This window comes from Engystomops pustulosus, chromosome 6 (genome assembly GCF_040894005.1).
Source record: "Engystomops pustulosus chromosome 6, aEngPut4.maternal, whole genome shotgun sequence".
In the NCBI taxonomy this organism is placed as follows: domain Eukaryota; kingdom Metazoa; phylum Chordata; class Amphibia; order Anura; family Leptodactylidae; genus Engystomops; species Engystomops pustulosus.
Genome location: NC_092416.1, coordinates 63988353 through 64060441, shown reverse-complemented (window position 1 = coordinate 64060441; position 72089 = coordinate 63988353). Strand labels below are relative to the sequence as shown.

The 72089-nt window shown below is 41.6% G+C and overlaps 3 protein-coding genes and 1 long non-coding RNA gene across 5 annotated transcripts; 2 read left to right on the top strand and 2 right to left on the bottom strand.

Moving 5' to 3' along the window:
* Nucleotides 1–7165: 7165 nt before the first annotated feature.
* Nucleotides 7166–8436, top strand: LOC140065719 (heat shock protein 30C-like). Its single transcript, XM_072113292.1, has one exon. The coding sequence runs from the start codon at nucleotides 7257–7259 to the stop codon at nucleotides 7830–7832; it is 576 nt and encodes a 191-aa protein (XP_071969393.1). The 5' UTR covers nucleotides 7166–7256; the 3' UTR covers nucleotides 7833–8436.
* Nucleotides 8437–12590: 4154 nt separating this feature from the next.
* Nucleotides 12591–26476, top strand: LOC140135190 (uncharacterized). Its single transcript, XR_011856484.1, has 3 exons — nucleotides 12591–12838; nucleotides 23915–24010; nucleotides 25884–26476. It is a non-coding gene; the product is annotated as an uncharacterized lncRNA (long non-coding RNA).
* Nucleotides 26477–33276: 6800 nt separating this feature from the next.
* CHMP2A (charged multivesicular body protein 2A) lies at nucleotides 33277–37579 on the bottom strand. Of its 2 annotated transcripts, none has more exons than XM_072156340.1 (6): nucleotides 37426–37579; nucleotides 36389–36597; nucleotides 35873–36052; nucleotides 35359–35489; nucleotides 34532–34593; nucleotides 33277–33731 (listed from the first exon to the last, which is right to left on the bottom strand). In XM_072156340.1, the coding sequence occupies exons 2-6, from the start codon at nucleotides 36554–36556 to the stop codon at nucleotides 33610–33612; spliced, it is 663 nt and encodes a 220-aa protein (XP_072012441.1). In that variant the 5' UTR covers nucleotides 36557–36597; nucleotides 37426–37579; the 3' UTR covers nucleotides 33277–33609. The 2 variants fall into 2 exon arrangements, with proteins under 2 accessions (XP_072012441.1, XP_072012442.1); XM_072156341.1 differs by lacking the exon at nucleotides 37426–37579 and adding an exon at nucleotides 37321–37342.
* Nucleotides 37580–43699: 6120 nt separating this feature from the next.
* On the bottom strand, nucleotides 43700–57503 carry UBE2M (ubiquitin conjugating enzyme E2 M). Its single transcript, XM_072156339.1, has 6 exons — nucleotides 56928–57503; nucleotides 52409–52503; nucleotides 50938–50976; nucleotides 49143–49246; nucleotides 45360–45423; nucleotides 43700–44881 (listed from the first exon to the last, which is right to left on the bottom strand). The coding sequence occupies exons 1-6, from the start codon at nucleotides 57034–57036 to the stop codon at nucleotides 44741–44743; spliced, it is 552 nt and encodes a 183-aa protein (XP_072012440.1). The 5' UTR covers nucleotides 57037–57503; the 3' UTR covers nucleotides 43700–44740.
* Between the last annotated feature and the right edge of the window lie 14586 nt (nucleotides 57504–72089).

Genomic DNA, 72089 nt, shown 5'->3' with positions numbered 1-72089 from the left:
CTCTTGCACCAATTGATGAAACTTTGTGAACTAAAATCGAGATAATGGGACACATTTACTTACCCGGTCCAGTCGCGATCCTGCGGCGCGTTGTCCGATGAGGATTCGGGTCTGCCGGGATTCACTAAGGTCGTGCGTCCGATATCCAGCAGGTGTCGCTGCTGCGCCAAGGTCCGCCGGAGTGCACCTTCTTCTTCCTGGTGCATGTAAGTGCAAGATCTTGCAACACAAATCCTTTTTCAAATTCTGCGGTTTTCCCGAACCCGTCGGTTTGTCCGACGGCCACTCCCCCCAGTTTCTGCTGCATGAAAGCCAGCGCCGATGCGCCACAATCCGAACGCGTGCGACAAAATCCCGGGGCAATTAGGCGCAAAACGGGAATATTTGGGAAACCCGACAAAAGTGCGGCGTTCTGACCATTAGTAAAAGAGTCAGCTATCACATTTGATATACACGACACATATTTGGCTTTCAACCTTATATTAAACTTAAGACAACATAAAACAAGGTGCCTGAGCAGCTTAACAGTCATGTCACATTCAGAAAAGTGTTAACAGCACAAACCACACCTTAGTTATCAGAGTGTAACAATATCCTTTTGTTCTTAAAATTCCTGCCCTATATTACCATTGATACAATAACTGGAAATAATTCAAGTAGCACAATTTTCCGAACAACCTTGTTCTGAACCCATGAATTAGGCCACTTTTCTACTGACTATTGACCATCCCAAAAAGCACCATAGCCTATGCTACCTGACGCATCCGTAAACAAAGACAATGGAGAAGAATCCTCAGTTCATATTGCCAGCAGCTATGTCCATTGAATTTAGATAAATATTCAAGCCACATACTGAAATTCTCTTTCAAAGTACGAGACAATCTGATATGGGTTTATGGGAACTTTAAACACTATGTAGAAAAATAAAGTCTACTATTAAAAGCCCTGCCCATTGGAATAATTCTAGTGGCAAAATTCAATAAACCCAGCAGTGACTGCATCTCCTGCAAAGACACTTTCTTCTTTGCTAAAAACAGAATCAACATTGATTAAATTTTTTCGAATTTACAGTTTGGCAATCCAAATTCCATTTCAACCGTATCAATGACAATACCTAAGAAATCTAAAGCATGGCAAGGAAAACCAGTTTTTTCATCTGCAATAGGGACACCGAACAACTTTGTTAACTCATGAAATTTTAACAGTCACTTAGAACAAATAGAGGACTCAGGAGGCCCAAGTAGTGTAAAATACTACCCAGACCGACTTCCCATTCGACAGACCACTGAAGGAGGGAAGAAAAAGTTTCAAAATAGCTGCAGGACATGGAGAAACCCATTGGCAAACAATTATCAAAATAATATTCATCATTAAACTGAAATGCTAGAGAATTAGGATGTACTGGAAGTAACCTAAAAGCATTTTTTATATCCGCCTTGGCAAGTAATGCCATCCTACCATGCTTTCTCAGTAAGGGAACTGCATCATCAAATGAAGCGTATTCCACGGAGGCTTGTTCTTTTTCCACTTGGTCATTTAAAGATCCCTTCTCAGGGTATGTCAAATGACAACCTGAATTTACCAACTTCTTTTTTCGGTAACATCCCCAAATGAGATAATCTAAAATCAACAAAAGGAAAACAAAAAGTCCCGCCACTCTATTCAAAACTTATTCTTTCTCAATTTTACATTTCGCTACCTCAAAATTCATTTTTATAGACTTCAAATTATCCACCCAACAACAGCCATGTCCATTATATTCTGGAACAGGAAAACCATAAATTATAAAATTAGTTCTCTCCTGATGTGGATACATTTTTAACCAGGGGGGCATTTTTTCCAGTTTCAATGTTTTTTGAAATGTGTTCTTTAATGGAAGGCTGCTGTTGAGAGGACTGGTTACTCCTTATATAACACCGGGACATAGGGTGCGTGCCTCCAGAAAAAGCACACTTGTGTTTATATCTGCAATTTGTGAGCCATTTGCTGGAAGACTCGTTAAAGGCACAGCAAACCCCTTTTTTGATAGAAAACAGTTTGGAGCTTGTCAGCGGCCTGCTGCGGCAACATTATGTTTACCCAAATATCTATATCCTTTACCACCCATTGTACTGAGGGATAAACTGCTAACTTTTGTCTTAAAGATTCGTCATAATTATACCAAGCCATACCGCCAAAATTGTGATATGCATCAAATATAATATCTGCATGTTGAAAAAGAATTGCTTTACTTGGGAACTTCTCGGTGAGTATTGCCGAATTAATGGAAAAAGCTTGCATCCAATTAAAAATATTTCTAGGAAAACTGCGTCTCCTTTCATCATCATTATTGTAATTTGTTTTACATACGTTAAGGAGTGTAGTTTCTATAATGGGGTAATTTATGGGGTTTTACTTTTATTTAGGCCTCTTAAAATGACTTGAAATCTGAGCCAGGTCCCTTAATAGCAGGATTTTGTGTTCTTTTATGAAATTTTGAAAAGCCCCATAACATCTTACAAAAATGAGAGGATGCATAAAAAAACATTTGGTCAATGTTAGTTATCAAGTCTTTTTGCTGTTATTTAAAGATGTTGAAAATTTTTACCAAATATCCATTTTTTCATAAATAAATGCAAAACATACCATAAAAATTTTTCAACTGACATGAAGTACAAAATGTCACGAGAAATATGCCACTGTTTTTCTATGAGCAGCTAGATACAATAACAACGACATCTGATAAGGCGGGAGAGCCCATGGTTTTTGAGCTTCCCCAGCCCAATAACATCAGCCTGCAGTTGTCCTAGTACTTAACCATCTATATATTAAGGGGTTACTGAATTTTATCCTGCCCTTCCCAACACTCCTGGTGGTGGTCGTGGGTACCAAGGTAATCATATGGGTACCAATGTTAGCCTTTTTTTTTACCATCTAACATTTAGGGTGGCTTCATACTCACCAAGTTCAGTCCAAACCCACTCCTGCAGATGGGAAGCTGAGCATCATATTGATATTTTATGAATCCTAAATAGCAGCACGGTGTTGGCTCTGCTGTATATTGGGATTCGGGAATTCTGGAAAGTTTAAATAAAAAATAAAATAAAAACTAATTTAAAAAAATTCTGGTTATTGAGATAGTCCACCACAATCCCCCACTTACATGGATCTGAAACACAAAATAAAGTAAGACATTGGGGCTCATTTACTAAGGGTCCAAGAACCGCATTTTGGTCAGGGTTCCCGACGATTTCCGAGTTGCGCCGCATGTAACAAGTTTTTTTGCACACGCAGTCGGATTTTGGCGCAATCGCGACAACTTTCATGCAACGCAAATCAGGGGGCATGGCCGTCTGACAACCCAATGGATTTGGACTACGTGTGGGAATTAAAATTCAAATTGTGTCACAAGACACGCACTTACAAGCACCAGGAAGAAGAAGGTGAACTCTGGCAGACTTCAGCAGGGAAGCGATATATGCAGGAAATCGGGCCACGATCTACGTGAATCGCGCCAGACTTCATCTTCATTGGACCATCCGGATTGGGGATCGCGACAGGACCGGGTAAGTAAATTTGCCAAATTGTGTTCATTTAAACTAATCTCAGCCTCCTCACAGTTGCATCAATTAAGGGATTATTATTTAGTGACAAGTTTCATGTACTATTAACACAAAACTGTCAGTAAATAATTTTGTTTTGAATTAGCATCATAATTTCTTAATTGGTGGACATAACACTGCTAGCATTGTAGAATTGCTTTCATTATGCTTATAGTATAATCTTCATTATATCTGCTGTGTTATTGCTCAGTGTCAAACCAGTCTATGGGGGTTATTTATCATTAAACGGCTCCTTGGGATAGTTCTTTGTCTATTTTTGGAGCTCTGCTGCCCATCAGATTCATTAGAGTGGCTTTGGCACTTTAATAAATGATCTTATGGTCTATTTTCTGTGTGGGATATTTTTCAAAAAGCCTCAAAATACCTAAAAAGTCCCAGCACATAGACAATAGATTAATAAAGAGGTATAAATAGCCCTGTGAGACTTTTTAGCATTGAAAAGTCTTAAAAAACCTCAATGTGACTACTTTGAGACTTTTTACGCAAAAAAAAAAAAAAGACTAGAAAAACCAATGATAAATAAACCCCTATGGCGCTATCTATGTGAACTGTGTTCTTGTGGGATTCAAATTGTGCAAGAAGTAGCCTGGCACACCCATCATCCTCAGTTACATGAAAGGAAAGCAGCTGAGATTAGGTATAATTACAAGATAAGATTAGAAAGGTGATCACAGGTGGATATTAATAACCATTCGTTGCACAGGAAATATACACAGTGGATGATAATACATTTGTTATAGGTGAAAAAGCCTTTCAATCACTGCCTAAAAATAATATAGCCCTAAATTATGTATGGCTGTAGACCTCCCTACTTGCAGGGAGCCAAGAGACTGTGGCTATACACATGTTCTTATAGCTATTGTATACCTAGCTTTTATACTATGGGAAACCCAGAGATCCATGTACAGAATATTAGGTTTTCCGTTCTATTATAACATATGTATATATTATAAAGGGTCTCTGTTAATCATATATTACTAAAATGCCAATTTAATTGAAGAATTGATTTTCACAGATAACTGTCCTGGAAAGTCCATAAAAATCCTGGCAAAAGGGGAGTCAAATTGTTAAGTGTTCCCAGAAGGTAGTTCTATACAACCGGTCATCTGCTCTAGCATCAAACATGACTCTAGCATCACCAGATTGCGCCCAAAATAGAGATCTACAGCACCGGATCACAGTGTGTTACACTGGGTTGGGACCTGAGTAGGTGGCAATGCGGCAAAAAGGATGTCCTATCTTTTGCCAGATTGTGAGCATGACCACTCGGCTTTCTATGCAGGGATGAGGAACGCTCCTCTCTCCTGCACCCGTCCGTGTACCTGGGATCTGGCCTGGGTGAGCACATGGTCATGTGCATGTAGCCTTACATACACACTACCCCTAAAATTCTTATCTGAGCTGGGGACCCAGATGCCAGGGTCCCCTGACACTGCAGGCCCCATAGCAGCTGCTATGGCCGGTAACCCTGTAGTTACGCCCCTGATGGGGAGTCTCATTTATAGCCTGTATAGATGAAGTGTCTGGTCCAGGATTTGCATAGATGGGGTGCCAGGCCTGCACTCAAATATTCACCAACATGTGCATTCCAAATTACCAGGTCAATATCAGAATAATGGGGTTATGACTCTTGAGAACCCCCTAAACTGATACCATCAGCTTCTTGGTGCTGAAATTATAATAGATGGAAGTCCACCTATATTCCCTGTATAGTGCTAAGAACTGGAAATTTCTGCTTAGCTCCTACAAAAGGCCTGTGTCAGCTAATCATTGAGGGTCCCAAGTGTTGGATCCTCAGTAATCTGATATTCATGATCCAGTGGATAGATCATCTATATTATTATCACAACAACCCCTGGGTTTGCAGTGCAGAAAAACACTGGTACAGAGGCAAGGAGTATGGGATGGGGCAAATTTTGTTTGTTATCTCCCCATTGAAAAATAGCTGAAAACAGGGAACAATAAATCCCACTGTACAGACCTGATTGGGCAGTTGTTTTGGCAACAAGAGAATTTATGCAAGTGCTCAGATTAAGTTCTGATCTAAGAAAACATCTAATGCAATGAGTTCATGGATATACATATATTATCAGCTAATTATAGGCATTATATCACATGATAATTAGAATGATATCATGTATTTCCCACACTTTAGCCTCATCGATATATTTAGATCCTTGTGCATGTCAGTCCCTGGAACTAGGTAGTAACACCCAGAGAATAAATTACTGTAGCAGAAGACATCGGACAACAGTCACTGATATAGAAGTAAAATTCCCAGCATAGTCCGATCCTCGGCACTCTGTCCTACTGCCGATCCTAAGATCCTGAGATCCATGTGTAAGTTAAGCCACTGTATTCTGCACCAGAAATCACTGTGTGTGCCAAGAATGCACAAATTTCTGACCATGGTCTCCTTTTTGTGGGGAAATTGGTTACAATTGCTGCAATTATAAGCCTGCTACATTTTATTTTCTGGATTCAAGGCATCTTGCATACAAACATATAAAGGGGACATGTTGACAGGAACAGCATGAATGGGGAGGGCTAGCACATATCCCCATTTAGGTCTTCTCCTGCCGCCCCCATTTCCAGCTCAGGCAGTCTCTAGCCTGTGAGTGGCGCTCACACGGCGGACATGACAGACAGGCCACAAATAAGGAATCGTGGCCAGGAAACAGCACACATTTACGTGCTTGAGTCCGAGGCCAATGCACCAAAATTATCAATAGGTGTGTGCCAATGAGGCATCCAATTGATGTAATTACAATTTGGCTTATAGAAACTGATGGTCCCAGCTCAGTTTGTCTCATCCTCATTTTCTATGGACCTTTAAATTGTTATTAAATAAGTTGTAATGTATTTGGACTGTGTCTATTCTGAGAGTAGAGCTCCACTGGGTGAACAGTGAATGTTGTGTTTCCACATGAAATGCTATGTGCATTTGAGGTGGCCCTGTCCCTTCCCGAGTCAGTAAGAGGCTGGGAAAAGAGAAAGTGACTGCTACAAGTGAAGAAAAGAAACAGAGGGTTTTTTTTGTTTAATACCAGGGGATAGGAGTCTACAGAAAGGAGGCTGGAGGAAAGGAGGCCACAGAAGGAGGCTGAAGGACAGGAGGGCACATGAGGAGGCTGGAGAACAGGAGGCCACCGAAGGAGGCAACAGGACAGGGTGACACAGGAGGAGGCTAAAGGACATGGGTAACAGGAGGAGGCTAGAAGACGGGGGCCACAGTAGGAGGCTGGAGGACAGGAGGCCACAGGAGAAGGCTTGAAGGACAGGGTGTCACAGGAGGAGGCTTGAGGACAAGAGGCCACAGGAGGAGGCTGGAGGACAGGAGGCCATAAAGATTCAAGAAGAATAGTTGTGGCAAGTACCAGTGGAAGTTCATGTGAGTTCTCAGTGTTCTCAAGAATATAGTAAGTACTGCAATGTTCCAGAGAACACACCCTAGTCTATGTAATCTAGGCAATGACATAACCATAAGTCTTAAATTATTCATGAAGGACCTATCATTCCTTCCTCTTACACTTATTAATTAAGACACTGATGAGTGGATATATAAGACACAGAAGAAGGGACATCGTCAGTACTAACAAACTACACAATAGAAACCAGGACATCTTTCCACCAGCCAAATCCAGGGAAGACAAGATGTATCCTTACAGACAAATGAGATACTCATACAGCCCTTACAGAAATCCTACTCAGGCACCAGAACCAGACGTTGATCTCCTTGCCAGGCAGCTAGATGAAGAGATGATGAACATGAGGAGTGAGCTCGAAAGAAGGCTTCACCAGCTCCCACAGTTATCTCAGGCTTTGCCACCACTGGACGTAGATATGCGAAGGAGTCCGGCCTCGAACAGATACTCTGTATCAGCTGTGAATAACTCTCCTTCTTTAGTTCAACCAAGAAAGGAGAAGTTTGAGATGACCTTAGACGTGAGTCCTTTTTCTCCTGAAGAACTGATTGTGAAAACAGAAGGCAGGAAACTCATTGTGTCTGGAAAGCGTGACATAAAGACGGAGACTGAGAATGGCGGCTGCCACCATGAATTCCGTGACTTCAGGAGAGAAACTGAACTTCCAGATGATGTGCATCCTGAGGACGTGCTGTGTTCCTTGTCGAATGATGGGCAGCTCCACATTGAGACTCAATGCCTGGCACTGCCAGCTGCACGGGAAAGACTTGTTCCCATCCAAATGGGACGAGCCTTGGGTCGCTGACTGTTAAGTCAACCCACTGCATCTGAGGTCAACAATATATCACTCTAAAAGGTTACTTCTCCAGTGCACAGGACTTGCATAACGACTAATCTATCTGAACATTATGGAATTATAATTTGTTATATAGGTATCCATGAAGAAGGGTGGTGAAATCATTATGGTTCGTCGTACTGTTTCCATTATATCCACCATCACAGAACAGGAGAAACAGTGACACTTGCTACACTTCACCTAAGAGTTTCCCCACATTGTTCTGCTAAGACTTTTAAAAAGGTAAAAAAGTGTAAAGGTAAATCAGTGCAGGTATACGTAAGTTTTAGATACACATGCAACTACAAATAGCGCATAATGTGCCCCCTATATTTTACAGTCCAATTTTGGAAGAAATGTAACTTCCATACTGAACTGCAGTCTATTGTGTACATTAATCTGTATTATCTGTACATTTAGGGTATTGTTTTTTCTGTTGTTCATGTACTTTGTGGTGCCAGTTACAATGACATTTGACAAATATAAAGTTTTATGAATACAGTCTGTACTAAAGATATGATGTTTAAAAACTATTACTATACACAAATAAATATAAACAAATACATTAAATTTATGAAGTTTTGTGGTTTCATGTTTATTTGCTTTTGCTTTTGCTACCAAAAAGTGTCTACAAAAGCTTGGGCTGTTGTTCTGTATTAAGCCAGTAGAGGGTGATAATAACGCAAAAATCCATAACTTTTTCATTTTTACGTGTACAGAGCTGTGTGAGGGCTTATTTTGTGCGTAATGAATTTTACTTTCCCGTGATGTTATTTATTATAACATGTGGTGTACTGGGAAGCAGGAAAAAAATTCTAAATGTGGAAAAAAAAATTTAAAACCGCATGTGCGTCACGTTCTTGTGGGCTCAGTTTTTTTCACTCTGCACTCCAAATAACACCTCCACTTTATTCTTTGGTTTGGTATGATCGCGGTGATACCAAATTTATACAGGTTTTATTGCGTTTTAATACATTTTCAAAAATTAAACGAATGTGTACGAAAAAGGGAAAAACATTCTTGCCATCTTCTGACGCTAATAACTTTTTCATACTCTGGTGTACAGAGCTGTGTGATATATCATTTTTTGCGAAATGAGCCAACGTTTTCATTGCTACCATGTGGAGGTCTGTGCGACATTTTGATCACTTTTCATTACCTTTTTTATGTCATGTAAAAAGGTCTAAAAGTCGCATTTTGGACATTTGGGCGCCATTTCCCGTTTCGGAGGTCACTGTTGGTTATAACCGTTTTTATATTTTGATAGATCGGGCATTTTGGGACGCGGCGATACCTGATGTGTTTGTGATTCTTACTGTTTATTATGTTTTATATCAGTTCTAGGGAAAGAGGTGATTCGAGTATTTAATATTTTATTAATTGTTTTACATTTTTTAAACTTTTTTTTTCTTTTTTTTCACAATTTCTTAGACCCTCTAGGGTACATTAATCCTAGATCAGTGATGGCAAACCTTTTAGAGACCGGGTGCCCAAACTACAGCCAAAACACACTTATTTATTGCAAAGTGCCAGCACGGCAATTTAAGTAGTAATTTATTGCTACCTGTTCTACCACAACTTTTAATCATATCGGCCTCTAGAAGACAACAAAACTGTTAAAAGAAGAAGGGCAAATTTGGACTAATGTTGTAGCATCTCGCTATCGTCTCCCTGAACAGAAAGAAGCCTAGAGGAGCTCCTGCAGTCCCAAGCAATCAAGAATGTGTTGCTTTAAAATATCACTGAGAGCAGCATTTATTGAGTCGCCTGGGACTGCAGGATGATTCTTTGAGTTCTATGTAGAGTGCTATATTGATGGCCGCGGTGCCCAAAAAGAGGGCTCCGAGTGCCACCTCTGGCACCCGTGCCATAGGTTCACCACCACTGCCCTAGATGGTCAGATCATTCCTACCATATAATGCAATACTTCTGTATTGCAGTAAATGGAGTGTTTGCATGTAATTCGTTACAATGAGCCACTGGCTCATTGTAACTAGTCTCCTGAAACCATGCAACCTCGGGTTTGACGAAGACTCGAGGCTGTCATGGCAACCGATCACCGCCCCCTTAGGACGTTCGGGGGATCGACGATCAGAGGAAACATGGCGGTGCCCATGCGCCGCCACTTTTTAAGTGCCGCTGGCAACTTTGCCAGCTGCAAAGAAGAGGTTAGCACCTGCGATCAGTGGGAGGTGGAGAGTTTAACACTGAACACCTCCTCCCATGTGATTGACATCATGTGCCCCTGGACACAGGAACATAATTACTGTGGAGGCCGCATTTTAAGGCAGGGAAAGCTTGAATTCAGTGTTAAACTCTCTTCCCCCTTATCTATATAAATCAACTCTAAAGTCACATGCAAATGAGATGAAAAAAATGTCACAATGAAAGGCTGATGGGGGAGCATCACTTCAGATGCCTATATATTGGGCTCTTTAGAGCCTAGAACCATTGCTATGGATGAGAATCTCAGGTTTCATCAACATCAGGATTCTGTGAACTACAAAAACAAAGATAAAAGCAGTGAAAGAAAAATCCAGGAATTTGACATTAGCATCTGAAGTCACAGTTCCCCTCTCAGTGTGACTTATTTCTGGCAAAAAAACTACTCTTTTCTGCTCATTTGCATATGACTTTGGAGGTGATTTTTTTTTTTATAGGTAAATCGATGAGATTTAACATCAAAAATTGAATTGTGGAAAGGAAATTTCATATCGTACTGGGATTGCTAGTAGTTTAGGGGAGTAAAATCTGATGACAGAATCCCGTTAATATACAGCACACAAATCAGTGGGTACATGTACCGACAAAAACAGACATTACAGCTTCACTTTTTAAAGTGATCATCCACTTCAAAATCAAATCTATATTCTGAACAGCAGTGAGATCTTACAACAGGAGGAAATAGAGGCACAGGCGCCATCTTTAGTATTTGGCATGCCATATTGATACTATTTATAATGAGTCACTTATAATATACACTGATAATGTTTTGGTGGTACAGTCGAGAGAATAATAACTATACTAATAATAACTATAGCAGAGTGGTACAATGTCAGCCATATTGATTATGACTTCTTAAGGTTTACATCCTAGCCTTGCTGGGTCGTAAAACAAACGAGGGTTTAAAGTCATGGAGGCTGCTGCAATTGACGTCATTCACCAGACTTCAGGAGAGCTGATTATGATATCCCTGGATGCAGGAGCGTCAATTACAGCAAGGGGGCATTCTGAGGTAAAGAGAGCTTGTCTTCAGTGCTAAACTCTTCACCTCCATGACTTTATAATACTAATTTACATTTGATTTCAAATTACATTGAGGCATGAAATAAACATGATCTGCATGGTGTGTCTCTGCTTGAAAACATAATAGAAGTGGTTTATTAAGTCAATTTCTGCTGACAGGTTCCCTTTAACCCTTTCGCGACCCGTGATGTAATGGCACATCACAGGTCGGCTGCGGGTGCATGGGGAGGGCTCACAGGCTGAGTACTCTCCATAGCCGGCAAGTCTTTGCTGCATATCGCAGCAAAGACTTACCGGTAACACCCGCGATCGGTGCCAGCAAAGCTGCCGGCGGCTTCAAAAAGATGGCAGCGCTCCATTGCCATGACAGCCTTAGGCTTTCTCTCTTCAATCCATTGATTACAATGTGCGATTAGCACATTGTAATGAATGAAGAGGAAAATCCCCATATACTGCCATACAGTAGTATGGTAGTATATGGTAGGATCAATCGGACAACCGAGGGTTAAAGTACCCTAAGGAGTCTGAAAAATAGTAAAAGTAAAAAAAAAATTAGAATAAAAAAAACCTAAAAATTCAAATATAATACCATTTTTCACAGCATTTAACCCCATAACGAAAAATATCGCCCAGAGTCAAAAAATGGCACTTATTTGCCATTTTGAAAAATATTAAAAAATTTATAAAAAGTGATCAAAAGGTCATACAGTCCTAAAAATTGTAGCATTGAAAGCTTAATCAAAAGTTGCAAAATAAGATACCATCCACAGCTCTGGATAGTAAAGTATAAAAAGGTTATTAGCGCCAGAAGATGGCAAAAAAAAATTTTTTTAAGTTTTTAATTTTTGGAAATGTATGAAAACATTATAAAACCGATACAAATTTGGTGTCCCCATGATCACACCGACCCAAAGAATGAAGTAGACTTGTAATTTGGGGCATACAGTGAAAGCCGTAAATTCCAAGCCCAAAAGAAAACACTGCAAATGTGTTCTTTCACCAATTTTACTGCATTTTGAATTTTTTTTCCCGAAAACAAGCCCCACAGAGCTGTGTAAAAAAAAAAAAAGTTCTAGATTTTTGATTGTGGGGAGTGTAAAATAAAAATGAAAAAACCAAAAAGAGCAAGGTCCTTGAAGGGTTAATCTCATAGCGCAACATGACATACAGTTACTGCACTACATTTTGACAATTTAATAAATAATGCAAAACATATGAACCAAAATTTATGGCTAACATAAAGTACAACCTGTCATGAAAAAACAATATCAAATTCACTAACATAAAGTACAACCTGTCATGAAAAAACAATATCAAATTCACTGTGGTAAGTTTTTAAGTGCAAATTTTACTTGTTTTCAGTTTTGTAAATTAACAACACGAAAGTTAGTAGGATGCCAGCTCTTCTCCTAGACCTATGTCCTCTTATCACCCCTCCCTGCTGATGGGCTGGCCTTGCTCTACCTCCTGTCAGTGTGACAAAATTCTCTCAGTCCACTGCCTACCAGACATAGATAGGGATCGAAGGGGGGGAGTTAGCCTAGTCACGCATATACAGAGCTCCTAAAAGTACAACCGTGTTTCAAGCATTCTCACCTCTGCTCACTGAAAGATCCAGCCGCCAATATGTCCGACGCTCCAGCCGAAGAATCTGCGCCGACCGTAGGGGAGGTCAACACAACGCCTGCAGAGAACCCCTGTACTGAGCTAAAAGCTGCAATGGAAAAATGGTAAGTGACCCTAATGTGACGGAGAAATGGAAGAGTTATCGGACCCTATATTATATTCTATACCAATATATTTTATTCTGTGATATTATGTATTGTCATAACAAATTACAGCATATTGTACTATCTCATATCATACAGTAGAATATAATGTCACTGAATATTATAAAATGACCCAGCCAATTGATAGGTGGTAATAGTGCCAAGAATTTAGTCTGACATCACATACTGTAGACTCATATTGAAATAAAATTCTTACAAGGCCTAATCCACAGTCAGATACTCTAACCTGTAGACGTTGCATAATGTTGAAACAAACTGATGAGGAAAACAACATTTTGTTTAATTTGCAGATACATTATTGTGCGTTTGTCCAAATGTGCCTTGCCCTGAGTGTCCTTTACTACAAATTCCTGTTATTTCTTTATGACAATTTTGAGATTTGAGTATATAACCTTATCTGGATTTATTATTTAATGAAAGTTAAGAATATATGGATTAGTCACGTCTATATAATAGATAGATAGATAGATAGATAGATAGATAGATAGATAGATAGATAGATAGATAGATAGATAGATAGATAGATAGATAGATAGATAGATAGATAGATGTAGATGATAGATAGACAGATAGATAGTTAACATAAAATAACTGCTCCTGTAAAATGGCAGATCTATCATGTCCCAGTTCTAGATTATTCTGAATACCGGTATATAGTGATACAGCTGTAGCTTTCTAACATAATCTAGATTAATGTGTTATCAAAAATCATTTCTTATAGATATTCAAACACAACCTTGAATGTTGGTTGTATGAGATGAGGACCCCTAGAAGAGGGCATATGATTACAATTTCTATTTTATTTTATATGGAATACAGATGGAGGGATATGCCTGTATATCTGGGATTATGTAATGTATGAAGCCACATCACAAAATATGAGAAAAGTGACAGTTCATGTACAGTCTCATGGACAACTATGACAGCGTTATTGTTGATTGACATAAAACCTAATATGCCCTCTGCAAATGATCCTTACTATTAAAGATATACAGGTCCTATCCACCGTCTCCTGTTCCCTGTGCACCCAGTAATGTCTCACCAGTAGGCTGCAGTCTGAAATATTCCTAAAGGGTATTTTCCTTTATATCATATACATCAGTGATCTGTAACCTGTGACTCTTGGGCTCAAGAGAAATTACATCTCCCATTATGTCCTGCCCGAGACATAACTTGTAATTACTAGGACCCAATATAAAATGGCTACCAACCTCCCACCCACAGTCTATGTGGTTTATATAGTCTATAGTGCTGGTCTTTATAGGCTACTGTCTCCTGAATCAACTGACCCCTATGTCCCCCCTCAAATTATACCCCTGGGTCCTAGCAGCAAAAATGTAGAGTTACTCATTTAATATGTTCACAGTAGATGAATAGGGCATCTCTCAAAAGTGAATACACACCTCACATTTTTGGTAATATTTTATATTGTTTCATTTAACCCTAATACAATGTATAATAGTACTGCTTGAATAATGGTGTAAATTTCAGTACCCCCAAAATAAGTCAGCACACAGACATTATTGTGTAAAACGCTGAGAAAATGTCAGGGGTGCAGTAACTTTTGTTAGATACCGTACATGCTGTGTGAAGGTTCTCCTTCCTGCTGTCACACTTCCAGAGATATATATGACTGGTTCTCGCCGCTAGAGTTAAAGAAGTAATATAAGTATCATGAAATGACCCACACAGCAGTTATATTTATGGAGCCTCTAACTTCCCCCATCTGAAACTTCGCAGTGCACAGCTAGAGCGCAGCTAGAGTGATATATACAGTATACAGATAGATAGATTAGAAAGTGGTGATTTACAAAGCAAGAAAATCGAAAGTGTTGTCCTCAGAATGTTGGGGAGTAACTAGAAGAGGCAGGACCCCATAGCAGACTTCTGAATGGGGTCTTCCCTCCTCCTTTAAAAAATATACATATTACTTGTTCACAGGCAGTCCCCGGGTTACGTACAAGATAGGTTCCAGAGGTTTGTTCTTAAGTTGAATTTGTATGTAAGTCGAAACTGTATATTTTAAAATTGTAGATCAAGACAAAAAAAATTTTGGCCCCAGTGACAATTGGAGTTTAAACATTTTTTGCTGTAATGGGACCAAGGATTATCAATAAAACTTTACAGCTGATTATTGCAATCTGGGACTATAGTAAAGCATCTAGAGAGCTTCACCAGAGGTCAGTAGGGTCTGTCTGTAACTATGGGTTGTCTATAAGTCGGGAGTCCTTAAGTAGGGGACCGCCTGTACTTGCATACACTCTTACTCACATTTATACACTCATGTGCGCACATCTATCTATTATCACTTAGGTCAATGACCTCCTGTTATCATAAACTGCAGGTGCAATGGCCGCTTCAGCCACTTGCTGTCAAAGTCTAAACCAGTCATCTGACAATGTGCAGTTTTGCGACGGGTTCATCAGTCCGATGTTAATAATACCCCATTCTGCTATCATCAAATGTGCTGCAACTTTCTAATGGACTGAATGTTTCAAAGCTTCAGCGTTTCAGTTGTCCATCTCTGCCCCCACTAGAGGCTAAAAACCCATCTTGACCTGGTCCTGCTCCTAAAGTTGATGATTCCTTTCTATGTATTACTTTAGTGATTCCTGTATGAAATAAAAATAGCAGCAACACAAGCCTCTATTATCTTATACTCAAGATTCAGATTTTTACCTAACCTTAGGCTACATTGACACGAACGTATGGGGGACGTATATACGGCCAACGTATATCCAGCATATATACGTCCCCCATACACTGCAATGGCCCCACGGTGCCGTACGGGAGCGGTACGGTGCAGCACACGTGTGGCAATGTACCATACTGTTCCGTAGCCCGTAGAAAGGTAGGACATGTCCTATCTTTCAACGGAATACGCTGTAGGGCCCTATGTTATTCTATGGAGAGGGGCGGGGTGAGCGGCGCTCTCCCCGGCGCAGATGTATGCCCGCTGTACTACGGTACGTCAGGCATACATTGTGTGAATGTAGCTTTATATTTGTAACAAACTACAGCAAAGCCTTGAGAATAATCATGCCAGTTCAAAAAAAAACTAAATCTGAAGGGTTCTCAATATAGTATATGCCGTAGGCTCTCGGGTCCATTTGCCACTCTGCATGGGGAGCCACTACTTGCCTATAGCATCATCATGTATAGCAGGAGGGCCACAAACTAAATGATTTCAGTGATAAATATCAGTGACCATAAAAGTGTCAGGTTGGTCTCCTCCTGGACATCTGTTACTACAGCCTTTAATCATATTCTGCCATCCACAAGCAACCTTATTATAAACGCAATGTCAGATTCTGCCAGTGCAGAAAGCCAGATCTGCGACTGACCCACATTTCGGTTGGCCTATTGCCATGGTTACAGTGATCACGGAATTACATGGCCTTCCTACACAGCAACCGGGCACTGCTAGGCACATACCACAGAAATACTGTATGCATTGTGGTTGGCATAATATACAGAAAAAAGTTTCTCTGGCATCTGCTAACCATGATATTTCCATGCTGGTTTTGATGTGGTTTAGGCCGTGTTTGGTAATACCACTTGGTCTCTATATAGTCGTATTATGTACTTACTGCACAGGGGTAATATTTAGAGCTATGGTAGATTTTTAACCTGTCAACGAAAAACTAGAAGCAGATAGGGCAACCAATCACATTAGTTATTTTTTAAAGTTCTGTTTAGTTTCAACAAAGTTTAATCCAATGAGAAAACAAGAAAGTACCTTACAATCAAAAAGGCTGAACAGAGACCCCTCGCAGGGGGAATATTATAAGTATAAGTATACAAAGGGAATGTTCAAGAAAATAAGGGGAGGGTGGGTAATGTGTGTTAATATTAGTATTGTTCTAGTAATTATAGAGATCCGTTGTAATTAAAGATGGGGGAGGTCCCCTTCACCTTCACTCTCTTTGAGTGGGAGATCTCTGCGAGGTAATCCAAGGTGCCCATATTCCTTCGAATAGTGCATAGGTGTCTGTTCTGGTCGCCTCTATGCTCTCAAATAGCATCAATATGTTAATCCTGTTTTTGACCACTGTTAAGGACAGGTCCGGTGATTTCCATTTTGCTGCTACTGTGTTCTGTCCATGGGATCTGACTAGCATAATGGTCTGAACTCACAAATGAACCCTCCCAAAATAAGGACTGTTTAGAAAGCATTATACTTATCCCTAAATGGTTTCTTTCCATGCATATTAAAATTTACTTGCATTGCCCTGCCTCCTTGATCCTGCTTAACAGGTCTGAGTGCTATGATATTCTGCTGTGTGGCACATTGAGAGAGAGCGCTGTGGGGCACTAAAGTCATGTGACCAGAATGACATCATTCAACATGTTATATCTGCAACGTCTACCCCATGTATCTGTTCACATGAAATCACAGCAGCCTCTATGCAGGATGGGGAGGAGTAGAAGTCCATGGAGGCTACTGTGATTTCATGTGATCAGATATATCCAAGGTGTACAGTTTGATAATGTTAGGTGGCTAGAGGACCTGTGATGATGTCACCCTTGTCACATGACATTTCTGCTGCATGCTGGAAAGAGGCATAGGACATGGGGAGGAATAGATGGGAGAGGCCGTCTGAGCAGGACAAGTGTTCCCTGAGGTCAGGGAATATTAAATAAAAAAACAATTTTGAGGTAAAAAAAAGGGTGTCAGTTAGTGAAAAAGGCTCTATGGGAACCTGTCACTAACTGTATATGTGAAAAATCTTTGCAGATGTTGACCCTGGGACATGAACACATGCCCCCAGTGCTGCAAGGCTGTAATGCTAACCACTAAGCCACAGTGCTGCCCAGACAACTAGCATCAATATAAATTAAAAAATATAAATATTTGTCAGCATTGTTTAATATATGTGCTAAGCCACACTTCTGTGGTGGAATATATTACATTATATCCATGGTGAGAATAATTGACATCACTCATTGCTTTTATTATCCATTTAACTATTGAATAAACATCATTATTTGTTTTCACCTTTGGAGTAGCAGTAGAGACTGAATTTTTACTATATGATTGTAATCTTGGGGGCATTATTTATGTACAATGTGGCCCCCCTCCTGTTGACAATGCATTACAAGAGCACTGTATGATATGCTGTATGTCAGTATGTAATTTAGACTATGTATGGCACTAGTGACTCTGGGCACGTTATAGCTTTATACATTATTTAATCACTACTTTGTGGACTTTGCAAAGGTAAAACTTTTGCACCCACCATGTTAGGTCTTGCATATGTTAGTAAAATTCTTCCTCCAAGCAAAAAAATGACAAAGCAAACTTATGTGCACCGTTCATTCAGTTTAGGTAAAGTGTGGGGGATATTACTGAGCTCATGATGTAGGCAATTACTTGGCACCCAGAAGCTGTCCACATGCATGGCTGCTGATGCAGGCTGACAGGGTGCTGGCTGTTTATCTGACAGCACAACCCTGGGGTGCTGACACTCCCTACCCATAGCCAGTGTAATGCAGAGGGGATCGCTGAGTCAGCCTGGGCCTCATTAGCTACAGATAAAGAGGGCAGGATAGCCAGTGTGCAGTTATGCAGGAATAATGTGGCGCGTCAAGTTCTGTCCCCAGTACATGAAGTGCAGATTGAGGTATTTTAACCCCAGCTTCATGTTTAGTATCTGAACCATGGTTTAATCAAAATGATTTCCAACAAGGGTTTACAAGGTGTAGCTAGTGAGTGAACAGAAGAAGCAGCCAGTTTCAATTTTCTATTAATTTTGATCCCTTAGATAGAAAGCAAAATGTATCTATTCACTGCCAGCTAGCAGAGATCTTTACAATATACAGTTAAAGAATGTTTCATTACACAATTTTATTTACATACATCCCCTATGTAGCCATCTGTAGCCTACACACCACGCAGGATGGAAACACAAAGTATATTAGAAAGCAGAATATAGAAAACACACAACACCTTAGAAGACCAGCCATTTACTTCTATCACTATCCTCTGCCTACAGGCACAGTAACCTTATCTATAGTGACAAGTCTCTCCATATTTACTTATCTGTCTGACATACACATGGAGCCCCTATAACCCACAAGCGCGTCTGATGTGACTATCTCACATCCAACTTATGCTCGCCAAAATGTCCAGCCCAAATGCCCAGAGACCAGAACTGAATTCAACATGTTAGTTCAATTCTGGTTTCTGAGCATTTGGGCCGGACATTCCGACAAGCACACAATGCGAGTTTAATACAAATTAGATCTTCTCTTTCTCCAGCCAATTAAAACTTGTTAGTAGCAGAACTAGTAATGAGAGAACCCTATAACCAGGACTGTAAAGGTCCCAGAATTCATTCACTGATGTGCCATGAAATCTACAGGACAGACCCATGTGTCTTGCAGATGTAATTGCGTCTTTACGTGCTTGTGCCACTGCTCAATGACCTACTGCATGTCCTTGCTCTTTGTAAGCCGAGCAGGAAATGAAAAGCTCAGTTAGGCCTTGGGGTATGACGCCAAGAATGCTTTTAAAGACGTATCTGGATTCCGGGATGGGTCTCATGTTAGAGTCGCATAACTGAGCACCTATAAAAATGTCCATTCACAGAGTTCTGATAAATCGTAAATTTACGCTGCTTTGTATCTTGTATCTGTATTGATCTTAAGTATCAGGCATCAGGTCTTATATAGTCACATCCAAATCTGCATTCAGAATCCTATTTTCTAATGCTAGGATACATGATTATCGTAGGCATATCCAGAGCTGCATTCAAAATTCTGCAGGGTTGCTGTTATCTAATGTTTTGCTGCATTGCCTGCACAAGCATTATGGTTGCTTCCAATTACACCGCCTTACATTCTACGTGGCTATGCTTGGTATTGTCGCTTAGCCCCATCTACTTGAAGTGAATTGAGCAGCAAACAGACCTTGGCTGTCATTTATCTTAAGTCTGAAAACATGTGGCTAGTTTGGGGGATTTTTTGGACTTGAGGTTACCTTAGTAGTGATCGGAGCCGGTACCAGAAGCATCGGGTGCCAGCTGTATGTTACAGTTGGCACCCGTCCCTAGCACCCACGATCGGAGTTTCCTCCGATCGCGTTCATTAACCCCTTACACGCCAACTCGTATAAAAGAAAAACATGCCAGCAAAATTTTTCAACTAACATGAAGTACTAAGTGTCAGGACAAAACAATTTCAAAATCACTTGGATATGTATATGCATTCCGAAGTTATAACCACTTATAGTGTCACAGGACAAATTTGAAAAAATGGGCCGTGTCAGGAAGGTGAAAGATGGCTTCGGCGTAAAGGGGTTAATGTGAGGGTTTCAATAATCACTCTCGACTGCACTTTAACAGTTAATATCTCTGTTTTCCTGACACTTGGAAACATTCTCCTCTTTCATAGGAAGAAAGAAGTGAGGTTCTCTGTGTCACAGAGCCAGAGATAAAGCCCCCTGAAGTGTAGCCCCCCTCCAGATTCTTAGCCATCAGGCTGCAGGGAGAATTCTGATAATGCTGCACACAGGAGCTGTTGCACCTCACAGATAATGGAAATATTCATTTTATATGTTACTACATTTTGATAAGGAAGAAATATCAACTAATGTTCATGTTTTTAACCCTCTCAAGAACACACATGCTCTCTTATTGCCTTTTATTTGTTTTTTTTTTTTCTTTCGAAAATTGACTGATACGATGAACATTCAATTCTCTTTGCCTAATGTCACTACATATTAACACCGCAACCCAGAACTTGTCCATAAAGCTATATGTAACACCAAAAACACACACACGTTCCTGAATAAAGTTTTTATTTCCCACCATCCTCCATTATTTATGCATCCTATGTTATAACGCTCTCACTTAAATTCTTATGAAGCGCGGAGGGTTCTGTTATTTTTCGGCTAATACATTGGCGCATATCTAAACGTGACTTTTATTATCTCACTAGAGGGCTTTATGGATATATATATATTTATTTGGGTTACCATTGTGTAAGGGAGCAAACAATAATATATCTGTGTGAAGCGCAGTGCAGTCCCCTGTGGATTTAACATTCCCTCTGCTGCATATTTTGGTGAATATACACGTGTGGTATGTATGATCTCCTCACATCTTGCTGTTTTTAGTATTCTGGATTTGTACATATTTTAGAGAAAATTTTGAATTTTCATGAAATTTTTGTATTTTATTGCTGTTTGCCGCAAAGTTGCATGAAGGCGGTAGTGTGTATGAATTAAAAAGTTATTCTTGTTAACATGGTGATTTCTGGAAAAAAATTGATTTTGACAGAATAGGAGATTTTTATTTTGTGTGTAATATATTTTTAAACACATTTATGGATAGCATGTCATGGTTTTTATTTTTGAATTTTTGGGAGTGTAAATTCTTGATGTTGTGTATTGTGGTATATGTAAATCTGCTCATTTTGTGTTATTATTTTTAAATCACTATTTGTGCGTAAACCTCTGCTTTGATGTGAGTTTTATGTAAAAACCTACATTATCAAGGCATTTTCAATGCACTTTTTGTTTAATAATTTGTGTTTGTCACAAAGTTACATGAGGGTGGTCCTGGCTGTCAACTGTTAAGGCAAATGCATCGCCTGGTTGTCTACTTTCAAAAATATATAGGTTTTAGGGGTTTTTCATCTGTTTTATTGCAATATTTTGCAGGTTGTGGCTGTCTTCTAGCTGAAAATCAGATATTTAGTTATTTCGGTTTTAGTGATATTATGATGATTTATTCATGGGAACATATCAATATGAGGCATTAGTGAACACATGTCCATCTATTACATTTTGGAGATGTGAAGGTAAATATTTTCTGTATGGAGCACAGTTTTTTCCATCAAAGTCAAATTTTAAGTATTTTTTATAAAATGTTTCAGTTTGAATGAAAATTGGATGAAGGTGCCTATGTCTATAAACTCTTTAATACAATTTTGAAAATGGGGCAAGTGTCTGCATTCAGAAAATATGTGGTTTGTTGCAGTTTACTATTAGCAGTAATTTTTTGGTTTTATGGTGAATGTCAAAATTGTAAAAATTGCTCTGGCCAATAACGCAACAAAATATACAGAAATGCCGGGCGGTGAAAGGGTTAATACCCCTTGGAGGAATGCCCTGGTGAAGATGCTTATCACCTATCTCCTGTCTATAAATCTATCATCCATCTCCTGTCTATATATCTATCTGTCTAGTTATCTATCTCCTATAATCTGACCATTTATACATCTCATTTTTTCTCTATTTATTAATCAATCTTCTATTTCTCTTCTACTGTATTTATCTTTCATATCTTCTGTATATATATCATCTACTTTCTAGTTCTGCATCTAGAAATCTCTATTATCTTTCCTATTTCTCTTCTATCATAATAATTATAATGAATAATTCTTTATTTATATAGCGCACATAGACACAGCAGCGCTGCACAGAGCTTGCTAGATCAGTCCCTGTCCCCAATGGGGCTCACAATCTATTCAACCTACCAGCATGTTTTGGAGTGTGGGAGGAAACTGGATGACCTGGAGGAAACCCACACAAACACGAGGAGAACATACAAACTCTTTGCAGATTTTGACCTGCAACCTGAACCCAGGATCACAGCGCTGCAAGGCTGTAATGCTAACCACTAAGCCACCGTGATGACTATCATCTATCTATCTCCTATAAAATTTTCCCATATTACAGATTTTTTTACCATACTAAAGGGAGCCTCTTGCTGACTGTGACTGGTCATCAAATAGTTTTATTTTGGGGCCCCCACATTGTATTTGTTGCACATTTAGACCAAAAAGCATGTCTGTCAACTTCTTGAATGTTGTGTGTAATGTTTTCTTCTCACAGTATGCTAAATACATTAATACTATATGCCACAATGTAAAATTAAAGTGCAAAACCACTAAAGTCGATCAACAGATAACAGACCTAGCGTCACAAATTAATAAATTTGCCCTTTGTCTCTCTAAGCAGACTGTAGAATTCTAAGTTCAGATCTAAATGAAAAAGGAGTAAAAAAATGTCATTCTAGTTTGTACAAGTAGAGATGGATACTAGGAAATACCACAGATCCAACTAATAAAATGGAAACCAGTTTCAGGGTGATTTTGAAGCATTGTGCCACAAGATGGCGATATAACATTGAAAATCTTTCAGCCTGAAGTAAAATTCTGGATTGCTCAAAGCTTCTGTACCTTCTGGAATCCTAGTGGAGTCACACTAGGAATTTAGGGGCCCCTGACTGACAAGATATTTGCCCTTCCCTCACACTTTAGTTTCCATCTTATAAAATGAAGTCACATCACATGTACATGCTTCATAAATTCTTTCTCCTATATATAGTTCCCTGGAATAAATTATATCAAGTACAGCATCGCAAATTTATTATATATACTGCACCCCCCGAACTGACTACATACAGCACCCACTTATTCATTAATAAAGGGTGTGTTCATATAACATAAAGTGAAAAATGCATTAACAATGCATATACAGTATATACTGTATATAGCCCAGTACATGCCTTACCCCAGTAGATAGGTAGCCACAGCACATGCCTCCCCCCCCCCAGTAAAGAAGTAACCACACAGCACGTGCCCCCCACTAGATATGTAGCCACAGCACATGCCCCCCAGTAAATAGGTAGCCACAGCACATGCCTACCCCCAGTAGAGAAGTAACCACACAGCATGTAACCCCCTCCCCACTAGATAGGTAGCTAGAGCACATCTCAAAGGCATGGGGCCATCTGTTATGTAATGCCTGTGCTACAGAGTTTTATGGCTGACAACTGATGCCATTTATGGGTTGTCTCCTCTGAAGATTTATGTGGCATCTTTGGCCACTTGTTTGTTTGAAGGGATATTAGTGGATACTCTGGGCTGCTGTTACCCGTTTTTTCCTGCAATGATACCAGTGATTTACCACGTGACCTCTTTGGCCACTGAATGTGAGAATAGATAAACGTCATGTACAGAGAGAATTGTGATGTTAACTTGATGATTGTGTCCTTGTTACTGCAGTGCAGCCGAGAAAGGTGAAGAAAGCTGCCAGGATCTAATTCAAGCCTATAAAGAATGTATGAAATCTCTGGGACTGCAAATCTAATGTATGGCGAGGTAAGAGGAGGCTATGAGACCATGAGCAAAGGTGTAACTTACACATGAAGACTGTATTTTATATTCCATGCCGTGTACTGGGAAGAGGGGAAAAAATTCCAAATGCAGTGACATTGCTGAAAACCTGCATTTACGCCATACTTTTGTGGGATGGGTTTTTACGGCCTTCATTGTGCTCCCGAATGACAAGTTTCCTGTACAATCACGAGGATAGTAAATTTATGTAGGTTTTTATGTGTTTTAATACATTTAAAAAATTTCAAACCATCTATACAAAAAAAATCTTCATTTCGCCATCTTCTGGCGCTAATAACTTTTTCGTACTTCAGTGTATGGAGATGCGGGACATGCCATTTTTGCGAAATGACGTTTTCATTCCTACCATTTTGAGGACTTTACAGCCTTTTCATCACTTTTATAAAAATTATTATATGTTGCAAAATGGTTAAAAATCGTGTTTCGTACACGTATTTCTGCAGTAGATTAACTGTTATTATACTGTTATAGAACATTTGTGGACCCATCAATACCTAACACGTTTATTTATTTTTTTATCAGTTCTAGAAAAAGGGGGGTAATTAGAATTTTTAGGGGTTTTGGGGGGTTTTTTAAAAATCTTTTTTTACTATTTTCAGACTCCCTAGGGTACTTTAACCCTAGGTTGTCTGATTGATAACTACAGTATGGCAGTATATGGGCATTTTACTATTCATGAGGCCAGATAACATACAGCCTCTGGTCTTACATAGACCCAAGGCCCTCATGGAGACCAATAGTTATTCCACGATGACGGAGAACGACGATCAAAGCCAATATGGCGGCACACGTACTTTGCTGGCGGCGATGGAAGGGTGCATCAGAAAGTGACTGACTTTCCAGAACACCAAATCAAGACTATGGATAACTTACCAGACACCCCAAATTACAACATAAATGAAGCTGCTTTGAAGCAGGGTCACTATAGAGCCAACAGATAACATCTGCGAGTAAGTGGCTGGCTGCATACAAGGGCTCTGCTAAACCCAAAACTGTGCCCTGCATGCAGTCAGGTAGGTATTCCCTAGATTATATTCTATACGCTCAACCTCTTCACCTCTGCTGTCAAGAGAAGGCAGATAGAGTTTTCAGCCATTAAGGGTTCTGCTGGGCCCCTATCTGTATACCTAAACATTTTTGTAGTGCAGAAAGAGGGACTTAAGATGCAAGTGCTATGCACGCTTTAAAAAATTCCTTGCCTTTTGCCCCAACGCTTATTCCATCTCCACACAGTATTTGCTTTCCTCTTGGTAACCCTCACCCCCCCTCAGATTCTGTTCCCCCCGATATTGTCCCCCCAAAAGAGCCCAATCATGTTAACCCCCTTCCCAGCAGCTCCCCCTGTTGTGGCTTCATAAAAAAAGAAATAAATAAAAACAGAGTTACTAACCTTTCCCTTTCGCCCCACAGCAGCTATCCCCTGCTTATGCTCTGCAGCACTAAAGCTGGTAGGCAGATGACATTATCATATCATCTGTTGGTCCCCAATAGAGTTGACGTTGTGGGATATACCTCCCGCCGGCCAGGACAGAGCCGGAAATCTGGCACTGCCTGGCGGGATCCGGAATGGTTGAAAGGTACACCTCTGTGCAGGCCCCCTGCTACAGCAGTAGTGAATGACTCCGGCAGAGGTTGGTGGCCTTGCCTAATCCATGTGCTGGAACTGACTCTGATCATAAAAGAATAAAAATTGCACATAGGGAGATATATAAGACACAGACCCATGGCAGTAGAAATAATAGCTCCCAGCATTCCCTGCTTGTTCCGTGTCTTTTATCTAGAACACATTAACAAACATTTAAAAAGAAACTAATTTTATTTTTTCTTAATCCCTCAGGTTCGTTTTTTTCTGAGAGTTACTGTGTGTCCTGAGTCCTACACTTCCCCATCATTCTGTTCCCTTTAAATCCGACCATTCTCTTGGGAAGGACAGATGGGAGAGCTTTGCTCCATGTGATGCCGCACTGTGTAATTGTGCCCCAGACGGTGGTCTCCTGTGTTAATCTACCTTGTACAGCTCCTCCTGTCAATGGGCCATACGCAAACTCGGACAAAGCCGCCAAAAACCTCGGAACGCAGACCACCATGAAACTGTATATGTTTAGAATTTATCTTATTTCTTATATGTATGATTGTTTGCAGATGCAGCATTAGGAGAAAAATACAAAAAAAGTTCAACAGAAAATATTACCAACATCAGAACATGAAAGAAAATAGCCAAAAAAATTGAAAAATAACAGCCAATTTACCGGATCCTCATTGTGGTTCTGTGTTGTTCAACTATACTTGTATGTATACTTACAAGGTACTCAGGCCAAGTGGACGTTCTTTCTATCAGTATTCCTGATGGCCTGTGCACTGTTGGAACTGCACATTCTAAAGCAAAAAATTAAAATTGATCAATAAAAGAATTATATTTTGCCTGTTGAATGCAATCGTCACTTTTGATCTACATGTACTGTAAATTATTATCTTAATGTTTGGTAATGTATTTATAAAGTCCTGCTCCTTGCGATCTAGATAATCCATCTGACAGGTCACGGATCGAAATCAAAGTTCTAAAGCACTTTTTGTTCTGCTAACCAGGAGCATATGGCTATATATCTTCCCCCAACTTGTTGCCCCCCACCAATAAAGGGCCATTTCACATGAGCGTTTTTCACACACATGTCCCTCAAGAGTTTGTGATGCGTAGAATTCCCATCAGACAATGACCAATTATATTGAATGTTTATTTATGTGGCATCAACAACATAGACTACATTCATCAGCTTTTTACCCACATGCAAAATGCTGTAAAAACTGATCAAAATCGTGCATGGAAATCTGAAAGGAAACACATAGAAATCTGTAGGTATCTCCATCGCAAGTAAATTTAAAATAGATCCTTTTTGTTTCCTATTTTGATTCACATCTGTTTTTATTCATATGCGAACATCAGTTTTTTCTGTTTGTTCTTTTGACAACCCATAGACCTCTTTCATCTGTGTTCTGCAAACCTGAAAAATAGGACAGTCTAACTTTTTTTAACTGGAACACAGATATGCTGAAAAACACATAGGAAAAAAAAACATTTTGTGAATAAGCTCTACCTGATTTGGACAGGCACTGTACCAGAATAAGAACATAGCCAATAGTCCAGCTGTAACAAAAGCTTCTATTTAAGTGAATGGGAATTTCATTGTGGAAAACAGAGAAGATTGAATTCCATTTTGGTAATTTTTTTGTATCCACTCCCACTTTAAAGGGGTTGTACGAAGTTTGTATGTTATTGGCCATAAAAATAAAAAAACGGTGCTCATCCTTTTGTCCTATAGTGTTCAGCTGTGCTGGATATACGGAGCGCTTGGTCTGGGTCCAAGGTGCATTAGTTGAAAAAGCATAAGAAAATCTGCACCGTCAAAGTAAAAATATTTAATCCATTTTTTTTAAAAAGTGACATCACTGAGAGAAAGAATAGTATGTGGTAACGCGTTTCAGACAGAACCAAATTGTCGTCCTTAGTCATACCTTACATACAATACAAATTGAAACATTTAAATGGAGAGGACGCCAACGAAAACCACAATCACATTAGGGGCGTGTGTAGAAAAAGTCATGTGATGGTTTGAAATGGGCGTGTGAAGGGTGTGTACACGTAAGACATCATGTGATGGTTCAAAGTAAGTATATATGTACAGAAATCATGTGAATGGACAAGAGGGACATGTCCATAAATGTTGAATAGTTTATGCCAATGTACACTCACTGGCCACTTTATTAGGTACACCATGCTAGTAACGGGTTGGACCCCCTTTTGCCTTCAGAACTGCCTCAATTTTTCGTGGCATAGATTCAACAAGGTGCTGGAAGCATTCCTCAGAGATTTTGGTCCATATTGACATGATGGCATCACACAGTTGCCGCAGATTTGTCGGCTGCACATCCATTATGCGAATCTCCCGTTCCACCACATCCCAAAGATGCTCTATTGGAGTGAGATCTGGTGACTGTGGAGGCCATTTGAGTACAGTGAACTCATTGTCATGTTCAAGAAACCAGTCTGAGATGATTCCAGCTTTATGACATGGCGCATTATCCTGCTGAAAGTAGCCATCAGATGTTGGGTACATTGTGGTCATAAAGGGATGGACATGGTCAGCAACAATACTCAGGTAGGCTGTGGCGTTGCAACGATGCTCAATTGGTACCAAGGGGCCCAAAGAGTGCCAAGAAAATATTCCCCACACCATGACACCACCACCACCAGCCTGAACCGTTGATACAAGGCAGGATGGATCCATGCTTTCATGTTGTTGACGCCAAATTCTGACCCTACCATCCGAATGTCGCAGCAGAAATCGAGACTCATCAGACCAGGCAACGTTTTTCCAATCTTCTACTGTCCAATTTCGATGAGCTTGTGCAAATTGTAGCCTCAGTTTCCTGTTCTTAGCTGAAAGGAGTGGCACCCGGTGTGGTCTTCTGCTGCTGTAGCCCATCTGCCTCAAAGTTCGACGTACTGTGCGTTCAGAGATGCTCTTCTGCCTACCTTGGTTGTAATGGGTGGCGATTTGAGTCACTGTTGCCTTTCTATCAGCTCAAACCAGTCTGCCCATTCTCCTCTGACCTCTGGCATCAACAAGGCATTTCCGCCCACAGAACTGCCGCTCACTGGATGTTTTTTCTTTTTCGGACCATTCTCTTTAAACCCTAGAGATGGTTGTGCGTGAAAATCCCAGTAGATCAGCAGTTTCTGAAATACTTAGACCAGCCCTTCTGGCACCAACAACCATGCCACGTTCAAAGGCACTCAAATCACCTTTCTTCCGCATACTGATGCTCGGTTTGAACTGCAGGAGATTGTCTTGAGCATGTCTACATGCCTAAATGCACTGAGTTGCCGCCATGTGATTGGCTGATTAGAAATTAAGTGTTAACGAGCAGTTGGACAGGTGTACCTAATAAAGTGGCCGGTGAGTGTATATGTTTATGCAGAATGCAATGCCTATACAGCCGGCCCCCTACTTAAGACCCGAGTTACTGACAACCCATAGTTACAAAAGGACCTCTGTATGTTGGTAATTTACTGTACTTTAACGTTAAACATTTAACATTACAATAAAAGCTATAATACGTGGGTGTTCCTGAGGGGAGTTGGTGTTATCATCGTGTGCTGCCATCTGTCAAACGACGGCAAAACAAATTGCAGATTTTCGCTAAGATGGAAAAATAGCAGTATCGTTTGGTAATTCGCTTTTTGTTTTTGAATGGGAAAAAATGCGAGGAGATAAAAGCAAAGTTGGATGCTGTTTATGGGGACACTTTGCCATCTATGACCACAGTTAGAGATTGGTTCAACAAATTTAAACATGGGCGGACATCCGTTTTTGATGAGAAGCGACCAGGATGCCCGGCAGATGTGGTTACCGAGGAAATCATTTTAAAAGTGCACAACATGATACTCGCTTATCAACAAAAGAAAGTGTGTGAAGTAACAAAGGCCGTAGGTGTGTCGACCGGAATGGCAATTAATATTTTACATAATAAGTCGGCGATGAAAATAATGTCGGCCCGATGGGTGCCCGATTGCTCACGTTGGACAACAAGCGGTTGCGGCTGTTAACTTCGAAGCAGCGTTTGGAGCAATATAAGCGAGATTCGAAGGAGTTTTTGCGTCAAGTTGTCACCGTTAATGAAACCTGGATTCATCATTACACACCAGAAGCTAAGCAACAATCAAAACAATGGATTTCTCCCGGTGAATCTGCTCCAAAGAAGGCAAAGATGGTCCCATCGGCCGGAAAGGTCATAGCAACGATTTTTTGGGGTGTGAACGGCGTCATCCTCATGGATTTTTTTAGAAAAAGGAAAAACGATCACTGGACAATACTACAGTGAGTTATTGGACCACTTTGACAAAAAATTGAAGGAGACACGGCCGCATTTGGTGAAAAAGAAGGTGCTGTTTCACCACGATAACGCATCAGCACATTCATCCGGCGTTGTCGCCACCAAACTGCATGACTTGCGTTATGAATTGCTGCCGCACCCCCCATATTCACCTGATTTGGCTCCCTGCGACTTTTTCTTGTTCCCTTAAATGAAGAAATGGCTCGCGGGAAAAGAATTTAGCTCAAACGAGGAAGTCATTGCCGAGACAGAGGCGTATTTTGGAGATTTGGACAAATCCTATTTTTTGAGGGGTTAGAAGGGTATCTTTCTAAAAGAGGACTATGTTGAAAAATAAAAATTCGAAAAAAAAAATGGTGTCTTCATTTCTTATCGAAACCGCCCTCGTAGTTATGAAATGTTTCTGCAATGCATCTTTATTGTTAATCCTGGTTCTTATGACAATGTCACATTTTTAAAATGCAGTTGTCACAAAGACCAAAAAAAGATTTGGCTAGGGTTATAAAACCTATATTGTGCGTAACCCGGGGTCTGCCTCTATAGGCTCTTATGTATCTTAGTAAATCTGTGTGATGTAGATAAGTGCAAAGAGGAAAATAAACAATGTAATATTGATCGCATTCATAAAGTAAGACAATGTACTAAAAAATGAAAATGGTGTGATATACCATTAATTACAATACTGAAAAGAGGGAGGACTATCAGTACATTAACATTGCGTCATTTCTGAAATGCATGCCTTTGGGTGACATGTGTCGTCTTCTGACACGATCACCACCCCTTTTGTTCACGTGAATCTGCACACATGCATTCTTCTTTATTACATATATATGGGCATATACTATTCTACCTTTATGGACATGTCCCTCTTGTCCATTCACAGGATTTCTGTACATATATACCTGCTTTGAACCATCACATGATCTCTTACATGTACACACGCCCATTCCAAACCATCATTTAACTTTTTCCACAGTCGTCCCTCATGTGATTGTGGTTTCTGGTGGCATCCTCTCCGTTTAAATGTAAGGTAAGACTAAGGACGACAATTTGGTTCTATCCAAAACACATTACCGCATAGTAGTGCTTCTCTCACTTTTTTAAAAAATATGGAATAAACTGCTTTTTACTTTTTAATCCTCTTTTTGACAGTGCATATTTTCTTATGCTTTTTCCGTCTTCAACTAACACATCTTGGACCTGGACTTCTGTATGTTTTTTTTTTCTATGCACTGCACTCTCTGGAACTCACATAGACAGTGGGGGAAGATTTTTAGACTACTACTGCAGAGATAGCCAGACACTGTGTTTGCCAATTTCCAACATTCTGTTACTAGGGGATGAAGCAAAAGGACACCTGCTTGTCCATCAATTAATGAGAATGGGACCCTTGCTCTCGTCGGGGTCTGTCGGCCCCCCACCTTTCAGGATAGGGTATAATATGCAAACTTGGTACAACCCCTGTAAAGAACCTGTGAGAGCCACCTCACATTACACAAGACATGGGACCTGAATATTAACCTCAGGTGATGTAAGTGCTGAACACCTCATGCTCGTCACGAGTCCATGAGTCACAGGGGAAGGAAAGAAAGAATTACCATATCTTATTTCTATCCACACAAAAGGTCCAGGTATATGGAGAGAAATTCATGCAATGGTGAATGTTATACAACCATCAATACCAAAGACACAGAATGTGGCCACATCCAAAGCAGCTCTTCCACATCCGATCAGATGGGAGGACTTGCACCTGTGGAATTAAAAAACTCACCATCCTTGATTATCTTCATTATGTAATGAAGGGAAACGATCGGGTTATTAATCGCATGCGTTTCCCGGGAAACGCATATGCGATCGGCCCGAGCCCCGCCCACTGTGCGCTAGCGTCGCATTATGAACGCGACGATAGCGGAACGTGTGAACGCGCCCTTAGGGTGCAGTCACGCGTCATGTTTAATGCATGTTTAAAAACGCATTGCAACAGCTGAAGTGATTTGCCCAATTAAACAGCTGTTAACACTTGTGTTTACAAAACGAGACAATTAACCCATTGTTAACATTTGCGTTTTGTAAACACAAGTGTTGAAAGCTGTTGCAATCTCCCTTCAGCTGTTGCAATTCGTTTTTAAACGCATGCGTTAAACACGACGTGTGACTGCACCCCCTGTCTATCAAAAACATTGATCTTTGTGTAATTTACACTTCGACGTTAATTTTTTTTTAGTTTATTAAAAATGAAAATTTTTCATGAAAATACCTAATGTGTATATAAATCCTTTAACTAATGAATAAAAAGCCGACTAAGATGTCAATAGGGCCTGCTGCTCTAATATGAGAATTTCAGGTGGAAGAGTGATACATCCTGTGCTGTGTAAATCCGGTGAGGATACTACACAGGAAAAAGACAAAACATTTGCACCTGTTCTACCAGGTGTGAACTGCCCCTAACTGTTCTGTACATGTACATTCCTGCTCGACTTATAGTTTCCAAGGTAACCCCTACAAGAACAGTATTCAAAGTATCAAATGGGCCACATGGACGTAGAACAACTGGGCCACACACTGCCCCCTGCTCTCAGCTTGCTCTCAGCACACTGACTGTACACAAATGACCTTTATGGGAACCGTGAGCATGTAGCCTTGGAGTGAAAGCAACATGATGACGGTCAGTAAACCTTCATTTTCAGCACTAGCGGGAGCTTACTGGATAGTATTTACTTCAATGTATAAATGGTAACACACTATGCAGAGAGATTCCCCCTAATGAGGTGCATAGAAGACAGTATTGTATTGTTTTATTGGCAGGAAACATGCTACAGAGCAGATTGATAAGGTATGGATAAGGTATGATGGGGGATATGTATCAGACGTGTCTGCGAGCAGAGCTGATTGGCTGTCATGAGCAACTGGAGCAGTTCTGTTCTCAGACACTTCTGATAAAACTCCCCAATAGCTTTTATATAAATATATTTAGTTTAGTTGTAACACACTACAGGCATACATAGATAACTGTAACTGACCGCTTAGGACTACACACTAGCATAAAAACTGCAGAGATTTTAATCAAAAAGAGACAAGTTATATAGAACCTTTTTCCACAAAACTGATATAGGACTCTGGTCTGCTCCCCACTTTATAGGAGAATTCAGCTAAATAGAACCACTTTTTGCTAGCGACAGGTCCTCAAACGCTAAACAGAAACCGGTTTTCATGTCCACAACTACAAAAAGAAGTGAACTATGGACTCTGACCTGTTGCCGTGATCAGTTTTGATACAAAGACTGAAGTATGTTTTAATCTACAAAGACGATAACTCACAGAGCGAGTGGTAGAAAAGCTTTGGTTCTCCAGACAGGTTTTATTTACAGAAAATGTCGCCCTGTATGGAAGCGAAGTAGAGATAGGAACACGAGAATAAGAACTCAGCAACACAAAGGTTATAATATAAAATCAGAACAGTCTTTGTCCAGAGACCATGTGTGGACGTGAGCATAATCAGGGGCAGCTAATGGCCGGGGACTGGAGACGAAAAGCACTGACTGCAACCCCACCACTGTCATGTTTTCAGTATAGAAGGCTCCAATCCATAACCCTACATCCCCATGTATAACGCAGAAAAAAAAAAAAACAAAGATAAAACCCAAAGTCTGTGTAGTGCAGGGTTTAACACGTTAGTCCCGTCGCAGATTGTTCAGCCGCTCCTCCAGATCTGCATCAGCGTCAGCTAAAGCAGCTGCAGGTTCTCCTTTCTTTGCTCCGGCCACACTGAGAGAACCGCCAGTAGAGGGAAGGTCTGCAAGGAGATAAGAAGGGTCATTATGACATCCACAAGGGGTATAGTCCGCACTAACAAATATTGAATATTATAATATATTAACATGCATATTAATATAAACGTAATAATATATAGTACTATGAAAGCTGCTAACATTGTACAGCCCAGTGTAATCAATACACATTAGAAGCAAATCCCAAGAGATGCAATTTACAGCAGCTTGTGAAGAGTGAGGAAACATTAAGCTTAAAATTTGTGTCAATAACAAAATCTGCTGTCCATAACATTTATTATTGCTAGTGTATAACAGTAGCTGAGTGATGGGTGATGTATTTGCTGCAACATGACTCAGTGAAAAAAACTCTGGTCAGACAATGACATGTAGAACTAATATATGCAATCCAGATCACAGGCGATGCTTGTAGATGTGTCATGTGACCGCATAGCATCATCAGCTACAATGCCAAGTCATCAATTCCTATAAATTATTTAAGAGGTTTTCCATTATCAGCACATAAATGACCCAACCAGAGGATAAACCTTCAGTATCCAATCATCAGGAGTTACATTTTTTTGATTCCTCAAAAATACTTTAGAAGCATTGATATGCAAGTGGTTAAATCCAAAGACCCCACCATGCATCTAAAGAGGCCAATGTTAAACCTACAAGACCTCTTTAAACCTTACCAAATGACGCAACAATTTTCCAATTGGTAAAGTGACTATTGGCAGGTGAAAACCAATGGGTCATGAGTGCAAATGAAATTGAACATCCCTTTGATTTGGTCTAGGACACATGGTTAGATAAAAATACTTACTGGACAGCTCATCAGTCAATGTCAGACCCAATTCATCCAGCACCTGAGAGACCACAGCATCGCTACAGAGAGAAAAGCAAAGTCATTACAGAGCACTAGGTTATTCCACCTTCCCCTAAACATTCTGCAGTCATCAAAGATTTGCCTTTATAGTGATACTGCCCATATAAAAATAAATGAGAGAGTGTCAGACACCCCCATATGAGGGAGGTCCCTTTACACAATTCTGACAGGGGTTAACCAATGATATAGATTTATTATACAAAGAAGATTAAATTGTCAGTTGAGCAGTCCAATAATCTGTAATGTATGAATAAGTATGTCTATAGTATACACTAACTGATTTCTATTGATGGGAAGATCTGTGCTCTGCTAAATGTAATTAGAAGAGAACAGAGCTCAAAGACTTCAATCTTTCTCTAAAACATAATAGATTAGTTTAAGGCAATGTCCACTTTAAGCATAGAGCAAAAAATGGTGTATTAGTGTTTCAACACTATAAATGTTGCTACACACAGTTTTTCTGTATGCACTGTACATTTCAATTTGAATGGTTAAATACACATATAGGAAAAAAAAAAAAAAAAAGGATCAGAAAATGTCCATGCTATGGATGAAAATATCTTCACCACATATCAATTTCACATGGAAGAAAAAGATATGTTTGTAAAATCTCACATTCAATAAAAATACTGGATTATGCAGCAGATTCAGTACTCGGTAATTCATGTAGTGGATTGTCTACACGTAAAGTCACTACAAATCCAGATCATGCGCGTTCAGGATCCACGAATCTGAAGGCCACATTTTTAGACAGGTCTACTTACGTCTCCTCTTCATCATCCTCATCGCCCATAGCATCATCAATAGCGTCATTCATCATTTCCTCCTTCATGTCCATAATTTCTGACTGCTTTTCGAATTCCATCATAATCTTCTGGATCTGGGGAAGCTTTAACTACAAGAAAATTCAGGAAAGGTAAGGATATACATTTAATAAGCCATGTGACCATAGTGGGTCATCCTGTTCCAACCCAACTCCACTTAAAAACTGGAAATGGATGACTGTAGCTAACCCCAAAACTCCCACTCTTCCTATTTCTCAGTAACTGCAGGTTAGAACTCTCTTACAGTGAAGTCACTTCCATTATCGCTGACTTATGGTGGTCTTGGTTAGTAAATTAGAAGCTATACATGGAACATGAGATGAAAAGGATTTACATGAACATACTTTGTGGTATTCTACAATTTAAACTACTGAGATTCCTACTTTCCAGTGTAAAACATTATTCCATCATTCTCTATGACCATTAATCAGGGTGGATATTAGACCCTCCATACCTGTCTGTTCATGGTGGCCATGGCCTTAGTCACCCCTTTCATAGCCTGGGCCATGGAGTTGTTAGATTTCAGGGTCTGGATCTTTAGAGACACAGCCTGAATGTTTGCTCGCATCAGTATAAACTTCTTCACGTATCGCCGTGTCCGGACCAAATCCTTGGCCATAATTTTTACAGCATCCTGGAAGAGATAGAAGAGAACAGATTAAGGTCTAGGATTATTTTCTTGAAGGGCCATCTAGAATCAGCTGAGACATTTATGAATATAACTGTCTGGAGGTCTGGAGTCAGTTTCATAGCTGATATATCAGGTAAGGATAAGGTTGGAAAAGGACACAGGTCCAACAAGCCCAACCCACTAGTCATAGTGTTGATTCAAGGGAAGGCAAAAAAAAAAAAAAATCCTTCAAGGCTGATGGGGACAGTAGGTTAAACTGTATACTATACCAACCCGTGTAGCTATACCTCCTGTCCAGTGATAACATACATCTTATACGTATAATTGGGGATCGCTCACCATTTGGCCCTGTTTGGCCATCTTTTTGATGTCGGCTATAATCTTCTTTTCCTGCTGCTCCAGTTTCTGCCTCTCTCGGTCAAGCTCCCTCATAGCCCGGGTGAGTGCCCGTTGGTTTTGTCTCAGCATCTCCTCGGGGGTTTTCCGGCGGCCAAATAAAAAATCCATATTTGTTTCTTGGATGTGACGGAATGAACCACTGAAAAAGACTGAGAAAACAGCCCTTTATAAACTTAACAGTCACAAGGCTTTCTCCTATGTACACATGACAACACTCCCTGTCCTGTCCTAGCTGATCTGTCTTGTCATAGCGACAACTTGCAGATCAGAATGAGCATCTACAAAAAGCTGCTATGATTACTGTTAGTAACAATGTGAATAATGATGTGAATGGTGACGCGGATCCTCACAATGTCCTGCAATAAACAAGGAAGTCTTATCACAGGAAAGGATCAGTCATGTTGGATGGAATTTTGGCTTTGATCATCCACATCACAAGTACATTAAAAGGTCTTAGGGACACACAGTGAAGATGAACAAATAGTAAAACTTTATGACAGTCTGAGTTTCCAAGAGTTATGAGGGGAATGTAAGTGGTCTACATCCCCAAAAACTCCTAGAATGAAAGGTCACTAGATTCTTCTTGTCACCAGAGGACACAGAGGTGCACATGTAGCCCCCCTATAACAGGGCTCCAGGAGTATTTTGGGATCCTGTTGCTGGGAAGGAGTCTGACCTACAATAATACAGGCGTCTGTCTCGCTGCTTGTCCTGAGACATTGGGATGTGACATCAGACTTCCTGCCATGTCTGAGAGAATGAGAGGACAATTCACATGTGGGAAATTACACGGCAGCACAGGAGACACTACAAGTCCCAGCAATGACTTGCCAGTGCCCTTATTACAGGGTATACTGAGATCAGCTGCCTACCTTAACAACCATTACCAAGATCCAGTGCCCCTCTAACTCCTCCCCCTGTGCGTCTTTTGGGGATCATACCCAAAGTTCACAATTTTAAACCCCGCCGTCACTTACCTCCTTCTAAGAGCGAACGACAACTCGTACACCGCTTCTCTCCTTACTCTCTTCCTGTTTGTCCGGTATGTGACGTCACCGGTCACAAGGGAACGTGGGAGCGCCGCTTCGTCACCGGTGACGTAGTCTCGGTCAGCTAGCTGCGGGCTCAGTGTATAGACGCTAGGGGGAGAAAAGCTTCCATGAAGGTGTCCTCCTCGTAGGAGTATCCATGCCCTACATTTGTATAAAATAGTCTTCGGAAACATGGCCGCCGCGGACAGCTGATCTTTGTCGCCTTTGGTTCTCTAGTGTTTGGAATCCGGTAATTGGAGGTAGTTGCAGAGCACAGGTTTGCTTGTGGGTGGAGATGAGGTTGTCAGTGTGAAAGGGCACTAGGGTTGTGTCTGAGGGCAGACTCACATTTCCACATCAGTGATATTTCCCTGATGCCTCACTGAACCATTTTACTTTTTTTTTTCAGTGATCAGGTTCATTTTACGTTCACTGACATCATTGGATCACCAGAAAAAAACTGAAGTGTGAAAAAGCCTTTTAAAAAGAATGGTTCAATAAGGGCTGTTTCACATTACAATCCCCACCATAGTGATCAGTCCATGGAGGGGCCCGTCACAGAATGATCACAGAGTGACATGAAACAGGATAATTGGAAAACGGTCAAAACACGGATGTGTTTTCAAAAACCGCATGTGTTTTTTAACAGACTGCTTGAAAACGGGTTCAAAACTCCACGTGTGCCACCACCCTAATAGTCATATGAAACAATAGGTGTGAGGGCCTTGCATATGTGTTTTCACTGAAATTGTAATCGGAATGAGGGCCACATGTTTTGATTGTAAAGAATTCAAAACAGGTACAGTTTGTTGCTGATGGCAATTGTTAAGAAACAGACTTTTTTTTTTAAGAAACAGACTCTCGTCACGCCCGCACAATGTAGGCAGCTACCTCCTAATGGCACAGTTTATGATGCCATGTAATGTATTAGGAAATTGGATAAAATTCTGGACCAAGCAAGATTGCCCCTAAAAAAAATCTAAACTCTGAAGCTGCGCTCTTTCCTTACAGGCTTCATATTTACTTTTGGTATGGTCCAAGTGAGAGTCAGTAAAGGCAGAGATTCCAATATTATAGTTTTGTAATGTCTTAATACCTTTACAAAATTAAATGCTTTAGAAATCTTTTTTTATACTTGCATGTACATAGTTGTACTAGGTAGCATTTTTTTCAGTAATTACAGTCATTTGATCATTATTTCTTTAACTCTTATGGATGGCAAAAAAAAAAAAAGTGGATTGGCATTTCAGCATTTTTCCGTTGTGGTGTTCACAACGGAAAATTTTAGGTTTTTTTTTATATTGTGGCATATTCAGAGAGCCAGAAATGAGTCCTAAACACAGGCCTTACACAAATCATTCTCCCATTTCAGTTTAATAAATCTTATAACATTCTGTAGCACTTTACGAATATTGACTTTTGAATGTTTGACTTTAGCTCTACACAGCATTGCTGCACACTCCCCTCCGTACTTTGTATAACGCACCCTCACAGGATCGCAGAGCAGAATTCTGTGACGAATATTCTCTTGCAGTTCCCGCATTTGAGTTAACCATTAAAATTAAGGAAATCAACCACTAGCATTGCACAGTTGTACAACTTATATACTGTCGTCTTCATTCTGAAACCTGCCGTTATCTTCGTTTATCAGCAAACATTGCCATTGCTAAGAAAAAACGTTCATAAAAGTATTCAAATTAGGCGCTGGCTGTGTTGAACTGAATGGGTGAATTTGGTTTTGAAGGAGAAAGCTGTTCAACAAGGGTCATTCACCTGTTGATTTGATGTCTTTCACTTGTTAACTGGTTCACGACCGCCCCCCGAGTATTCACTCGGCTGCATGGAGAAGGCTCACGGGCTGAGGTCCTCTGCCCGAACGCACATGCGTTTCCAGGGAAACGCATGCGATTGTTAAGCCTTTGCTGCAGGGTATTATCACAGCGATCGCTGCTGTCAAAGCTGCCGGCAGCCTCAAAAAGATGTCGCCGCATGGGCGCCGCCATCTTGCCTAGGATCGCCGCTCCCCGTGACGTCATCAGGGAGCGGCGATCCATCTCCATGGTAGCCTCAGGGCGCGTTCACATGTTGTTCACATGCATATACAACAGCTGATGAGGTGATTTGCCTAATTACGTTACCGTTTACGTTTGTAAACATGCTATATGTGTTTCAAAAGCAATGAAAACACAGGTCAAAACGCAACGCGCGAACGTGCCCTCTGGGCGCGTTCACACGTTCTGCTAGCGCCGCGTTCATAACTCGACGCTAGCGCACAGGGGGCAGAGTTTGGGGCGATCGCATATGCGTTTCCAGAGAAATCGGGTTATTAAGCCCCGCCCACTGTGCGCTAGCGTCGCGTTATGAACGCGACGATAGCGGAGCGTGTGAACGCGCCCTCAGGGTGCGTTTATACGTTGCAGTTAAAACTGCATCGCAATCAGCTTTGAGGTGGTTTTAGGTGCAAGTTTTGTCAATTGAACAGATGAAAGACATGAACTGAACGGGTGAATTTGATTTTGAAGGGGAAACCTGTTCTCCAAATGGCATTAACCCGTTCAGTTCATGTCTCTCATCTGTTCAATTGACAAAACTGCACCTAAAACCACCTCAAAGCTGATCGTTTCGTTTTAACCCCTTCATTACAATGTGCTGATACAAAGGCTGCAGAGGGACTCTGTAGGGGTTTGCTATTAACTGCAATTAGTTTTCGGGTGGCTTTAGGTGCAGTTTTGTCAATTTCACAGGTGAAATACATGAACTGAATGGGCGAATTTGATTTTGAAGGAGAAAGCTCTTCAATAAATGTCATTCACCTGTTTATTTGATGTCTTTCACTTGTTAAAATGAGAAATGCCACCTAAAACCAGCCGATGCAGTTTTAACTGCAACATGTGACCGCACCCTAAGGGGCGCATTCACGCGTTGCGTTTTGTTCGCGTTTTCATTGCGTTTGAAACGCATTACAACAGCTGATGAGAGGTAATTTGCCTAATTACATTACCATTTACGTTTGTTAACACAATGTTAACGCACGCGTTAAATGCATGCGTTAACGTGTTGTGAACGTGTGAGTTAACATCGCATTTATAATGCGTTTTGTAAACGGAAATGTTAAGATTGATATAATTAGGCAAATCACCTTTCCTCACCTGTTGTATATGCGTTTCAAACGCAGATCAAAACGCAACGTGTGAACGTGCGCTAAAGGCTTGAGGAGACTTCCTTCAAATTTTTTAAACAGAAGACAAAGGGTGGTGGCACACATTAGCATTTTGAAGCAAGTTTTAAGGCCGTTTTTAAGCACTCCGTTAAAAAAAAGTGTGCGTTTTTTTCACTGTTTTTTGTCAATTTAGATTTTTATCCCATAAGATAATTGGGAAAAACTGTCAAAAACGGATGCATTTTCAGAAAACGCATACGTTTAACAGACTGCTTAAAAACGGGTTCAATACGCCATGTGGGCCACCACCCAAAGGATAATAAAATCTCAGACCAATATTTTGGTTAGGGACAATTATAGAGTTTTGGTCCATCTCAGCCGCAGGGCAAATACAATTTTGGAGGGTAGTCAGGGGATCATAGTGCCCCGCTTCCCTAGATTTTATCATGTTTGGACACCGAAATATAAATATCTTGGGATGGGACCATAGCACCAGGTTTGGTATCAATGCGATCCAGGGATTCACCCAGATCCAATGGTACCAGAACCCTGACCCTATGACTTCCCCTAGAGGCCGCCTTCCCACGTGGAGTTTTTAAAAGCATCCAAAATGCAAGAAAATAGCGCCTAAAGTCGCAAATGGCATTCTTTTGCCATTTTGAATAATATTTTAAAAATTCAATAAAAGGTGATCAAAAGGTCGTACAAAACTAAAAATAAAAAGCATGAAAAAGTCATTAGCACAAAAAAAGGCAAAATGAAAAAAAAATTTTTTGTAAAGGTTTTAATTTTTGTAAATGTATGAAAACCTTATAAAACCTATACAAATTTGGTATCCACGTGATCGTATTGACCCAATGAATGAAGTAGACCTGTCATTTAGGGTGCACAGTGAAAGACATAAAATCCAAGCCCACAAGAAAACATCGCAAATATGTTTTTCATAATTTTCACTGCATTAAGAATTTTTTTTCCCGCTTCCCAGTACACGACATAGAATATTCAATACCATCACTATGAAGTGCAATTTGTTACGCAGAAAACAAGCTGTCACACAGCTCTCTACATGGAAAAATAAAAGTTCTAGATTTTTTACAGGTGGGGAGTGAAAAATAAAGACGCAAAAGGGCCTGGTCCTTAAGGGGTTAATGTATGCACACCCCAAAGCTGCTACAGTACCCTCTGCTCCCGGCTGGGGAGCTAAAAGCAGGCCGGTGACGTCAAAGGTGTGTGGAGAGAGCAGGGAGTGTGCAGGAGGTACTGTTATAGAAGTGGCCGGGGATACATTAAACCATGGCTCTTTTTAGTAGCAAACATGCTTTATGCACTAAAAGAATTGAGCATGTCATGCTGGACATGTACCATCAGTCTGACTGATGGTACGTCTTTTAAGAACTATGGTCAAACCCAACTACACTTCTTAGCAGTGGATGGGTACAAGCAGCATGAGGTATAGGGGGGCTGGCTATCAGTTTTCAAGACAGCAATGAGCCTCTCACTCATGTCAATCATGCCAAGATGAGGGAAACCAGGAAGCAGTACATTAAAGGACACCTGTCATCAGGTCTGTGTCACTTGTCCTGTCACCTCTACCTGTAGGAGCAGCTCACAAGGATCCCATCCCAGCCTTTATCTAGTAAATTCATACATTAATCATTACAAAATCATCATTTCTTTATTATGTAAATGAGGCTGGTCACATGGTCAGAGGCAGTGATGTCACCCCTGTTCCCCCTCCCCTCCCCCTGCTCATGTCTGTGTGTAATGTATAGTAAAGCATTGCTAGTGTGTGCTGCATCTGCTGACATGCTGCATTCTCCTAATACACAGAGACACAGCCATCAGCTACACAAGTACCTGACATGTTCTGCTATAACATGGCTGCAGCCTGGAGCTGTTGTATCTTTCACATACACATACATGAACACACAGGCTGCCAGGGGCGTGGCCAGCAGCACCAGGAAGCACATCATTACACAGCCTCACACCATTATACAGGCTGTCAGTCAAGCACTGGGGGTGTGGCTGCACCTCCCACTCATGAATAAGGTGCACAGCTTGAATGTGCTAATGACTCTCATTGGACATTTCATAGGTCATTTGCATACAGCTTTAGGACCTCATTGCTTAGGTTTACAGGCATGTAGAGGGACAATGAAGGGATAGAGGCAATGCTCTCTAATGGCAGTTTATGAAAATACATTTAGTTTAGGGGGGTTATTTTGCCTGACGGGTTCTCTTTAAAGAGTTTGTCTGGGATTAGGGAACTTTATATAGGTCTCCATTGTGGTTTAAATATAACAGAGCCTTTATTCTTCCTCTCTCTCTCAATTCAACATGGCGCCGTCTGTATACAGAAGCTCAGCAGCAGTTACTGGCAGTGGCAGGCGATTTACGGCAATATATACAATATTTAATACAGCATATCATATGTGTGATCAGTTCCAACATTCTTCCCCTCCCCCCGGTGGGTCAACCCTTCCCCTACCTAGAACACACTTACTTATAAAAACATTAGGTATTATAAATATATAAAATTATCCCAAATTACGCAAGCCAGGACAAGAGACAACTGCCTAATTGCTGGGGCTGACTTTTCCAACTCACACAGTTTTTGAGAATGTATTTAAGCAAATCATGTGCAATTCCCATTGATAACAAAACTGAGGTTCTATTGTAGTCTAGCACTCACCACTACAACCCACCTCACTCAACAGACAACACACACACTCGCACCCTACTTGTTCCCCATTACACCGCACCACAGATGCTACTACATCAACATAAACCACTGGACTCCAGGAGAATCAGGTTTACATTTTATTTATTTTTTGTCTTTTTGTTTTATTATTTAAAACCATACACATCAATAAGTGGACTCCAAGAGCTTCATTCCCGAAACCTGCTGTACCCATTACTGCACAGTAATTGCTAACATTACCAGGTTTTGAGAATAATACTCTTTTCTGAAAAAGGGTGCCCTATGCCCCCCAGCACACTGAAGTACAGATCAGGGCGCAGGCATGGCTGTCACAAAGGTGGGGGAAGGGCACCATCATATTGGCTTTAAAACTGGTTTAACTGACAGGGTCTTTTTTTTTTCTTAAACCCTGATGAGTACGGAGCCCATTGCCACCCAAAGACCATTACAAGCTTCTTCACATGGAAGGTGGAATTGCCAGTTGGGTTCATAGATCCGGTCCAGAACGGAGTTTAATTCCCCCTTGTCTATCTAGTCAACCCAACTGAAGCCATTTGTTAATAAATACGTGCGCTTAAAAAGCCTTGATCCCGCACAGAGGAAGGGGTAGGGGGAGCGGGGCAGATGGGGGCTGTTATACGAATGGACAATACACTAAAGGGTAGGAGGACAGTAATGTTCTTACTGTTCCACACTTTCCCAGTAACAAAGACAACGCAGCTGAGATTGTGGAAGTACATGCCAAGTGACCCCAAGGAAAAGAAAAGGCCTCAAGTAAACAGTGTTGGGGTCTAGATGTGGTTTTGTCATACACAATCCCCCCCAGGCTTCAGCGACTCTCCAGGATGCGCTGCAAGATAATGAGCACCTCACACGTGTTGAGATGGGAACCACACAGCAAAATAATAAATAGGTCAATGGGGCTCAATTCAATCACTTTCTTTCTCTTTTAATAAAATTATTTCAGATAAACAAATGAAACTTGGAAAACAAATTTTGCTCAAAAAATAGTAAGGCCACCAAAAATGATAAAACGACTTGTGGTGGGTTAAGTTACGGAATTGCGGGCTAAGTAAAAATTCTTGTCCCCATTACAACCTCGGTAAATTAACGAACAACAAAAGGTGTGGGGCTTTATTAACCTAAAGGAAAAAAGGATCGCATAGCCAGGTATGCAAGTTACGTGTGCACAGTGCTCCCTCCCAGGGGCGCAGGGACAGCAGCAGGACCTTGTGTAGGTCTTTCCCACATCGGGAGCTCAGCTTGGATATTTTGTAGTGGTGGGAGGGGCCCAAATGTAAATGAGGTCATGGGCAACAAGAGGGAACTTGGAAGGACAGGGGGAGTAGAGACAAGTGGGTCAGATGAATGGCGGGTATCGCACTCAAAGCTGCGTAGTTCTATTTCAGGCAGCGTTCAAAGTAGGTGGATCCTATGTAACCGCCCCGCATGGACCGCTGCACGTTCTGTTCAAACAGGCGTCTGTTGTTCTGAAGAACTTCGGCTGCTTCTTTATTTAATGGGTCTTCAGGGTTTGGCTCCTACAAGAGAAAGCAATGATAATTAGTAAGCGAAAGGACAAGAGCGACACCTAGTGCCAGCAAAAGGCGCTGCACAATACATATGAAAATGCATGTTTGTAATTAGTGCCAGTAAAACAATACAGGTTATGAAAATATTTTTTTTTAAAGGAGTTTAGTGTTGACTAATAAAATCCAAGTAACGCTTTAGATGAGCAGACCATACGTTTGGTCATACTAGCGCATTGGCATCTAAATAACTGCGTACATCACTGCCCAACGATAGCCATGGCTAGTTGCTAGGGGCAACATTGGGTACGCTCATCTATAATCAAGACAAGATTCACTTATATGGGCAAGTAGGTCATTGGTCATGGAAGTTGGACACGTGATAGCAGGGTGGCGGATCCCACAGAACCAATATCAACGACCTGTTGGATAAGCCATCAATATTCTACTCCCAGAAAACAGTTTCTGCTCTATTATAATCCATGCTTACCAAGAAGAGATACTGTAGGCCATATATTATAGAATTTATTGTGAGTACAGGCTTCCAGTCCTCCCTGTGGAAACAGAAGGAAATTGAAAGTTTACATTTGTTTCATAGCGCAAAGAAAGAGATGGACGAGGAATATGATCGTCAGATAAGCATTTGTACAGATATTGTTCTTCTGGATTTCATTGTACACAGAAAGGAGGACATGGGTTTGTTTCCCAAAGGACCAAAACGATATCTACGGTGTATGTAATGAACTCACTTTCTAAAATGTTGCTAGATAGTGTAGTTTAGCCTAAAAATGGTGAAGTTCTGGCCAAAGAAAGGTGCGTGAGAAACAAATCTATACAGACACACACATACATAATATTATATATAGATATGCACATATATAGCATCGGCAGGGCTAAACAAAGAATCAGATACATTTTTCATGAGGTCTGTGAATCATGAAACTGAATTAATTTTGCTGGAAGGAGGACTCCTGTGTACCCAATCACTATTTGCTCCAATCCCATCATGTTAAAAGGAAACAGTCAGCAGCATTTCATCACTGCACCAACATGCAGTGGTGAAATCCTCATTTCAGCATCTCCTCTTAGAATTAAAAATGCACTTATTCACCTGCACAATTGCCTCCACGGCCACGGGACACTGAGCGAAAGAGTTACTTCTTGCATAAATGTCACATTTTGCTAGAGGGGAGGGACACATCAGATACTAATCCTCCCCCCCCCCCCCCATCTAAAATCCAGTTTATTGTGATATATTGTCACAATGGTACAGGACAGTCTGTTCTACACAGATTTTACCCATGACAGGTGCTAGAGATGTGGGGTGGGGCAGCTGAGGACCCTAGGGAGAAGGCAGAAACTATTACCACCACTGCATAGGGCAGAAATATTGTTATGCAGTAAAGAAAAGAACCTACTCAACCATTGGCTCTATAGTCATGTGACACTGCGGGGTCTGAAAGGGTTAAGCAAAGCTACTGGGTCTAATCAAGTCAGTAGGGCATTTTCCCTCACAGGGAGTTGTTTCCCCTATAACTGGTGCTCCTATAGATGCCCCAGTTACAGTGGAAAACTAAAGGGGGGGGGGGGGAATTGTAATTTCCCCAGGGATTTTTTTTTCTTTTCTTTAATAACTTTATGGGGGGGACATAAAGTTCAAAAAGCATTCAAAATTAATAAACATATACATGAATATTTGCCAATAAATAAAACCATAGTCACCCCATTGGCCTGAGACTATACATATTATATATCAAAACCACTGTCACACACTAGGACAGTAGTGGCGAACCTATGGCACGGGTGCCAGAAGTGGCACTCAAAGCCCTTTCTGTGGGTACCAAGGCCAGCACCAGAGAGGACTCCAGATATCTTCCTGCAGTCCTAGACAGCCCAGGACTTGCTGTGCACAGATATTTTAAAGTGACAGCTCTACCTGGGACTACTGGAGGAGTGGGAAGGTGTGGACAGATCTGGATTATCATTGTAGCTCCTGCTCCGGCCCTGACAATTCTTCCTGTTTATGGGACCCTGGAGGGAAGCTACAATGATCATCCAAATTTATTCTATTTTCTGCTTTATTGGTGTCCTCAGGGTGCTGATGACAGAGCAGGGAGTATAAATCACAAATTAAATTTCTGTGTTGGCCCTTTGAGATAAATAAGTGGGTCTTGGTTGTAGTTTGGGGACTCTGGTCTCTAAAAGGTTCACCATCAATGCAATAGGGAATTAATTTATAATGGTCATTTTGAGTTACTTTGAAAAAGAGAAAATATCCTATACATTACAAATATGTGTCTCATTTTGTAACTTTAACCCCTCCCCTGCCTATTAATATTGTTACCATATATACTCGAGTATAAGCCAAGTTTTTCAGCTAATTTTTTTTTTTTTGTGCTGAAAAACTCCAACTCTGCTTATACTCAAGTAAAAAATAAAAAATAAAGTCAAACCTCACCTTTCTGACACCCCCTACAGGTCCTATTTTTAGCTCTGGGAGCAACAGGTCCATGCGCGCAGGCTTCACGTGCTATGATGTCAGCAGCGGCTTAAGTCAGTGTGTACGCGTCCAGCGCACAAAGACCTGCCGCTCCTGGAACCAAGAATAGGACCTGCAGAAAGGGGACTTTTGCTTTTTTTTTTTTTTTTTTTTTTTAAGAGCCAAGCACACTGGAGGGTAGGAGCATGCCCTAGCTACGTACAGGGGGATGGACAGCTATAAACTGGGGGGCAAGGGGCTGGCACCAATGTATAAGACGGCTAAAGAAGAGCAGATACTGGGCACACCAGTATATTAAGTCTGTTGGTTTACAATCCTTCATCCTGGTGGTAGATTTCCTTTAAAGGACACCTGTCATCAGGTCTGTGTCACTTGTCCTGTCACTACTACCTATTGGAGCAGCTCACAAGGATCCATCACAGCCTTTATTTAGTTATTTCATACATTAATCATTGCAAAATCATAATTTCTTTATTATGCAAATGAGGCGGTCACATGGTCAGAGGCAGTGATGTCACTCCTGTTCCCCCTCCCCTCTCCTCCCCCTGCTCATGTCTGTGTGTAATGTATAGTAAAGCATGGCTAGTGTGTGTGCTGCATCTGCTGACATGCTGCATCCTCCTAATACACAGATATCAGCTACACAAGTACCTGACATGTTCTGCTATAACATGGCTGCCTGGAGCTGCTGCATCTTTCACATACACACACAGGCTGCAGGGGGCGTGGCCACCAGCAAGCACATGGAGCAGCTGTCAGTCAAGCACCTGGGGTGTGGCTGTACATCCCACTTATGAATAAGCTGGACAGCTTGAATATGCTAATGCTTCATTGGACATTTCACAGGTCATTTGCATAAAGCTTTAGGACCTCATTGCTTAGGTTTACAGGCATGTAGAGGGACAATGAAGGGATAGAGGCAATGCGCTCTAATGGCAGTTTATGAAAATCTATTTAGTTTAGGGGGGTTATTTTGCCTGACGGGTTCTCTTTAAGACACCAGAGAATTAGAATTAAATAACCGCTAGATATTTTCTTTGGGGTGTGGTGTGTAGTTTAAAAAAAAAAAAAATAAATAATACTTTATGGTGCATGAAAACTATTCCTTCAGAAATTAAAGGCTTTTGTTGCCTTGTGTGCATCATCTTCTGAAACGCTTGGCAAGCTGGTAAATTTTAATACAAAACTATTGTAGGGGAAAAAAAAAAAAGTCATATCATATGTTATAAAATTTGTCAAATTTTTAAATTTCAAGTCTGCTACCCCAGAGGCTGAGGAAAAGATCAATGCAAAAAGCCAAGAGCAAAGCACCAAGGACATTGACCCAATGGACTTGTATAAACGTAAATTCTGGATTTCAGAGCAATTTTCACAGTCCTGGTTTTACTATCACACATAAAAGTTATGATTTCACCAGGACAGCTACCAAACACGGTCTATAGATTTGCATACCAAAGATTTTCCTTTAAAACCCAAATAGTCTAAATAGGTGCAGGGTGAACAGCCAACACTATTATAGAGCTGGAGTGACACCGTACTGATCATAGATGCGCTGGACTGGGGTTGTCCGTTTTTATACAGTGGCTCATTCTATATGTAGCGTTGACAGTGCATTCTCACTATAATGGACCTGACATCACCGCCGAGTCCCCACATAAAAATAGATACCGAAATTATAGAGTGTTACTTTTACAAGCCTTAGGCCCATATAAATGAAAACACAATTCCAGACAGCCCCTTCAATATGTGCCAAGTCCAGGGTTAGTTCCATACCTTAGAATATTTAGGCAGACGTTACCCTCTAGATCTATGTTTGGATGATATACCATTGTCTCACACTTCACTTTCGGGGGATCGTGAGGGTAGCCTTGTCCAACCTGCAGAAAAACCATATGCTGTCAGGGTTCATAAACAACCAGAATTATAGCCCTACCTTACATATAACCATCTTTAAACTGGGATGCCAAGGAGCAGTGACACAAGCCATGTAGATAATGTAGTGGCTAACAGAGGCCATTAGTACTCTTTAATAATATGGTGGCATCTTGGGGGCCATGGACAATAGAGATTGTCAGGAACAGCATTTAGAGGGGTTATCACAAACAGCAAAGTATTAAGGCAAGTTATAGAAAGTGTTATAAAATACTCCAATTTTACTCTCCTGTCAGATCCTGCCCAAATCTATTTATGGCACACAGGGGTGTGGATTAGGAAGAAAAAAAATTGCTTTATATGTCAGTTTTATTCCTGATCTAAGGATTTAGGCTAAGGGTGAACAACATTTATCAGTCCAAGGGCCGCATTGTCTTACTACTCAACTTTAAGGGCTTGCGTAGTTTCCAGTAACCTAGATGCACCAACAACTAGAGCACAAAATGCCAACCCAGAAACCAATGACTGCGTTCAGAGCAGACTATATAACTATATAATAATACACGAGACCTCATAGCAGACAAATGCTGGAGACCCTATAGCAGACAAAAATAAAACTTTCTACTTTCCTGGCTCCACTTCTCAAATCTCCTCAGAGTCCTGTGCTGTTGTATGCGCTGGCATCAGGACCCGGAGCAGTGCAGCTGACAAGTACTTAGTCCTGGGTCCTCTCCTGCAGGCGCTTTGCTCAGAGTCCTGAGCTCAATGCATACAACCAATGCCAGGAGTTAGGACACAGAGCAGAGGGAGAGGACCCAGGAGCAGTGAGGACTTCTCAGCTACAAGCTCTGTAGTAAAGCTCCTCTGCTAAAGATTAGAGGAATTTGGTGGAGCTGAAATTGAAGTTTGGGAAATTGAGTCATAGGTTTGGCTTACTGACTCCACAGGCCTGATGGCACAACACCAATTATGTGGGCATCTTCCCCATTAAGGGCCTTATTCATTGCTTAAATGCAGAGAGGGAATCACAAAAGAAGTTGAGACATGCTACATGTCAAAATTAAAACTATTCTTAAAGAAATCCAGTGATTTTTACTGCTATTAAATATTTACAGTAAAATGTATACAGTAATATGCTCCTGTACTGGAAGGGACTCTCCATCAAGCATGAATGAACCAGACACACACTAGTGATCAAGGCACAATCACTTTGTAGTCTAATATTTTTTATCCATGGCCGCCTTCCTTCTAACATCAACTTTTATAATTATACCCTCCCCCTACACTTTCTGCTGCTCCATTACTCACGCTGAGGGAGCAGGAGATGGTCCATTTACATAAAGTTAAAGGAACATGTTTTTCCCTTATGTGCACAAGCAGTGCTCCTAATAATCATATTACTGGGATCACTTTAATGGGAGCTACCCAGTAGCAGGGACACATGATACCAGTAAACCAGACTGGTGGATTTACTGTAATACAAATTACAATGTAGAAATTGAAAGGAGCATTATAAATTAGGGCTGTTTGGATACATAAGCAACACTAAATCTCCATATAGACATGGCCATAACTTTCTGTTCCTGTACCAGACTACACAGCAGAGAGTGAAGGGGATCATGTGGCAGCCATTATACCACCACCATATTATAATGTCCCCTCTTCACATAAGATTACCAAGCTGTTTATTTCTTACCTTAAAACTGAAGACAAATTTTCCACCTTTGTAAAAACCCTTTTGGAATAAAACAGATAAGAGAAAATCAGACAAACAAAAGTGAAACAAAGATATACATCCGAGAGCAATGACGAAACTATGATGACAATACAACAGGGGCAGACTGGTAATGTGCCCACTTAGAAGTGACGTGACTGGAGTACCCTGTATGATCAGCCACAGGAGCTACAATGGGCCGTCAATGTAACACTCAGGGACAAAAAAAATAAAATATGTTGGATTGCTGATAAAATCTGCAGGCAGTTTCTTCTCAGGTACACGCACACACATGGACAAAATTGTTGATACCCCTTGTTTAATGGAAGAAAAACCCACAATGCTCACAGATATAACTTTACCATCTAACAATAGTAAAAATAGAATTTCTATGAAAATGAACAAATGAAAGGCAGACATTGCTTTTCAGCCATGCTTCAACCGAATTAAAAAAAAAAAAACCTCACGAAACAGGCATGGACAAAAATGATGGTTCCCCTAACTTAATATATTTCTTGCACGACCTTTAGAGGAATGACACGATTTCTGTAACTGTCAATAAGACTTCTGTCCCTCAGCAGGTATTTCATGAGCAGACTGCGTCAGCTGAAGGTTTTCAAAGATATTCTAGTCTGGGCATTTATATTCAATTTCATTAATCAGAGATGGATAGATATATACACACACACATTTCTTCAATTAGATGTTATTAAAAAAATTTCCTGTGGGAAGATAATTTCTCATAAATGTAGTGACATGATCCCTTAGAAACAAGATTTTATCCTTGGATACAACCACCTCTGCCGGAGGGATTGCACAAAGAAACAAAGTTTTTAGATATGAAACGTCCGGGAGCTACTGCATAACCCACAGCCGTCTTGTGGTAATGAAGGCTAAATTCTGGTGGTCCGGCAGGACTCAATAGCGCATGTCTGGCCACTGCTACCCAATTGTGAGGTGGTCGTATCTGAGAAAGCCATCTTGTTTCTAAGGAACAACATGGCCGCATTTATGAGAAATTATCTTCACAAAGGAACATTGAAGAAATGTTAACATATGGCAAATGAATAAAATTAAATGTGAATACCCAGATGAGAATACCGCTTTAATCTAGGTTGTAAGCCAGTAGCATACAACACCTTTTATAATTCATCAGCCAATCAGGCTCAATGTAATGAGGACTAGCTACAACAAGCCTGGGATGTGTCTGCCTGCTGCTGTCTATGTCCATAGAGTAAATCAGCTGATTTTCCAGACAAATCCACTGAAGGTTGCATTTTTTCAGAATATAACAGCAGGTGGGGGTCCTAGCCAAGTACTGCTCCACCTTTTCACGTGCATCAAGTATTTCCATCCTGTGAAAACACAATCTAACTTCTGCTCCCCCCTTGCCCCAACCAGAGAGAATGAAACAACCCTGGACTTACAACATTGGGTCCTTTACATCACTCACCTCATCGGGGCAGATAACTAGTTTGAAATTTAGAAGGTCATCGTGGTCTGAGAATTCTATTTCACACGTCTTCGGCAAATTCAATTCATTTATATCTAAAACACAAACAGCAATGTACATGTGATGAATAAATGCACATTATGTGGATGCACAGGTTAGGATGCCTTCACAAAGCATAAAATAGTACAAAGAGAAAAGATATCTGTGGACACCACCACTGAGTAGGGCATCTCCCAAATGACAGCCTTATTACGAGGGCTCTCTCAACTATTTAAAGGGGTTGGCCACTTTACCTCAATGTTTTTTAGTAAGGTGTGTAAGTGTGGGGTAAAAAGACAGAAGGCTTTAAGAAAGATATCAAGGAAGCGGTTCAGAACTTTTGATACATGTCTATTTGTAAATTACCCAATACCCTGCCCCTAGGATATTAAGGGCACAGTATTTTACCAATATAAATCCATTTAAAGTTCTGCACAGCATCCTTGATATCTCTCTTGAAACAACTGGTCTTTTACCTCACCAGCCAGACATCCCTTACCATAAAATGGATAATAGATGTATATTGGTAAATTACCTAATGTCCTGCCCTCCACACTAGGCAAAACATGAGGTAAAGTGGCCAACATATTTAAAGGAAACCTACCACTTTAAAATGACCCTTCTGACCCACAAATACCTTAAGCTAGCTCAGGATGAGCTGATGCCGAACCATATTTTCAATTAAACCAGAAACCGCTGTATTTGTAGAAAAATGATTTTCTTGTGGTAGTAAAATCTGTCTTCGGCGCTTCTGTAAGCGTCATGCGGCGCGCACCCTGGACCCTGCTCCGCGGTCACGCTCTCGCCAGCGCCGCTCCCGTCACTAATTTTGCAGTGCCCGAGAGCCGGTGACGTCACCGAGCTCTCGGGCACACTAGCGCATGCGCACCACCTCCTCCCGGCGCGTCGCGGCCGGATCCCATTGCGCATGCGTGAAGTCCCGAAGCCTCGCGATACTACGAGGCTTCGGGACTTCGCGCATGCGCAATGGGATCCGGCCGCGACGGGTCCGGGGTGCGCGCCGCATGACGCTTACAGAAGCGCCGAAGACAGATTTTACTACCACAAGAAAGTCATTTTTCTACAAATACAGCGGTTTCTGGTTTAATTGAAAATATGGTTCGGCATCAGCTCATCCTGAGCTAGCTTAAGGTATTTGTGGGTCAGAAGGGTCATTTTAAAGTGGTAGGTTTCCTTTAAGGGCAGGACATAACTATCTGATTGGGGAGGATCTGTCTGCTGGGACCCTGTTCTCACTAATGGACATGAGGAGCACATGCTCGGTCACTCCTTTTAATAGTATGCCAGTGACAAATAGCAAAGTACAGCGCTTGGCCATCTCAGGCCACTACAACAGACAGTAAATAAAGAGACAGGGCGTGCGTTCATCCTGCTGCTCCATCCAATAGCGAGAGCAGGGTCTTGTTCTCTGGAGAGCTAGAGGTCCTGTCATTGTAGTGGTCCCTGCAGTTGGACAGGGTCCCACAAGATTCCTTGCAATTTGTATAGTTATGATGCTTGGACTCCCAGCCCAGCCTGTGAACAGCAGCCACCATACAGACGAAGGCTACATTCACACGAACGTATGGAGGACGTATATACGGCCGACGTATATACGGCCGATATACGTCCCCCATACACTCCTATGGGCGCACGGCACCCTACGGGAGCGGTACAGTGCAGCACACGTGCGGCACCGTACCGTTCCGTACCCGGGAAAAAGATAGGACATGCCCTATCTTTTCCCGTAATACGGGGCCGTGCGCCATAGGTTGCTATGGAGAGGGGCGGGGGTGAGCTGCGCTCACCTCCTCCTCCTCCTCCTCCTCCTCCTCTCCCCGTACACTGCCGTTGCCCGCTACGGTACGGTACGGGCGGGCAACGGCAGTGTGAATATAGCCTAAGGGTGATGTCACACATGGTGTTTTGAACCTGTTTTTGATCTGTTTTTAAGCAGTCCGTTTTAAAAAAAACGAACTTTTTTGATGATTTTTAATTAAAAAAATAATTGGTAAAACCTGTCAAAAACGCATGCGTTTTTTAACGGACTGCTTAAAAGCAGACCAAAAACTGGTTCAAAACGCCATGTGTGGCATCACCCCAAGGCTCCACGTCTCCCACAGAAACCAATTAAACCAATGGTTAAAAGGGTTCTCCCGGATCACTGTTTTTTTGGGCCACAAGGGGTGTCAAAATGAGGCACCGTTCCCACTTGAAAGAGCATAAGGGAAACTAAAAACAGAAGGTTTTTAAGGAATATAAAGTTAACCATCCATTAGACTCCCTTTAATAACAGTGAAAAAAGGACACCAGCTATTCCTATTTTTCCAACTACTTAATAACGGAAGGGAAATCCGATGCTACAGAGCACAGGTGTGAACTTGCACCCATCTCACTCCAGTGCTCCAGTCCAGCGTGACGCCTCCTCTCCGTGCTAGGGCTTCCTCAACCTTCACAGGTTTCCTATGGAATGTTCTTTTCTAAATTTGTCCCACTGGCAGGAGAGACTAAATGGGGCGGGTGATGAGAAACCCCACAGAGGGATGTAAACACCAAATAGATACTTAGGGATTCTTCAGGTCATTAGACCCATGCTTGACAGCTGTAATGTGATCTATGTAATACTGAAGATTGGGGCCACCTGAATGTGGTCTTAAAGTGATTCGAAGGTTCCACCCATTCCTAAGAAGATAGAAAATAAGGGGAACCACCCCTCAGGGCGCGTTCACACGTCGCACTTTGGTTGCGTTTTCATTGCGTTTTAAAAACGCACAACAGCTGGCGAGAGGCGATTTACCCAATTACATTACTGTTAGCATTTGCGTTTACAAAACACACTGTAAACGCGATGTTAATGCATGCATTAACAAATAGTAATGGAATTCGGTAAATCAACACCGCATCCATTTTTTAACGGACTGAAAACGTATGCTTAAAATAGACTAAAAACTGAATCAAAATGCTAACGTATGGCATCACTCTTTGGGTGATGCCACACATGGGGTTTTTAATCTGTTTTTGACCCTTTACCATGCGGATCTTAATAAACAGGTTCAAAGCAGCCAAACGCACAATAAACAGTGAAAAACCGATGCGTTTTTAAACAGATCCGAGTTTTTAAAACGCTTGCGTATTTAAAAGGAATGAAAACGCTTGCTTTTTGAAACTGACCAAAAACGGGGCGTGTGGCATCACCCTTATTATCTTGTTATTATCCTGTAGTCGCTATAGTTCCGCTACGTTCTTCTTTTGCCATTATGCCCTAAACAGCACATTATTTTATTTGACTAGACAGATACAGGATAACTTAGGATCACTGCTATGAGACGGCTACACATAGGGTCCTAGCTTTTGGACCCTTACTGATCAACGTTGTAGGAAAAGCCTATAAAGAGAAAATCTCCCTACAGCAGATAAGAAGGGACATATCAGCTATTTGTGGCTGACAACCACACTGACAGTTCTCTGACAACCAACCGATAACTGGGAGGATCCAATGGTGGAACGTTCCCAAAATCTAAAGTGGAATAATAGAGTAAAGCCCACTACAGGCAAGGATTAGAAGGAGACGGCTAAAATGCTGCGCACTGCAGTGAGTGATCTATGTACACAATTCACACTGAGGAATGTGAGGGGCCGGCAGCGCGGGGCTGCTCTAGATGCCGAAATCAACAGATCAATTGTGAGTGAGCAGTCCGAGAAACAAGGTGGCCATTTGACCACTGTATAATCAATCTGCCCCGTACACATGAGTTCTGTTGGACAATCCAATCACCTAGACCTAGGATCTGCATGCAGAGATATGATAGGAGATATCAGCCATATTGGGAGGTCTTCTACCCTTCCATGACCAAAATATTTTAGGGCACCATGAGATCTCCTGTGATTGTCTTCTGTTATCAGCTACTGCTGTGACCATTAGGATGAGCTGCTAAAGGAAATAAGGTGTGTACTATTGTAATAAATTTGGGATGAACAGGCTCTGTGCCCACCCTCAAGCTATACTGGGGACCATACCCTCCCCAGTTTACACCCGCCCAAAATCGATGCCTAATGTAAGGCATCAAAGGATGCAGGAGAGTAAACCAGAGAAGGAATATATGGCACTGGGTATATGATATGTATAGGAATAGACGCTGACAACCTAACCTGACCAAAGCCACCAATCAGAGCGCATGTTTCTCTTTCCAGTGCAATGTAGGAACTCAAAGCTAATCTCTCATTGGCCAGTTTCGAGGAACAGGTGCCTAAAACTTGCTACAACTGTAGTTGTTGAGCCAATGTCACTAACCAGTTTTATTTTCACTTTTGTGGGGAGTTTCTGATTTGCAGAACCTTATTGCATGTCCCATAATAATGAAGGGCTTTATGCAGCTGGGGAACTACAGGTCCCAGCACTGAGCCGTGCGGTTCTGGGTGAGTGTGGCAGCAGCGCCCCCTGTGGCCGCCCTGGAGGGGTGCACTGCCGGGCCCCGCTCACCTTTCTGTATGCGGAGCTGTGCGGCAGACGCCTTCTTGCTGCTGCCCTTAGTGCCGCCGGCAGATTCCTCCTCCTTCTTCTGCTGCTTCAGGGAGAAGAGTTTGATCATGATGCTGGCTTCCCCCGCGGGCCTCTCTGTGTCTCTCACCCGCTCCCTCCGGCTCTCCCTGTGTCCCGCACCGGGGGCAGCTCCCGGCCTCCCTCCGTCTCTTCTTCCCCTGCCTTACGTACAGGCCAGGCCGCAGCCGATGTCCCGCCGCAGTGTCTGCTACGTACGAGGCCGGAGCGCAGCGAACACTAGGCCGGCTCTACCCTGAGCCCGGCAGCGGAAACACTGTGCTCTGCGGGCGCTTCACTCTGCCTGCTCCTACTGCGCAGCTTCGGAAACTCTCGTCCCGGCACTCGGCAACTTCCGGAAACAGAAGCCCTGGCCTTCGGAAACGCTTGGAAGTCCGCCCGAACGACTTCGTGTGCTCTCCCCTCGGCAAACTCCGGAGACGTTGACCAGAGCTCGGGAGAGCAGTCCCGTCAAAAAGCATACGGGGCACGGAAATGACGCGGCGCGTGTGCACGTGATTGGACGTCTGTAGTCGGCGCGGAACTGACAGCTGCCATTGAGGGACACTGTTAAGCAGAGAACTGCTGTACAGCATGATTAACAAGTGCATTTTCCTGCCTTCCTGCTGGAAGCAGCACTGTTCCCATGAGAAACCAAACAGCAATGATTGAGGAACAACAGTAATAACACATTTACACGTTCAGGATTTGTAAGCCAAAACCAGATGATTGTATATTTGCCCGAGAGGGTTGAAATTGGGCAAAATTTGTGGCTTTTTGGGGGATCGGTAATGTAATGGGAAGTGCAAACTCACAGCCATGTTCAGTGCAGGAAGGTCCCATCTGATACCTGCATCAGGAGTTTCCATTAGACCAGTCATGGCCATTGTATGGCCCAAGGGTGACATCCGGCCCTCTAGGATGCGGTCACACATTGCGTTGTAACACGGAAGCAAAGTGCACGGGGCGTGCCACTGCCCGATGACATTCAAACAACACAGGACATTGGTTACTGATTGCATGCGTTTCCACAGAAACATGTGATTGGGCTGTGGAACGCACCCGCTTCTAAACAGAATAATAGCGCAATGTGAATTCTTTCTGACCGGCCCCTGAGAGATTGTTCAAAAATTTGAGCTCCCCTCCCCAACATTAAATAAAGATTCAATTAGGACCTCCATATTTTTATTGAGTCAGTAATGTAATGTTATTTTTTTTCCACAGTTTTTTAACCCCTAGGCGCACCTGGACGTTATAGTATGTCCTGCGGCTAGATACTTAGTGCACCGGGACATTGTATAACATCCTGCTTCTGGCACCGGCTCATGAACGGAGGCGGCACCAGAAGCAGCGGCTGTCAGCTGTCTATCACTCCAATCGCGGGTGTTAACCACTTAATCTTACAAGAGTAAAGCTCATATAGAACATGGGGCACCGAAGCGCCATTACCTCATGTGCTGTTGTCTATCCATATGTTGTACCCCACTGATCGGTAATAAAGACTAGCCCTTTATTGGACAGCACCGGTGTGGTCTTTTGGAGTGCCGCTTTTTCCCGTTTTGGGTTTTTTTGGCATTATTTAGGCTTCTTGCAGTCAATTAGAAGTTGAGCAGGTCCATCTAAATATTAGTTTTGGTGATTTTCCCAAAAATTTTAAAAATGGCACCTTCTGAGCCTCATAACATTCTAGTAAAATATGTGGAATCTTAAAAATCCATGGCAACATAAAGCAGACATTCGGGAAATGTAAGTTATGAATTTATTTGGGTGCTATGACTATCTGCATAACAAAACACAAAAGATGTCATCCAAATTTTTAAACTGATTTAAAGTCCAAAGTGTCATGAGAAAATAATCTCAAAATCCCCTGGATATCTTATATTGTTCCAAAGCTATAAGCACTTATAGTGACACAGGGCAGATTTGAAAAATGGGACCTCGTCCTAAAGGCCAAAAGAGGCTGAGTCCCGTAGGGGTTAATGTAAGGGTAGGTTATATACTGTATATAGGTATTGGGTAGAATTGAGTTAAGTGTATTACTCCAGCCCTTGAAAAGCATTCCAATTTCTCATGTGGCCCCGCGGGAAAATTAATTGCCCACCCTGCATTACACTCTCTATTTTAAGGATTTTTCACACTGGTGTTTTTCTCCTCCTACTGAGTACGACACGTACTGCTTTGGCTCAGTTCAGAAACAGGGGGCCGCAGCCCGATTTAATATGCGTCCTATTGAAACGCATGCGATCAGTAACCAGCACCAGGTGTCTTGCATATCATTAGAGAGATGTTTTTGGGCTAGTGATGGAGAGAAGGTCATGTGCAAAAAATCTTACCTTGTAAGTATCATGTATTGTTTTAAGGCCTTGAATGTCGGGGTTAGTTCTAATTGCCATGGGAGGGGTTCCATAGCCAGAGCAAAAAGTGCAGGTGACAAATCCGCTACATTTTTTGAGAAATTTGTCATTTTCAACATTTGAAATGATCTGCTTTTGATATGGATAGTTTTAGAACCCAAATTAGTTACTTACTAACATTTCCCATATCTCAAATTTATGTTTTCATCATTTTTTAAGTCTTTTTATTCTTATATGACAGCTTACAAATAGATTAAACCAAATACATGTCCTCTCCTAGACATATTTAACAGATTATACTCAATACCATCACGATCCCTAAGGCTGCACCTAACAAAACAAACCACTAGATGGCGGCTGAGTACTACAAGTATATCACTTTATTAATGTATTAAAAACACAATAATTCTTCTCAATTTTGAATGAACAAATATATCTATGCCAAATGTGAGTAGATGGCAACAGGAGGGAGGTACAAAGACAAGAAAAAAAGGAAAAGATTAAAAACGTGCAGGCGGGCAGCAGGTCTCTATCTCTAAATGTAAAAGGACTGTTATATATTGCACTATACGAGGTCTAAAGAGATGTACTGCTGGCATGCATACATAATGCTAAGCATGATTATAGGTGTCTGCAGTGCCCTATCAAAAATGATAACGCCCTCTGGCAAAAAATGATAAAGCAATGGAGACCAATATTTTACCTATTTTCTCAATGGTTATCGTGAGCAGACAAGAAGCGTATCAACCTCTAGAGATGACCTGATGCCCGAGACCACCTCGACACGCGTCTCGCTACAAGCTTCATCAGGAGGAGTGAATAGAGCAGAGTGTATATTTTTTTCCCAAAATGTCTACATTGGAATTTTTCATTCATTGTCTGCATTGATTCGAAATCTGGGGATTAATTTGTCTGACTGGGGTGAAGTACCAATATGAAAGTATTTTAAAATTAAGTTCTTGAAGTTTACAGGATGAGGACAAGACATGTGTCAGGGTGAACACTGTAGACCATTGTTCAAGTGAAAGCTCTTTACCAAGAGCTGTCTCCCAAGCCATAGCGTAAGGGCTTATTCACATGGCCGTCTGCAGGGACGTACATGCATGTACGTCCCCATAGACAGAAATAGCGGCACAGCCAGGATACGAGGCCACACATGTGTGCCACCGATCCGTGCCGCACACCGCAAAAAGGGTGTGCGGCCGTGTGCCACTATTCTCTATGGAGGGAGGAAGGGTCACCTCCTCCTCCTCTCCAGCACACAGCGGTATGTACGCACAGCGGGCATACCACGTGTGAATGTCCCCTACGGTTTGGAGTCTCTCGTCTCCTTTGCCAACAATAAGCCATATAGAAGTGAGATGGTGTGGGTAGAAGGGTCTTTAGTAAAACAAAGCTCTTCAAATGTGGTGAGAGTAGTTGTGAGTGTTGATATGGAAGCAAAAAAGGAAATAAAGTGACACAATTGCAGGTATCTAAACCAAGTACCACAGAGGGTTCCAGTGCCTATGCCCACTAGGGTGCGAATTCCATTTTTATTCACTACATCCCTAACTCTGGGAAGTACGTTATCATCTAGACCAGGGGTCAGGAACCTTTTTGACTGAGGGAGCCATGAACACCACATATTTTAAAATGTTATTCCTTAAGAGCCCTACAATATGCACATGCCCCCAGTAAATAGGTATCCACAGGAAATGCCCCCAAGTAGATAGGTAGCCACACCACATGCCCCCAAGTAGATAGGTAGCCACACCACATGCCCCCAAGTAGATAGGTAGCCACACCACATGCCCCCAAGTAGATAGGTAGCCACACCACATGCCCCCCCCCAGTAGATAGGTAGCCACAGCACATGCTTCCCAGAAGATAGGTAGTCACAGCAAAAAAAAGAAAATTAATATTTACCTACCTGCGCTCCCTGCAGCCAGCTCCTCATCACTCCCATGCTCTTCTCTTTGACCCAGGCTTAGACTATGGCTCCTTGGTCACACAAAGGACATAGGCAGTGGTAACATAGCTGCCTGTGTCCAGTGATCAGTCTAATAAAGAATGATGGCTCCTGTGTGTGTCTTAAAGATGTGTCTCCTGAGCCATAGGTTCCCTACCACTGATCTGGACCCAGTAAAGAGCAACCTTGAATCCCTGGAGTGAAATGAGTATTACCCAGTAGAGGAGTTAAAGGGACCGGGGCAGATACCAGTCGGAGTGTGAACCCAAATTTCCTCCATGGCTGCAGAATCCCCCTCAGAATCAGGGACAACTGGAGAGATTAAAGTGCAATGGACTGGGGCAGCCAGAAAATTCCCAGAATATGTGAGGTTGAAAATACTAACTCTGATTTGACCACAAGCTTGTCCATCCTTTGGTGAAACAGATCCAACACACAGGTGCCTATGGCTCCTCTAAAATCTAACAGCCCCACTTCACCCGCATCTTTAGTTGTCATGAGAAGGCTTCTGCAAATACAAGCGGGGGCCCCTCCACACAAAGTGGTGCTCCAGTTTGTGCAAAGATAGAAAAAAAGCGGGTGCGGTATGTCTATGGACACAGTTTCAAATAGATATAAGAGCAGTGGTAAGATATCCATCAAAAAGAGAAGACCGAAACTAAAGGAGCAACTTCCTCCGGGGGAAATGATATATTTAACAACTTAGATTTCTGTACATTGAATTACTTAAAATTCTAGTTCTCTATTTTCAGTGTCATTCAGCTGGTCAGCCAGAAAGTGTAGTTGAAATGCGTGCGTTGCCAAAATAGAGTCGTGAGTGTCCATCCGATTGGTTAGTCTTGTTTGGTTGTCCTCTATGGAAAAAAAATCCTGTCGGTCAATCTCTGAACATCCTCTCTCACCACATTGAGTTCGGCACTGTACCACTGTTCTAGACGGGCCATGTAACTTTCCATGTCCTGCCTAGTAGGGATAGAACAGAGATGTGCAAGGAGAGCTCTAATGCACCAAATTCTTGTGATAACAGAGCGGGTGGTCATGCATGTAGTGTAGCCTGGAACTGTTGGGTCTGTGGGGGAAATTCAGAGCAAGGTGACATTCTGGGATCTGTCCCATGTGGGCCCTGAGGAGCCAAGGGTGGCAGGGAGGGAGAAGGAGCAAGGACTATTGGTGAACTCCCCATGTGGGTGGAAGGCCAATCCTCTCCCAGAGTAGGTGAGTGCAGGGCTACCTGTGGGCCATCAGGTTGTGTGGGAACAAGAGACCTGTGGGTGTCAGGGGACGTTTCAGCCCTCAAATGCTTAACGGGGAACTTCTCAGTCCTGGAGGGGCCTGCTGCTAAATACATAGGGGAACTGGGTATCTGAATGGGGCTAAGGGTGCCCTCTTCCTTAGATAGAGATGAAATACAGCTATTAGGGGGGTAGCATCTAACGTGCCTCTGATCTCCTCCATAGCCAGGCCACATCCCCAGGGTCATTTTTGTTTTAAATGAGTTTGAAATATAAAATTATTTGAATCCCCCATTTTCAAAAGTTCACCCTTCATACTATAAAAACATGTTTTAGGAAGATTTTTAACCCTTTAAGCCTGCATGGTAATCATAACAAATTTTGATGAAATTTAGAATGGTCTAAGTTTGTAGGTAATACATTTATTTATCCCTAAAATTTACACTTTTCCAAATGATAAAAAGAGAAAACCCATCTTAAAATGTGTTATGCAATTTCTCCTGAGTACAGAGACTCCCCACAAGTGGCCGATACTTGTTGTATGGGCACACAGCGAGGGGCAGAAGGGAAGGAGCGCCCTGCAGCTGCCAGTTTTATCCTATGGAACTTAGTGGATTTTAGTTTCCTCATTGGCACCCTTTAGTAGGCTGACCTCCTTCACGATGATGAATTCCTTGGCCGAAAATAGCGGCAAAATGTCCGAATCTACACTTTTTTGCCATTTTGCCTCCAATAAAAATTTTAATGAAAAGTGATCAAAAGGTTATCAAAATGCAAAGTTTTTGTATTTTTTAAAGTTATTGAGACATAGTTTAACTATATAAATTTGGTATCACTGCGATTGCACTGATCCAAAGAATACATAGAGTTGTCTTTCCGACCATACATTCATACATTGAAAACCGGACAAATAAATAGAATATGGTGGAACTGTGTTTTCTTTTGCCAATTCCACCACCTTTGTTTCACGTACAATAAGCCAACATATAGCTTTGTAAACGAAAATAATCATAAAGTTATGGCTTGTGAAAAACGGAAATGAAAGAAAAATGAAAAATATTTGTTTTGAATGGGTTAATTAGCTGGCATTAATTTTTCCAAATTTATTTGATAAAATATTGAATGACGACTAGTTTGAGCAGCATTAACCTTGTAAGGTGGCAGTGCCAATTCTCCAAAAGTAGAGCTGATAGGGCAGTGATGGCGAACCTTTTACAGACTGAGTGCCCAAACTACATCCAAAATCCACTTATTTACCGTGAAGTGCCAGCATGGAATTTTATACAGTAACTTACTGCTACCTGTTCTTCCACATCTTTCAATTGTATCGGCCGCCTGAGGCCACCAATATAGTTGACAAAGGAGGGCAAATTCAAACTATCATTGTAGCTTCTTTCCAGAGTCTCTCTGTACAGGAAGAAATGGTGGGTCCAGCAAGATGACCTCCAAAGATAATGCAGTTCTGTCAGCACCTTCTTACTTTCCCCGCAGTTCCAAACACCCAATAAAGTGTGACTTTAAAATAGCGCTGAGAGCAGCATCTCTTAAGTTGAAGAATTAGTGTTTGGTGAACTTTGTCCTTGGACAATAGCCTGAGTGCCTGCAGAAAGGTCTCTGAGTGCCACCTCTGACACTCGTGCCATAGGTTCGCCATCACTTTGATAGGGGAAAACAGGTGTCATTTCCAGAATCCGGGTCCCAAACATCACGACAGGCCGTGACTACGATCAGCATTGACAGTGCCGGAGGCATGGCATGAATACATTATGACTATCCTGTGCAGTGGCGTAACCACTGCCTCCCCACTGCTGCCTTTGTTGTTCCACCTCTTTCGGTCCCTCCTCTTCTTCCTGGCTGAGTAACGTCACATGGCCCCGACCCGATGCAACTACGTCCTGGAGGAGCTTGAGGTAAGTATAATAAATGTATCTTCTATGTGTATCGTTGCATGCATATTTATATACACATGCATATTAACCTCTTCACGCCGCAGCCTTTTTTTCGTTTTTGCGTTTTTATTTTTCACTCCCCACCTTCAAAAATCTATAACTTTTTTACTTTTCTATGTACAGAGCTGTGTTATGGCTTATTTTCTGCATAGCAAATTACACTTCAAAATGGTGGTATTTAATATTCCCTGCCGTGTACTGGGAAGCAGGAAAAAAATTCCAAATGCAGTGAAATTGGTAAAAAAGCGCATTTGTGCCGTATTATTGTGGGCTTGGATTTTACGGATTTCACTGTATGCCACATGTCTACTTTATTCTTTGGGTTGGTACGATTATGGGGATACCAAATTTGTATAGGTTTTATAATGTTTTTATACCTTTACAAAAATGAAAACCTCCTGTACAAAAAAAATTTGCGTGGATTTTGCCATCTTCTGGCGCTAATAGCTTTTTCATACTTTGGTGTACGGAGCTTTGGGAGTTATCATTTTTAGGACTGTATGACCTTTTGATCACTTTTTATAGAATTTATAGAAAGGGAGGTGATTTGAGTTTTTAGGTTTTTTTATTATAATTACAGTATGGCAGTATGGGGATTTTACTCCTCATTCATTACAATGTGCTGACATTGTAATGAATAGGCTAACCCGAAGTAGCCTCGGGTCTTCGGAAAGGCCCAAGGCTGTCATCGATGATGTCACGGGGAGCGATGATCCCCGGAAAAATGGCGGCGCCCTTGCGGCACCATCTTTTTGAAACCGCTGGCAGCGATCAGTAGTAAAACACCCGCGATCGGATGTTGCCTTTAAGTCTTTGCTGCAATATGCAGCAAAAACTTACCGGCTATGGAGAGGGCTCATCCCGTGAACCCTCTCCATGCACACGCACCCAGCATGTGACGTAGTATTACGTCACATGTCGGTAATACTGTGTGTGTGTAGAAGATTGCCCTGGGTTGTGTCGCATGGGCCAAGTGTTTCACTCACTGGGGGACCGCTCTGTGCTGGTGCCTTACAATTGTCTTACACCAGCCCCAGGAACGGATCGCCATGAAGTGTATACTTGCTCAGGTTCTTGCAAGTTTCGTAAGGTTTCCTGTTCTCTGTTCAATTTCAAATTTGCTGGTAATGGTAAAACAAGATTCAGGTCAGGCAAACCCGGGCCATCAAGTTCAACTAAAGAAGGGAAGGGATTGGATGAGGAAGGGAAGACAGAGACAGTGCCTCCTTGTCTTTTGATTTGATGTAATCTGAAACAACTTACCACCATATTTTTTTTTATGGACCATTCATATATTTATATAAATTAATCATGTCCCCTCATGTCTCATGTCTCTTTTCCAGAGTAAATAAATCTAGTTTTAATCTTTGCTCATAACTGAGACCCTCCATACCCCTTATCATTTTTGTGGCTCTACGTTGAACCCTCTCCAGCTCCTGGGCATCCTTTTTATGGACCGGTGCCCAGAACTGGACAGCATATTCCAGGTGTGGCCGAACCAGTGCCTTGTATAGTGGTAATATTACATCCCTATCCCGAGAGTTCATATTACTTTTGATACATGACAAGATCCTACTGGCTTTAGAGGCAGCTGCATGACATTGCATGTTGTTATTCAATTTATACTTGTACCCCCAGGTCCTTCTCAACAAGGGACTCTCCCAGATTTACTCCCCCAAGGACATATGTCGCCTGTAGATTATTAGCCCTCAGGTGCATAACCTTACATTTATCTACATTGAACCTCATTTGCCAAGTGGATGACCAAACACCCAAGTCACCCTGCAGCCTATGAACATCCTCCATAGACTGTATTACACTACACAGCTTGGTGTCATCTGCAAAAATAGACACAGTGCTATTAAGTAACACTCTAGGAGAGTGAGGGACAGTGAGTGATAGGCAGGGAGAGTAAGTGAGAGACAGGCATGAAGAGTGAGTGAGAGACAGTCAGGGAGAGTGAGTGACAGAGAGACAGTCGGGGAGAGTTAGTGACAGAGAGACAGTCGGGGAGAGTTAGTGATAGAGAGCCAGTCAGGGAGAATGAGTCACAGAGAAACAGTCGGGAAGAGTGCCACCATGTTGGTTACTCACTGACTGGTTACGGACGCGGTTTATAATAAAGGTGAGCTGTTGCCGGCTTATTTGGATTATGGTTCAGTTTTACTGAGGCTAGTGAAAGAACCAACTAACTCGCTTCCTGCACCTCCCAGAACCTGTGCGTTCTGGGAGTTTCTACGAAAGGATAATTAATTGACCATACCCCTCAGGAGTCTGAAACGTCACGTTTCCATCACACTGACACAAAGGAAAAGAGAGATGAGACAGATCAGAGATGAGAGATGATGAGATCCATGAGATACATATAGCAATGACACACTTCAGCTCTGCTACATTTGAGCTATAACACACAGAGTGCCTCCCTCCCCTGGATAAAGATCTTATCTAATCTGTAGCTTTTAGAGTAAGTCTCTTTTCACTGCTGCTTGCCGGGAAGAAGTGTCTATGTCTGAGCTTGTCTTGTAATAAAGGGGGAGTGGCTAGAGGCAGAGAGGAGAAGCAGACAGGAGAAGCTATTCATTAGAAGAATCTGCCAGGCCTGACCATAATCTACGGTTGGACCCCGGGCAACTTAAATGTTATAAACCAGGACTGATATGCTGTATTTTTTGTGGATTAGAGAATGTGTTATTTTGTTATCCTGAGTATATTTAAGACTCTTGCCTTCTTGGGAATACCCATTTTTTTTATAAACATATTTTTATTAAAATTTTTCATTATATCAAAAACATATCAGACTTATGACAGTTATGTATTACCTGCTCATACATCTGAGCTGTAGTTCTCACAATTAAGAAAATATATGCTTTTATGAATACATGCAAGTGATCAAGTTATATTGAATTACATTAATAGTAACAGAACAAATAAAAATACCAGAATACCAACATAACCCCCTCCCCTCCTTGTCACAGATGTGCCATTTATCTTTTCCTACCTCCTTAGCTGTCACTAGCCTATGTTGGGTGCTTTTTGGGCTCAAAATTGTCCTTCCCTGTAAGGGCTACATTTAGGATACTCAAGTTACTTTGAGCCTTCCCAAGGTGTCTGCTATGTCTATTTTTAGATACCAGGGGTTCCATAGGTAGATTGATTTTTAATTTATCTTTAATCTGGGTCACCAGCAGTTGCCAAAATAGTTATCTTCGGACACGTCCACGTGCCATGGAAACTGTCAGTAGCTGGTCTTTGGCATTTTGGACAAGCAGTTATTCGATGAGGAGCATTAGGATGTGGGTGTATATTAAACCCATAAATGGCTTTGTGCATAAATCTAAAATAGCCACCTCTCCACCTTTCACAAATAATCACTTTTCATATCTAATTCCAGACCTCTAATATATGTGTAGTATTGTCAGATACACCCAGATCTTTTTCCCATGACTTAATTAGGTTTTTATCCACTTGTTTAGTCATGAAATCCCTAATTTAAGAAGGATATCAAGTGGAGTGTAGGGGTTGCTCCTATGGCCGTGTCAATGAAATTATTCTCCCTTTCTCTTGTCCAGTTTACCAGTCTTTCTGGGAATACCCCCTTAATGCATTCCCCCAGTAATTAATCTGGTGCAGCAGAGAACTGTCTGCACTGGCCTCTAGACTGACACAGTAACCCCTAAGTACACAGCCCCATTTTTCAAATATCCCCCTATCCAAGGGAACACTAGCTTTGGAACACTAACATATCCAGGTAATTTTGAGATTGTTTTCTTGTGAAACATTGTACTTCAAATTAGTTTCAAAATATCTTTTGTGTTTAGTTATGAAAAAAATTTCTCTGTTTTCAAAAACTTAAATTTCCCAAATGTCTGCTTTATGTTGGCATGGTTTTTTTAAGCATTTGAGTGTGATTTTTGGGAAAATTGTCAAAACCTGTTTTTAGAGGGATCTGCTCAACTTTCAAGTAATAGGCCTAAACAATAGACAAACCCCATTAATTTCCCCATTATGGAAACTACACAATGTATGCAAAAAAACCCTTAACAGGTTTGTTAACCCTTTGTTTTATAGGGGGTTAAAAATAAATTGAGGTACAGTCTGGAAATTGTAATTTTTTTTGGCAAAAACATTCATTTTGGGTGGAAAATTAAACATTCACAACAGATTAAATGCCAAGTTTGATGGAAGGAGCGCCATTCAGAGCAGATTTGCATTGTCACATAGGATAGGCTATAAATGTAAGTTTTTCCAATGTAGAAATATGGGGGCTTATTTTTTGTCACATAAGAGACTTTTAAGGTGCACAATTTATTAACTCTTTCTTAGTGGAGCAAATGAAAATCATATATTTTGGTAATTTTTTTTTGTCTGTTCACCATACCATAAAAATGTTATTTTTAGTCTATGGTCACCAAAATTACCTCATTTATATTTAGCCTGTTAATTTAAGCAAAGGCATACATTTTTTTGTGTGAAATATCTGGTTAAGGTCTTAGTTTTTCCTATTAACCATCTTATTTTGGGGCACATAACATTTTTGGTGACTTTTTAAGTGTATTAAAAAAAAAAAATCTTTTTCTGAAAGTGCAGGCCCAATAATGATTCTGATTATTATTCAGATTGTTATGGATGTTGCGATGCCAAGTGTGTAAATATGAGGGGTTTTTTGGTGTGTTTCGTTTTTTTTGTATTTGTAGTGTTTGTATGGGAAAGTGTTTTAGGTTTTATTTATTTTAAAAAGGTTTTTAATTTTTTTTTTTATACAAACATGGACTTGAAACTGGGATGCTATGACCACTCCTTCCAAGACACTGCACAGGAGTAATAATGTATTTTAGTGGAATGTTAACTGTCTGAGCATGCATACACAGTGTACAGACAGATCTGCAAGGGGTCTGACCGTAGGACTGATCAGGCCGAGTGCCCTGGGGACTGCCTATCTCTGGACTGCCCTGAAGAGGATCCCGCAATGTGGGGCTGCTAATTCACTTCTCCTGTGTGATGCCATGTCCCTCTCCCAGCATGAATAATTAGCATCCCGAAGAGCTGGATGCCACATCTCCCCCACCCCTGGTTTACTTTTTACAGGTCCTTTTTTCCAGGGAAAAGGGAAGCACCTCTTTAAACATGTTTTGAGAATGTGAAAATTGTGAATTAGACTCACCGGTAATTCGGTTTCCATCTAGTCCTCCATGACGGCCCACTAGGAGGATGACCCTTGACCTCTGTAGGGACAGGAAGCAGAGAGGTTAAAAGCCTCCCCCCCACATCCTCCCGCCAGTGTCTACCAAATAACTACACCGGTGGAAGATACAATGTATTTTTATTCTGCCTGTTTGAATCACATACAGAATTTTACAACAAAGTGAAAGAAAAACATGGGAGGGAAAATATATAGGCCGTCATGGAGGACTAGATGGAAACCGAATTACCGGTGAGTCTAATTCACAATTTCCATAACGTCCCCCATGACGGCCCACTAGGAGATCTACAAAATTAGTAGAATCAGGGTGGGACCACGGCCTGGAGAACCTTCTGACCGAAGGCGAGATCCTGTGAGTTGGGTAAGTCCAGCCGATAATGTTTAGCAAAGGTGGATGAAGAAGCCCAGGTGGCAGCTCTGCAGATTTGTTCAAGAGAAGCGCCCCTCTTTTCTGCCCAGGAGGCAGATATGGCTCTGGTGGAATGGGCTTTAAGGTTAGGAGGAACTTCTTTCCCTTGCTCTGTATAACAAGAGGCTATGGCCGTCTTTAACCATCTGGCGATCGTGGTCTTGGATGCCTTTACCCCTTTGTTCTTCCCCTGAAACTGAACAAAGAGATTGTGATCTTTGCGCCAGGATTTTGTGGCTTTTAAGTACTCTAAGACCGAGCGCCTTACGTCCAGGGAATGCCACGCTACTTCCTTGCTTGAAGAAGGATTCCCGAAGAATGATGGAAGAATTATTTCCTGATTCTTGTGAAAACCAGACGCCACTTTGGGAACAAAGCTTGGATCCAGAGTCAGAGTTATCCTGTCAGGGAGAATGCACATATAGGGTTCTCTAATAGAAATGGCTTGGAGTTCCCCCAGCCTTCTAGCTGAAGTTACCGCTATTAATAGAGAAGTCTTTAAAGTTAAGTTTTTTATACTAGCGTCCTTTAAAGGCTCGAAAGGAGGTCTGGAGAGAGCATCCAGAACCAGGGAGAGATCCCAGGAGGGAACCCGCTTCAGAATCTGAGGCCTAATTCTATTTGCGGCTGCAATAAATCTTTTGACCCACCTGTGGTCCGCCAGGGGATGGTCGAAGAATGCACTCAGAGCCGAAATTTGGACTTTCAGGGTGCTAGTGGAAAGACCAATTTCTAGTCCTTTTTGCAGGAAGTCTAAAACCTGTAAAATATTTGGGTTAGTCTGGGAGGGGGGATTAGCCCCACAAAAGGTCACAAACTTTTTCCATATTTTATGATATATGGCGAAAGTAACCTTTTTTCTACTTGCCTTCAAAGTAGTTATTACAGCCCGAGAGAGACCTTGGGACCTTAGGAACTCGAACTCAGGATCCAAGCCGCCAGACGGAGTCTTCCTGGATCGGGATGGAAAATCGGACCTTGGTACAGAAGGTCCTTCCGAATCGGTAGCATAAGAGGTTGCTGGACAGATAGGGACCTCAACAGCGGATACCAGCTTCTTTTTGGCCAGTCTGGGCAGATCAAGATCACCCTTGTCCCGTCGAGCAAGACTTTCCTGAGTATTCTCGCAATTAGGGGAATTGGGGGAAAGGCATACATGAGACTTCCGTTCCAACGATGGCTGAACGCGTCCATGTGATCCCTGGACTCGCCTGCCTCCAGAGAAAAGTATTGCTGGCATTTTGAATTCTCCCTCGTGGCAAATAGGTCTATTTGGGGCATGCCCCAGATGCTGGTTAAATGTAGGAAGATCTCTTGGTTGAGACACCATTCGTTCGGTAGGATTTCTCTCCTGCTGAGATAATCCGCTTCTCTGTTTAGGGATCCCTTCAGATGAGTGGCTGAAATGGAAAGGATGTTTTCTTCTGCCCACTGGAAGATGGTACGAGCCAGCCTCGATAATACTGGGGACCTTGTACCCCCTTGTCTCCTTAAATAGGACACTGTCGAGATGTTGTCCGAGAGAATGTGGATATGATGATTCCTCAGATAGGCTGTGTTTGATCTTAGCGCTTCCCAAACCGCTCTTAACTCCCTGTAGTTTGAGCTGTTTCTTGCTTGGGCTAGAGTCCAGGACCCTTGCTCGTAGTGGGAAGGAAGGATTGCTCCCCAGCCTGAGCTGCTTGCATCTGTCACTATAGTGATGCTTGGGAGGTGGTGCCAACATACTCCTTTCTCTAAGTTCCTTGATTCCGTCCACCACAGCAGGTCCCTCTTTACGAAGGAAGGAATCCGGATCTTCTTGTCTAGACCTGAAGACTTCCTGTTCCAGAAAGTTAAGATCCAATTCTGAAGGATCCGAGTATGGCTCTGACTCCAAGCGACCGCAGGTAGGCATGCTGTGAGGAGCCCCAGGATCTTCATCGCCTGCCTGACTGGTATAGAGTCCTTCCGTCTGAATGAGTGAATCTGATGCTTTATGTTGGATACTTTCTCCTGAGGAAGAAAAGA

Bases quoted from the DNA above. Each gene is read 5' to 3' on its own strand.
- LOC140065719 (XM_072113292.1), top strand. From the start codon at position 7,257: ATGTATCCTTACAGACAAATGAGATACTCATACAGCCCTTACAGAAAT.
- CHMP2A (XM_072156340.1), bottom strand. From the start codon at position 36,556: ATGGATTTTTTATTTGGCCGCCGGAAAACCCCCGAGGAGATGCTGAGA. The intron at 36,053-36,388 runs GTGAGCGATCCC...TATCTCTTCCAG, and splicing joins TGGCCAAACAGGGCCAAATG to GATGCTGTAAAAATTATGGC. The intron at 35,490-35,872 runs GTATGGAGGGTC...ATTTTCTTGTAG, and splicing joins TGGCCACCATGAACAGACAG to TTAAAGCTTCCCCAGATCCA.
- UBE2M (XM_072156339.1), bottom strand. From the start codon at position 57,036: ATGATCAAACTCTTCTCCCTGAAGCAGCAGAAGAAGGAGGAGGAATCT. The intron at 49,247-50,937 runs GTAAGAAATAAA...GTTTTTCTGCAG, and splicing joins AATTTGTCTTCAGTTTTAAG to GTTGGACAAGGCTACCCTCA. The intron at 44,882-45,359 runs GTAAGCATGGAT...TTTCTCTTGTAG, and splicing joins GCCTACAGTATCTCTTCTTG to GAGCCAAACCCTGAAGACCC.